The 71,633-nt window shown below is 42.9% G+C and overlaps 2 protein-coding genes across 3 annotated transcripts; one reads left to right on the top strand and one right to left on the bottom strand.

Moving 5' to 3' along the window:
• The first annotated feature begins 7,314 nt into the window (after positions 1-7,314).
• Positions 7,315-24,905, top strand: EED (embryonic ectoderm development). The gene is made up of 12 exons (XM_075708591.1): positions 7,315-7,443; positions 10,272-10,424; positions 15,851-15,943; positions 16,850-16,915; positions 17,676-17,801; positions 17,920-18,001; positions 19,580-19,671; positions 20,589-20,722; positions 21,856-21,961; positions 22,864-23,022; positions 23,472-23,545; positions 24,646-24,905. The coding sequence occupies exons 1-12, from the start codon at positions 7,315-7,317 to the stop codon at positions 24,770-24,772; spliced, it is 1,341 nt and encodes a 446-aa protein (XP_075564706.1). The 3' UTR covers positions 24,773-24,905.
• A 14,841-nt stretch (positions 24,906-39,746) lies between these two features.
• Positions 39,747-51,557, bottom strand: HIKESHI (heat shock protein nuclear import factor hikeshi). Of its 2 annotated transcripts, none has more exons than XM_075716145.1 (5): positions 51,527-51,557; positions 50,530-50,767; positions 45,277-45,428; positions 42,286-42,344; positions 39,747-39,952 (listed from the first exon to the last, which is right to left on the bottom strand). In XM_075716145.1, the coding sequence occupies exons 1-5, from the start codon at positions 51,554-51,556 to the stop codon at positions 39,898-39,900; spliced, it is 534 nt and encodes a 177-aa protein (XP_075572260.1). In that variant the 5' UTR covers position 51,557; the 3' UTR covers positions 39,747-39,897. The 2 variants fall into 2 exon arrangements, with proteins under 2 accessions (XP_075572260.1, XP_075572251.1); XM_075716136.1 differs by having other exon boundaries at positions 42,286-42,404.
• Between the last annotated feature and the right edge of the window lie 20,076 nt (positions 51,558-71,633).

Genomic DNA, 71,633 nt, shown 5'->3' on the forward strand with positions numbered 1-71,633 from the left:
CATTAGCTCCTCCTTTGGCGAGTGATGCTTACACAGAACAGACAGTGCGGCGCAAGGCCTGAGTCTGTAGCAGCTTCCCCACGGACCGGCTGTGTAACAGGGTTGTTTATCGAAGAGGATTCCCTGGTGTTAAGGCGAGAGCCAGGCCAAGAGCAGCCCGCCCACGAGGCGCCAAGAGGTAAGGGAAGCATGGCGCTTCCCTGGATGGTCCTGACCCGTTGCATCTTTCCCAAGTTGAATGCAAATCTGGTGGGGACCATCCTTGTAGTGGTTTTTGGGAAGATGTGGAGAAAATTCTAGGGAGGTAGCTGCACACGCTTCTGTTCACCATACAGATGGGGCAAGTGAAATACAGTTTATCTAAACTTTAGTTTCTTATACTGGCCTTTCAGATTCTTTGATGCTATGGTGACAGATTTAGTACTTTACCATTCAAGTTCTGGGATGGCCAAAAGGATGGACATTAGCCCTTAGCATTTTGGACATTTTTAATTGCTGCTGATACAGGCATATCTGCCACACCAGCAGCCGAATTCCTGCTGCTGATGGAGGCTGCATTGTTATTGGACTTTGTCACAGAGCCAGTGAGGGGCTGCAGATCTCTCACATTTCTACCATAAACTGGGGTCTACAGTCCCTTTGTAAATACGCGTCACACACTGTAAACGTGCCATGCTGGTTCAGTGAGAGCTCCTTCACACACAGAACAAACTATTCAGGAAGAAAGGTCACTTTAAACTAGACTAAAGGCTCCGTTCACATGAGCTGTGGGTCCATGAGGATTTATTTGGTGACGACACTGGCTTAAGTAATTCTGGCTTTTTTCCTCCCACCTCCCTCTCTTCCCACCAATTGTTCGTGTGCCACTCCCTGCACTGCACCAGCAGAACTGTTTGTGTAGCTACGTGGTGAACAAACAAAGGGACTGACCTAATACAACTAGGCAAAATGGAGAAATGTTGTTTGTTTTCTTCTGCCAGATCATTTGACCTGTGTGATTCATTACACAGCTATATAAATCACTCCCTGGCAGAGAACAGGAGGGCAGGTGGAAGCAGAAGAGGCCAGATGGATGGGGTGGGATGGGGCTGCCTGAGCAGCGCTGTTGCTGACCATGAAACCTCAGAATGAGTTTAGGCTTTACTGATGCTATTTGCACATTGCTGCGCCTCTGTCATCATTACAGCAGCATTGTTACAGTAACATAGCCAGTCCTACACCTCGGGTCAAACTCTTTCACCCTTGAAGACAGACCATGGACTGAAGTGGCACACTGGGAGATTTCAGGAGATTGCTGAGCTGGAGCTCACCACTACCATCAGGACGAAGATCTTGTTTCTCAGCCATCTTTCACTCCTGGTTGCAGCTTCCAGCCTTCCTTTGACCCAGTTCTGGTGGTCATCAGAGAGTTTGCAGAAGTCTGGTCTTGTTCATTAGCTAAAGAGAAAAGATCAAGTTACTTTGTGCTTAATCATTTTTCTTCTGGGTTAATGAGCTGAACTGGCTCATTGATAGCCTTTTGAAAAGCAGAACCCATGGAAGGTAAAGTGGTGGAAACCCAGAACTAGGAACATGAAGAAGGTTTGGAAAGGGGGGTGGGTGAGATATCCTTCCTTCAGTAGTGTTGAGTTGTTAGATCAACTCAGCTGTCTCATCTTCTGATTCAGATACACCTTCCATTTTTATGCAGGTTGTTAGCTCTAGCAGATGGATAAAATATATGACTTTTATCCATATCATCCTGAACTTCTGCAGTGAGATTTAAATGTGTGAGCTGTTCCTTGCTTTCAGAGCGTGAGTCAGCTAAAGGTTTGACCCATTAATCTTTCAAAAGCAAGAGGGGAAAATAGACTGCATCCTTTTCTGGCTGTTGCATTCCCATTATGCAAAAGGGATGCTATGGGTTTCTGTGTTAATGCTTTTTCATTGCCTTCTAAATTTGCTGTTTTCATAAGGCAAAAACTACAACGTTAGCTGTCAGACTTACAAACTCAACTGGTGTTCTGAAAATCCAGCTGTGTTTTCAGATTCTTAATAAAAATCCCAGTAAAACAGCCTCTGTAATTGGAGATTAACTGACAGGGTTCCTGACAATACACGGAGCAGAACAGAATCCTCCTCAGTTGCCATGGCTATGTTTTCCCATTGAGCTAATAAAATTAAAAAAATTACTTTTTCCAGTTAATTCAGCAATTCTGACCTATACACACATAGAAAACAGTTAATATCAATATAAGGGACACTTTTTATAGAGCAGATGCCGGTATCGGGTAATTTGGGTGCAGAGCTATCTCTGTACATAGGTAAAATAGCTGTTACCAGAGGCAGCATAATATGAGGGGCAGCACAAAGGCCAGGGCCCCACTGAAAATGCCGGAGCTCTAAAAAGTCGGACTCACAGCTGCTCCACTGAGCAACAGGAGAGGTTTGAGGGCAGCAGGTACTGCCTGGGGAGAATACCTCTCGAGCCTCTTCCATGCTCCCTGTAGTAGGGGGAACAACAAGCTTAGTTTTCCAGGGCTCTGCTCCTTGATCCATCTGCCCAGCAGCTCTCTATTTCAAGTACCCTCCTTTCCCAGCACAGCACAGCACAGCCCCTTCACCTTTAGGATGGCAAAATTCAGTGTTACCTACACAGCTGACAAACCCTGAGCCTCTTTAAACCACCACTATTTCTTACATTCTTTCTTAAGTATCCTCTACTGCCTACTCTTGGAGAAAAAAGTACTGGGCTACCTGGACCAGCTGATTGCCAAAATCGCCACCAGAAGAATGCAGGAGGGTGGAGGTGCTTCTGTTTTATATAGACTGCCTGAAGCATATCAAGGAAGAAAGATGCCAGGGGAGATGTCTTGCTGGACCTGTTACAAACAAGAAAGAACTGGTCAAAGACGTGCAGGTGCAGTCTTGGCTGCAGCAGACACAAGACTGTAGAGTTGAAAATCTGGAGAGAAAAGAGCAAGGCAAGTCATAGAATCACAACCCTGGCCTTCAAGAAAGCAGATTTCGGTTTATTCTGGAATCTTCTTGGCAGGATCCAATGGGAGACTGCCCTAGAGGACATGGGGCCCAGGGCAGCTGGTTGATCTTCAAGAACAACCTTACGCTAAGAAAAAAGAGCAGTCCATTCTGGTGTACAGAAAATCAAGCAAGTGCGGCAGGAGGCCAGCATGGATGTACAAGGGACTTCCAGCTGACCTCCAACACAAAAAGGAAGTGTACAGAAACTGGAAGCACAGATGGGCTGCCTAGGAGGAATACAGAGACATTGCCTGAGCATGCAGGGCTGGTGTTAGGAAAGCCAAAGCTCAGCTGGAGTTGAAACCAGACAAAGAGGTGAAGGTTAACAGGAAAGGCTTCTGTAGGTATGCTGGCAGCAAGAGGAAGGCTGAGGAAAATATGGGTCCACTGCTCCATGGAGCAGGGGACACAGTGACATGGAGAAGGCTGAGGTACTCATTGCTTTTTTTCCCATGGTTTTCACTGACATGGTCTGCCCTTATGCTTCCCAGTTCCCCGAGCCTAGGAGCAGAGTCTATGGGAGTGAAGCAGTATCCAGCACAGACGACAGGGAGCACTGAAGCCAACTGGACATACTCAGGCACACAAGACCAGATGGGATGCAATGAAGGCTGCTGGAGGAGCTGGCCAACATCACTGTGAGGCCACTCTCTATCATCTTTGAAAGGTTATGGTGATCTGGGGAGGTTCTTGATGACCGGAGGTGGGTAGATATCACACCTATCTTCAAGAAGGGCAAGAAGAAAGATCCAGGGAATGAAAGGCCAGTCTGCCTAGCCTTAGGCCCTGGGAAGGTGATGGAGCAAATCCTCCTGGCAGCCACGTCCAAGCACATGAAGGATGAGAAGGTGATTGCAAACAGCCAGCATGTATTTACCAGGGCAAATTGATTGCTTTCTACAGTGAGAAGACTGTCTGTGTAGACAAAAGAGGAGATGTGGATGTAAAGGTTTTGCAAAGCTTTTGACATGTTTTCCTACAGTATCCTTATAGTCAAATTGGTGAAATATAGCTGGATAAGTGGACTACAAGGTGGATGGAAAGTTGGCTTGGCCATTGGCTCAAAGAATGATCAGTGGTACAAAGTCCAACTGGCTACAGATTACTTGTGGCATCCCTCAGGGATTGATACTGGGGCCAGTACTGTTTAATGTCTTTTATTGATGACCTGGATGATATGATGGGGGCAATCACAGCAAATTTGCAGAAAATACTAAACTGGGAGTGAATGATTGATAAGCTGGAGGTCAGGGCTCCTATGCGGAGTGTCCTAGACAGGTGGAGGAATGGATTCACAGGAACGTCATGCAGTTCAACAAAGGCAAATGCAAAGTCCTGCACTGGGAGAGAAATAGCTTTATGCAACAGTAAAGGTTAGGGGTCAACAAAGGAGCCTAGTCGAAAAAGACTCGGAGGTCCTGGTGTACATGAGTGGAACAGTAGAGTGCCCTCGCGGCAAAGAAGGTTAACCACACACAAGGCTGTTATTAGCAAGAGTGTAGCCAGCAAGTTAAGGGAAGTGGTTCTTCCCCTCCGTTTGGCACTTGTGAGACCACATCTTACAAGTGCCCAGTTTTGAGCTCCCCAGTACAAGAAATATATTGATGTATGCTGGATTGAGCCCAGTGGAGGGCCACCAGGCTGGTCAGGGGACGGGAGGTCGTGATGTGTGAAGAGAACCTGAAAGAACTGGGTCTGTTCAGCCTTAAGGGAAAGCTAAGGAGGGAGCTTACGCTGTCTACAGCTGCCTAATGGGAGGATGTAGAGAAAACATGCTCAGGGGAGGGATGGGAGGTCAGGATGAGGAGCAAGGGACACAAATTGAAGCATGGGAATTTCTGGCTCATTACAAGGAAGAAAAAAGATTACCATGAGGGTAATCAAACACTGAAAACAGGACCACGGTGGCTACAAAATCTCTTACCTTGAGGGTATTCAAAACTGGACTCAATGAGGCCTTGAGGAACCAGCTTTAACTGGCCCTACTTTGAGCAGGGGTTAGAGATGATGAGCTTTGGAGGTCCCTTCCAATCTACATGATCCCATGATTCCGTGAAGAAGCATGCCTTGAAGAGAATGAATGAAAGGAGTGACACTGATTTACTTTCAACCCACATATATAAAAAGTGTTTCAATGTCTCTGAATGATCCAGAAATATTCTGGTATGTAAAAAACCCCAAAGGCCAGCTCATCTCTTAAGACCCCATGTCTTTGAGGCATTCCAGAAATTCTTTTTTTTTTTGACATTTCCAATTGCAGTCCTATGAGAACTCACATTTGGCAAAATCCTCCCATATATATCAAATCTAGCCCTGCCAAGTACCCACTGTGTGCTTTTAAAATACCACTAAATCATTGTTCCTTCAAACTGACTGCAGATTTTCAAAAAATATTTTATGGGTCTCCCATTTTCCTCTATACACTATGTCAAGGGCCCTACTACTTCTTAGATAATATATGTATGGTATTTATATAGCAGTATCATATCAATTAAACAAATCATGAACTATAATGTACATATATTTACATAATAGCCCCTTGGGATGTAAGAAATGCTTCTCCCATAATACAGTGGAGAAACTGAGGTACAGAAAGGCACGGGGACTTTCCAAAGAGAATCTCAGCAGAGCACAAAGTGAAGCAAATTCTCTGAACTTTCAAGATTGTGTTTAACCATAGAACTAATTCTTTAAATAGAAGCTTGATGAAGTGTACGATGCCTTTTGGAAACTCAGCTCCCCTGGTGTACCGGCCTTTCATGTCTTCTGGGAAAGCAAAAAACAGGCAAGTGGTTTAGACTACGAACTGTCTAAAGAGGCCAGCAGGATTGTCACCTGGTGAAGGAAGTCCTCTAGCATCCAGAAGACAGGAGAAGGCAGAGACCAGTCTGGGCCCAGCAAGCTGGTGATGGAGCCTGGTTGATTCTGGGTGTGGGTGGGGAACCTTGCTGCGTGCAGGCCAAGAAGCACAGGCTAGCTGAGGCTTTCACTTCCCTTATGTTTTGGATGAGCCAGTGGAACCTGCTGGAGCTGAAGGCCCAGCTGGCCATCTGGAGGACATCAGTTGACAGCTGCAAAATGAAGGGGAGCTGTTCTCCCTCCAGTAGCTCAAGGGCACCCATGGGGAGAAGCTAAAAACCCTCACCACTGAAAACTTTGTGCCTGCCCTTCTTTCAACAGATCTGCAGCACAGTTGCGATTTAATCTTAAGATGCCAGCCTGAAAACATCCTGTCGTATTTTAAAAACAAGCCTGTTCTTTCTTTGTGTGTTTTCCCACAAACACTTTTATCACAACCTTGATCTTAGAGCACAGACCTGGGCAGAGCTTTTATTAATTGTAAACTACAACCTTTTGCTATGTATTATGCAATGCTTCATTGGAGCCTACAGTTCTGTGGAATTAAAAACAGGCTGCCTATTGCTAAAAACACTATAGTACATGACCCGTTTTAAGCTCTCTCTTCATCTCCAAAGGTTAGGCGAGATTAAATTGTACGTACAGGGCACGGCTCACCTCTGTCACTGCCCTCAAAGCAATCATTTTTTGAGACTGGAATGTCTCCCTCAGGGAAAAAAAGACTTGTTTCTGCCCCTACAAGAAAAGCAGATAAGACATTGTGCCTGCGGGCAGATTACTTTTCCCCTTTGGCAGATGTTTTTTTACTGTTTATAATTACTATGACTCTGGGAGCTGTGGTTTTTGAAATAAATAAATAAAAACCTGGCAACTGCAGTTATTTCATTTATAGCTGTAGTAGGAACTTGCCAGGGACTACGGGAGCAGGCAGCAGAGCCAAGCCTACCTTCCTTCTCCGGCAACACCATTTTCAGACTAAAGGACTTTGGTCGAGCAAGAGGAGAGCAAGAAAACCCCTTCAGGCGCAAGAACGGCACCCGAGAACCGCGCGAAGACGGACAGAGGGACCGTTACCACCCGTGGCGACGGGGGCTGCTTGCTTCTCCCTCACCCGCCGGCCCGCCCGGCCCTGCCTGCCTGCCACGGCCGCGCTACAGGCAGCGATATCAAGTGCCACCAGGCCTCCGCGCCGCTGCGAGACGGCTCAGGGCAACGCCGGGCCCCGCCGAGGCGAGCGGGCACCGCGCCGCCCCCCCCCCCCAGCGGCCCCCTCAGGCGCCGCGCGCCGCCGGGCGCGGGAAGAGCGCTTTTTCAGCAGTGTGGCAGCTCGCCGCTGCCCGGCCGCGGAACGGGGCGCGGCGCTGCTTTACGGCAGGCGTTTCGACCTCCCCGTCCGCGCTTTGCGGCTGCGTGGCGGGGCGGGGGGCGGGGAAGATGTCTGAGCGGGGAGAAACCCCGGCAGCGGCGGCGGCGGCGGGCGCGGGGGGGGAGATGCCGGCGAAGAAGCAGAAGCTGAGCAGCGACGAGAACAGTAACCCCGGGGACCTGTCCGGCGACGAGAACGTGAGGGCGGGCGGGGGAGAGAGGCGGCTGGAGCGGGGGGGGGGGGGAGGGGCGGTGAGGCGGGAGCGCGCGCGCGGCGGCTGCGGGGCCTCGCGCCGGGGGCGGGCGGGAGCGCTGAGGCCGGCGGGGGGGGACGTGGGGGGGCCGTGTCCCGCTGTGAGGGGGCTTCCCGGGTCCGCTGTGAGGGGACATCCCGGGCCCGCCGCCTCGGGTGTCCCCCGGGTCCCCGTCCGAGCCCGCCGGGACGCAGGGGCATCCCGGGCGGGAGAGGGGATGGGGGTGAAGCGGGAGAGGAGGGTGTCAGCCCGCCCGCCCCGGCTCGGGGGCTGCCCCTCGGGCGGGGGGGCCGTCACGGGGAGGCCCCGGTGGGAGAGAGCGGCGTGGGTCTGGGGGAGGGAGGCTCGCTCTTCCTCCACGTGGGTGGGGGAGAATTTGAGGCCCAAGCTCTAGGCGGTCTCGGACTCCCAAGTCCGCTTCGATGCGTTAGACTTCCTTTTTTTTTGCTGCAAAACAGCAAAATTTTCCATCTTTTCTTGCAGTTTTGTGTCGTGTGTCTTCACCGTCACGTTGCAGAGTAACGTGCAGCATAAATTTATGTGTGCAGCCCTTTGGTGAACGAGGAGTAGGGGACAGTGCTCATAAGCTTCTGTCAGAAGAAGGAGGCAGCAGGGGATGAGGGCTGTAATCTCCAAAGTTAGGCTAAAATCTAGTGTTCAGAGCAAAGGTAATGTGACTGATACAGAATAGCTTTATGCTTGAAAGTTAAACTTCACCTAAGGTATCTAGCAGTCATTTTATGTAGTTACTGCAATGGGGGGTGTTATTTGGGTGTTAGCGTTATGCAGTATGGGGATTTTTCCGGTTAGAGCACTTACCCAGAAAGTGAGGCATCTGGACGACATCCCCCACAGCCTGTGGAAAGTGCTGCTTGTGAGGCAACAAGTGGGTTCGAGGTGCTCCGCACCACTGCTACTGAATTTTCTTTTTTACTGCTCCGCAGCATTTGTGAATCCAAGTGTAATTCGGTCACAAAGGCATTCAGGTTTGCTTTGGTGGTCCGTTGTCGGCTGTCAGTGACCACAGATGTGGGCTGTCTGGTAATTGAAAATGTGAACTGTCTCAATGGTGAAAGGACTCCCTTTTCAAGAGTTTGCTACTGGACTCCACTACTCCTGAAAGATGGGGATTCTGTTTAAAAGTTGGCATAATAGTGTTGGCTTGGAGAAAGGGTGTATTTTGTTCCACAGGTATCCTGGGTGCAAGGTTGTTGGTTATGTTGTAGTTGCAGGTACTCAGAGTAGTGGCATCATACCAGGTGCCTGGTGTTCTGGCATTGACGATATCCGACTCGTCTAAACTTCAGTCTTGTGAAATATCACGACTCTTGCTAGCAGGTGCGCTTGGGAGATGACAATTTGGCAAGCTCTGAAATTTCTTAGGGTGAAGGAGAAGAAACTGGAAAACATAAAAACTGCTAAATCTGGTTATACTTCTTTGGGGAGGGTTGGCTCCTTAGGGATGCAAGGTGAAGGGAATGACTCCAGGTTTGGGCAGTTCACTTACAGGCTTGTGTGTTGTCTTTCCTCCTTTTTTTTTCCTCCTGATGTCCTGATTTTTAGAGTTGTTGGGCAACCAAAGACCGGTACACCTCTACTGGCTTCTGATGATACAGATATGAAACTGGGACAAAGAATAAATGTTTGGTGGGAATCAGTGTTTTAATGTTTACAGTTGACCTTATTCTGTATTCCTAGTAGAGTTCCTGATGCAGCTTCATGTTACACTTAATCTCCTCCAGTGATGGGCTGTTGTCTGCCTCTGTATCCCTTAGTTCCGATCTAGAAATCGCATGGCCTTGAGATGAGTTGTTTTCCCTCACTGCTCTGATGGAAAGTGAACAGACCTTGCCAGAAAAAGAAAATAATGTTGATTTTTAACAAGCTGAACTTACTCATATGGAAGCACAGGGGTGCCAGTTATGATGCAGGTGAAGTTGAAGTGCGCTGTGATGGGTGATGCAGAGAACAGAAATGTCCTTTCGAGTAGCGTCCTGCAGTCAGGCTGTGTATGAAATTGTAGTTTCTGTTAATTGTCCAAAGCTGAGCTAAAACTGCTCAGCGACTGGGTGGGTTGTTTTGCGCACCCCTTTTTTCGGTTCTCCCTGTCCTTACCTTAGCTCTGGCTGCTGACAGTTGGAGGGCCAGTTGGATTAGTTAGCTGATCAGACAGCAAGCTGATTTTCTTTTTGATTTTGTTTTTTCTAACTTAGCTTTTAGTTGAAGCAAGTATCGGTACGAAAGAGCAGGAGGGAGAGGTGGGACTTCCTCTTCTAGTGGCAGTGCTGACTTATTGTAGAACTGTGCTGTGCGTGATGCTGCTGAGGGCGTACAGAAGTCTCCCAGAACGGTTAGATTCTTGGTATGGCTAAGCACAATGTTTTTACACAAACAACTTCTTCCTTCAGTACTTGAGAAGTACTCGTTTCATCTGTGTCAAAGATATTTCCTAGGGAAAGCGACCACTTTATCTTAAGACGTTTTCTTAAAAGCAGCTACCAGTATTCTGAAGAAACTTCACTAGATCACAGTTCATGTCTCTCCCTCTTGGATTAGTCCTCATGTGACTCACGTTCTGTTTCTAGGGAGGAATGCTATTATGTTAGTAATAGATTTAAATACGTGAATCTAAATAACACCAAGTCCTAGAAGATCTTCTGTTCTAACGGAGGAGAAGGAAAAGTGAAAAGGCCAAGCGCTGCCAAAGTAGTTGAATTTATACAGCAGTTAATGATATCTTTATTACATTCTGTACAATTTAAATGTTTGCAGGATGATGCTGTTAGTATTGAAAGCGGTACTAACACCGAACGCCCTGATACACCAACAAACACTCCTAATGCACCAGGAAGAAAAAGCTGGGGGAAAGGAAAATGGAAGTCAAAGAAGTGCAAATATTCCTTCAAATGTGTAAATAGCCTAAAGGTAGGTATGTGTAAGCTTTAATGGGGGAATACTGGGTACCACTTGCTGGCAGTAATGTTAATGTTGACCGTGAGACAGTGTCAAGATAAATACTTTTAAATATCTGTATATAATTATGTTCCGTGCTCATTTGAAGAAAGTACCTTTCTTATTTGGAATAGCTGAAGCTTTGAAGAAAAAGGATACTGAGAAATAGGAAGCAGTAGGTAGTGCTGCAATCAACCCAATTTTTGTGCAGGTTTGCAAAGTTACATGCAGTGTGTTATTATTACGTATTTCATTGAAGCTGTAGCTGTTTGAGATAAATCTAAGAAACTGGATAAACAAATTCAAATAAAATAAAACCTGTGACGACTTGATGCAAAGCATAGAACCTCTACAACTTTTTCTACCTGTTGAAAAGTATTTTTAAAAAAAAAAACGCTAAACAACCCAACAATCTTGGAGTAGCTTTTTCCTTTTCCTCTCACTTACCAGTTGAGGTATTTTCTGTCCTCTGGCAATTGTCATAAATAGGCAATTTGGTTAATTTATCGTGAGCGTTGTGATTATGTGTTTGCACTTGATCTAGGTCATATTTATCTTCCCACATAATACCTGATGGTGTTAAAACTGTGAATCCACATCCCTTTATCTCCTGTTCTTGTGTTTTAGGGTAGTATTCTTTTTTTCTGCACTGGTGACAAGACTATGGTGGACTGAATGAATTTTCTCTTCTTTTACACTGTGGGGATGTTGTTTTTTCATTCCCCAGCCTTGTGTGGGATATTTATGTGGCAAAAGCTGTAAATATGCCATCTGATTTGATTCTTATAAGATTTCTAAATAAAGAAAAGATTGCGTCTGGAACAAGATGGGAGTTTTGTTAAACTTCATATTTAGCTAACAAGGGAATGTGTGCAGCAGAGAATAGTGGATATTTTCTGCAGAATTGCTTTAAGAGGTTTTTGTCATTCCCCCACGCTTAACTCTTGAGCTGTGCTGATGTAGCTGTTTCTGAACTTTGGCTTCAGATGCCTCACTGAAATGCTGGGGTAGCTGAGTGGGAGGGAATAAGAGGTTTGGAGCACGGGAATCTCATAAAGGAGCTTTGCCACTGCAGAAATTGTGATATGAAGTTACACTGGCAAAAGTATCTGGAAAACAAGTTGATCTTAATGTGTTTTTTGAAGTATAAAAATTATCTCCAGCCCTTTCAGGGTGTAGGAGGAAGGGAAGCTCTTTTGTTTCCACCTAGGTAGGCAGCTGTTCCTGTGATATGCAAGAATCGCCTCCGCAGATAGTGCTTTTTGTGGCTTCAAGTCATGCTTCAAACACAGGCACAGGCCTTTCGGCACCCAAACATTTAACAAGTTCTGAGTTTTGCTAAGCATATTTGTTTTCTATCTGCAGACCAAATATTCCAATCTAGTTATTATTTTTCAAGTGTCTTCTGGGAAAACAGAACAATCCCTCACCCCAACTTCAATCCAGGCCCCACTATAGGGTGACCCCGTGAAGTTAAGCAATCCCTGACTTCTGCAGATTTGGATCAGGGCCTGGAAATGGGTTCCTGTGCAAGTGGAATCAAGCTGTGAGGGAGTAAATGTAGTGTTTCAGCTAAGTGGGGTATTTTTATTATCTTTTCTTCCCATTTCTCTTTGAACTGAAATTAATGATAATAATAATAAACATGCATGTTAATACAAAGACTAGGTAGCAGCCAAATTTGGTAACTCCTTTTTACTTAATGTTTGAGGAAGCCTCTCTTCTTTTTCCTGTTCTTCCATACTAATTTTGCAGATACTGTGGAGATGAACTCTAACAATTGAATGTTGTATATCGGTTCAGAAAGACATTTGTGATTCTTTGGATATCACATCATATATCCCATAGTTTGTATGTCTTTGAACTATGCTGTAAGGTGCATGTACTGACATTAATGAAGAGTTAACATGATTTAAAGACGTGGAAGTTAGTATTATTTAGGGTTGTATAAAGTATGTGTTTTTCCAGTTTCCTACTCTTGTTTTTCCTTCTTATTTTGCTTTTTACTCTTATTCCTTGGGGAAACAAAGAAATATGGCCATTACCGTCTGCTTTGAATGTTAAATGGTTATGATTCAGCCTGAAAAACTCAGTGCTTGCTAAATATGCTTTTTAAACACTACTGTGGAAGTTATTTCGGGTGAAATTTAAGCATTGGGAAAACAAAAATATAACTTGGAAAATTACAGGAAATAAAAAACTGCTTTTTTTTTTTTTTTTCTTTTTGCAGTACTAAGTTACACTAAGGTGTACTGTAAGACCTTTGCTCTCTGTGGGCTGAATGGAAATGTGGTTTATAAATGAGCATATACAGCTAACATCCTCGCATATGTCCATATAGGTTTTGCTTATAGATCTTTCAGCAAAGAACTGTGTGTATGCTGCTTTGATGTGCTCCCTTTAAAACAATGCTGTTATTTACCCTACCCGTTGCTCTTGCTTGAGTGTGGCTCAGTGGTTGTTAGCAGTCCAGCGTTGTCTCTCAGCTTCTACTTGCTGTCCCCTGAGCTGGGAATCGGTAACCAGCCACATGCAAGATTCTAGCTTGTTGAGGTGTAAAGGAGAGGTAACTAAAACCACTGCCAGTACTGGCTTGCTTCCGCTTCAGGGAACTGGAAACGCATGTGTGGTTGGTTGGTTCCTCGCTGGCAGTGTGGGTGACAGTGTATTAAAATGTGTTCATGCAGTTGCAGGTGATTATTTTTTGCGTTGGCATGGTATTTACTTCACTGCCGTCAATCTAAAGACAGGTCCAGCCTTAATGTCTGACTGACCCTGAGTTGGCGTTGAGTGAGTAAGGGCAGAACTAACCATTGATTATTTATTTATTTGCCTTTTTGTAACAGTTGTGGGTCTGTTTTCTCCTCTGCCTTCTTTCTCTGGTGCATGAAGAACCTGAGTACTTTGGGTTTTGTGCCCTTTATTCATACCAGGGTCAAGATGGCATTTCACAATTTTACTTTTGGACCAGCATCTGGGTCATTTTTCTGTCTGTACAAACCAGTGGTCAGATTTGCATGACATACTTGGCATCTCAGGATAACCATAAGGTGCAGCACCTAGAAGTGTAATGTTTTTTTTAAAAACTGCTTCATTGTTTAGCACCTGGGACAAAAATTAGAGTGGACAGGCATTATCAAAATAGCTATGTGCTGTCTCTGACCAGTGAGTATGATGGTAGTTCAAATGAGGTGAGCATAACTTCTTCAGATACCCTAGTGACTTCCTGCAAGAGCCTCTGCCTGACTCCTTTATCCATTAAACACCAGGAAAAACTGCGATACGTGCAGTCAGGCTCTTGGAGGTTGTAGCACTTGATGTGAGGAATGTAGTGCGGATGATACAAGTAGTCTAAAGACATATGTCTCGCAGAGTAATTTTTCTAGGGAAATAGGTTGTCTTTGAAAAAGCTTACTAAATACTTTAGGTATGTACTCAAACATAGAACTACGGAAACAGTATGGCCCTCTGTTGTATCTCTCTACTTACTATGTATCATGCTAGTCTGGGTCCTACCTAGAAAATCACAAAACTTATCACAACTTATGCTGGAAAAAATGTCCTATCTTGAGGGGGGGAAAAACATTTTCCTCTTCACTTTTCCCATTTCACTAAATTTATCAGAAGCAGTGTACATGACAGAGAACAAGGTTATTCCAGAAAAACAAGCGCAAAACCTGCTAATACATCTCTGTAATAAAGTAGTAAGAACTCATGCATGTTACCTGGGTTATCTTCATGCAGTATGTCAAAAGCCCTCAGTATTCACCAGCATGAGCTCTTTCACACAGAAATTCAAAGCTGACTAATTATTAGTGGAAATTTTTTTTTAAGTATTCTGTATTTGACCTCTCAGCCATTCTCATCAAGGAAGACTTAAATACACTCAAAAAAATAAGCCTAGAAAGGAAAATTCATAACTTCATTGGACACTACAGTCATGGCCTTGTGTATGCAGTTTTATGGTGTAGAGTTTTCCTCATCCTTCATCTCTAACTAAACTGTAGTGCTTTACAGATGCTGAATACCTGCTTTTTCCTTCTGTCACAGGGTCACTAATAACCTTGCTACTTTTCCCTTTGCTAATATCCCATATCCCTCATCACATAAAGCCGCTAGTCTGTTCTTTGATGTTATGATGGGTAATACTTTGTGCTAAACTTTGAACAATTCTTTTTAATCTGTATTCAGCTTTGAAAGTTGCTACCTCTCTTAAAGAATTGCAGGAGGGCCTTCATCTCTGAAAGGTTTTCCCCCTTCTTTTTCTAGCTCTTCTAACTACGTTAATAACAGACATTGCCTTTCTCGGTAAATAATGCTGTTTTAAATTCTTCCAGGCTTCCTTACTTTTCTTTTTCTGAGTAGTGTTGGACTCCCCACCCACACCCCCTCCTCAAATTTATTCTTTGGTTCTTGGATAGGCCAGAGCTGCCAGGGCTAATATTTCTCCTGTTGTCTCTGAAGCACTGCCATTTAAAGGCTGCTTAACAGCCATCCTGAGACACTTCCTTCCTGCCTGCACTGTCCCAGACAGTCCCCTGTGGGGAGGCACTTTAATGAACATTATTCTTACTGAAAACATCCTGTCAGGACAGGCCAAAATACTGTTATCAATTATTAACAAGCACCACCATATTCATCACAATTCATAAACATGTCTGATTCTTTTTTTCCTCTATTAAACTGATGTAAGCTGTATAAAAATAATACTTGGCATTTCTCTGGTAACTGTTTGTGAAGGCGATCTGAAAACACTTTGTAGACATGAACTTTGTAGCAGCATTGTGGCACACTGGAGTGTTTGTCATGTCTGTGACAGTTGCAAGACCTAACTGTGCTGTAATAGTTAAATGTGGCCCTTCTCCACCCTTATAGCAGTATAATTCCTCTCTGTCCTAATAATTCTTCTCTGTGAAGTTGTAAATCCTTGTGTGGAAGTAATTATTACAGTATAAAATGCGTATAGATGTGGCCTTAGATGTAGAGGTTGCCTTGCTGAAAATTGCAAAACAAAATTGTAGAGCTGCAAATATAACTCAGGAGTTCTGCCAGCTTCTGGCCATAACTGTGAGACAACATTTCTTCCCCTTCACTTTTTAAAAGCTTGGAGGGGGGAAGGAGGAGAAAGAAGGGAGGGGCAGAATGTTCCTTTAACCTCCCTTAAGACAGCGAAGTTAAAATGTGATGTTGTAAAACTGTTCTTTTCAACCATTCACTATCTGAAATTATTTTGGATGTGAACCCAGTAGTTTGAGGAGGAAAACATATCAATTAAACTGTATACCACCAGAGCTGAATTTCACATATATTCTACAATATGCCTGTGGGTTTTGTTGTTTGGGGTTGGTTGTTGTTTTTTTTTTTTTTTTTTTGTCTCTAATCTTACTTTACATCTACAGGAGGACCATGGTCAGCCTTTGTTTGGAGTCCAGTTTAACTGGCACAGTAAAGAAGGTGATCCTCTTGTTTTTGCCACTGTAGGCAGCAACAGAGTGAGTAATCTGTTTTTAGCCATAAGCTCTTCCGTGTAGTTATGTTTGCATTCTTTTTTTCAACCAATCCCTTTACCTGTCTTTACTATGGACACAGGATACTTCATACAGAAAGCTTTATTTCCGAGATATGTAGCATCTGTGATCTTGGGAGAGTTGCATCCTCTGGATTGTTTTATGAAGTCATGTGTTAACTATTTGGGAATTAGCCTATATAGTAAAGAAAAAAATCCTTCAGTAGTGTAAACATGGAATAAGGAAGAGAGGTGCATAAATGTATCTTCGCATTAAAATTACTCTTCATAGATGTTATTGTTTCCAAAAGGTCATACGCTCTAAAATGGGATGAGGAGTGTCTGCAGTGATGCCAGGTAGCTCAGTAGCTAAATTAATGGCCTGTGTGGAGTGAATTTATAGGCTTTTTCTGACCAAGGATCTGTGTCATTTCAGTCTTGAAAATAACTCCTGAAATGCATTCTATGCAAGTGTTGTGAGTAAACAAGAAGCCTTTTATTTCCAGGTTTGTTCTACCTGGCAGTTACCAAAAGTGCTAAACAAGGCATCAATGGCTCATTAAAAGACCAGGTCATGTGAAAGATGGCTGCAGTAACTAATTCCAAACAGCGTTCAATCTTACTAAGACAATTTGAATAGTAGATTTTAATGCCTGGGAAGGACTGCTGACAAGTCCTGGAGTGGTGCTTTTCTGAAACTGCTGTGAGCATTCTTTTATCAAACCATTTCCACCTGTTGAAAACAAACAGATGATGGATGAGATCTAAACCGTAAAGGCACACTACCTCTCCCCATCAGGAAGTTGGTACACAGGTGCATGTGATTTCCTTTTGAAATATCACAAGTAAGCAGCAATCTTTCCCACTTTTTTTTTTTTTTTTCCCTCTCCAGGTTACTTTATATGAATGTCATTCCCAAGGAGAAATCCGTCTGCTGCAGTCGTATGTGGATGCTGATGTATCCTTTTAAGTTAAAAAGCCACGTGTTTGCTTCCTCTTTATCAAAAATGAAGAGGCTTTGTAGAAGAAAGCATAGGAAGGTTTTGTCTGTGATTTAAGACTTTGCTCGTGTGGCACATTCTTATGTTAGGTCCAAGTTTTACCTCTTTCCTGCATCCTCGATTCCCTCCTATTGAAATAATATTAGAAATGTAGACTCATGGAACATGCTGTATTAAAGTATCTGAAAACTGATTCTCCATCAGTTTAATCTTCCCAACAATAATATTTGTGTAACGTTTCACATTTGCTGCTTTACAGTGGTCTCAGTTTCCCTGTGAATTGGAACTGGGTTTAAAGTCTAAGAATTATGTTTCATGCTCTGAAGTGGTAATAACTTTTGTTGATCATTTGCAGTACACAAGTCAGTAACTTGTGAACTCAGTCTTGATCCGTCCTCATTTTATTCCTGGTCTTTGGATGTTTTGGAGAAAGAGGTTGAAAAGTGATGCCAACAGAGAGAAGGTGTGCCTTGTTATGGAACAGAATTGAGGAAACCGGCATCTATAGAAAAGGCAATGTTGATTGTATTTGTAGATGTATAATCAAATATGTATCTTTTTCTTACTGGGTCCAGCAGAGGCTCCTGGGCACTTGCATAAAATAGCAACAAGTCTACTTAAAAAAAATCACCTTTTAAAAAAAAAAAAAGTGCTTCTTTTGCTTTTAAAAACAAAATCTCCTGTTTCTTCTGTGTTCCTTAACATGAGATGTTGTAGGCAGATGAAAATTTCTATACCTGTGCGTGGACATACGATAGCAATACAAGCCATCCTCTTCTGGCTGTGGCAGGGTCCAGGGGTATTATTAGGATAATTAATCCTATTACAATGCAGTGCATAAAGGTGAGTGCTCAGAACTTTGAGACACAGCTTGCATTTCAGTAAGGCATGAAACTTATGTCTTCTAAAATCGTGTAAACATGAGGGGAAATGATAACTTGGTCTCTGAATTCTATCCCAGCACTACGTGGGCCATGGAAATGCAATCAATGAACTGAAATTCCATCCAAGAGATCCAAATCTCCTTTTATCTGTAAGCAAAGGTGAGGAAAAAAGCCTCTTTTGTTTTTGTGTAAATCAGGATACTTTGGATTGGATTTTGGTCTTGAAAATGGCCAAAACCTCCATGAATTTTTTTTTACTAATGGCACTGAACCAGTTTACCTTGAAAGTTGAGAGCAAATCTTGCTCTTTTATGGCTATATACATATGTACATCTTAACTCCATGGCCTACAATAAACATAACTCCACCTGTGGTGCAAAGGGATTGTGAACGGTACTGCTTTTAGGGAAGAAGAAACATGAGCATTGGGGTTGCTCTTTACCTTCGCTAACAGTCATTTTTTCGGTTGTTGAATCACGTTGCCATCTAGTGGGGATGTCGTAAAGTCGCAGACAGCATTCACCACCACGTTCATGGGAAAACTTCCATTCTCTGTTGCTCAGGAGCAGCTCTGACTTTAACTGAACTTTGTGGAAAAAGCATATTAGTGAAGGGAGAAGCGAGTTTTTGGTATGGTGTCTTACGGGCTTGTCCCGAATGTCTAAACAGTCTCAACTTCCTAATCTTGACTGTATTGTTAAGTAAGGGAATACCTGATCTGTCGCAAGAGCAAGGCTTCAGGAATGCTAGAGTTGGAAATGTTCACGTAAGGGGACTTTAGCGTATTTGCTATTACTGATGAAGCTACACAATAACAGGAGTTGGGAACCTCTCCGATTCTTGCAACTGTCAAGTTTGTGCTGTGGGTCTGCAACGTTGAATTTCTTGCGTTCTGTATGGTTTTTTAGGTTCTCTTTTTAATAATATTTTGACATCAGCCATAGTACTACAAGTTTTAATGTGCTATCTCGGGACCAGGTACTATCTCTGAGAGGGCATGAGGCAGGAGAATATTGGAGCCTCAAAACTGCTTGGCTGAGAGATGAGTAGAAAAAAAGGGAAATATTTGGGACTGTGTGGCCTTCCAGTTGATGTTGCTGTAAGTCAGTGCAGTGAACTCGTGGAATCCAAAAGGGAAATACAGTAGAGGTTCCCATTTCCAAATTGGAAATACAGTAGAGGTTCTTCATTAGAAATTGTTAAAACTTTCTTTAAAAAGTGGATTAGTCCAATTGACTTTGGAGTACATATTGTTTATAGAAACAGTGTCTTCCCATCACTACAGTCTGTGGTTCGTAAAGAATAATATTTTAAAGATTAAAAATATGAAAAATCAAAACTTCTCTGAATGCTGATGTAAGAATGGCTGAAGGGAATTCTAGCATTTTTTGGTATATACAATTATTTTTGAGATAAGACTGAATAAAAGCATGTTTTTCAAGATCAGATGACTCTTTGCTTTTTGGATGATCTAAAGATCCAAGGATATTTTTGTTAGAAGCTGTCCCTAGGGGAGGAGGGTGGGCACGCTTTGTCAATTACAGAATTACTCTAACAATAGTTTAGTTGTAACGGCAATTTTAGTTAATGCAGTTCCATTGTTTCTTACAAGTGAAGAAGAACTAAGTGCCTTTTTGATGTTTACACGAACATCTGTTATTGAAAGTAGTTAAGCTGAAATATATTATTCATATGTACATATAAAAAGCAGCATGTAATTTTATTTGTTCTTTATAGATCATGCATTGAGACTGTGGAACATCCAGACAGACACGCTGGTTGCAATATTTGGAGGAGTAGAAGGGCACAGGGATGAGGTGTTAAGTGCAGTAAGTGGAAGACTGTGGGGCAGTGATTTAGATTTACAAAGGGTAGTAAGCCTACCGTATGCAACTTTTTATCCTCTTGTGCACTGTTTTGATATTATACCTAATTTAAAAAATCTTGAAGTGCATAAATACTGTTTTAAGGGGATAGACAAGTTTAAATCTAAGGTGGTTTGATTGACCTGGCCACCTCTCAATATACAGGACAGGTGTTCACTTTCTGCTAGTTTTCTCACAGTGCAGCCTAGAAGTAAACAAAATAGAGCTCAGTGGGGCTAGAAAGAGTAAAAAGTTTTCATGATGGTCCCACTTTTGAAGTTCTTGAGGTCTTATCAAGCTGAAGCAGCAAGAACAACTAAGCCTTGAGAGACATGGTAGTGAAGGAAAGAACTTACTTCAGGTGAGTTATGCTGCATTTCAGTGGCTGTGAACAGACACTGGTACCCAGCAAAAATCAGCTAGAATAGGTGACTTTTAATACGCTGTTCCTAAGAACTGTTTCCATTCCTGTTGTATAACCTGAAAAGTGAGGGGTGCATCTGTATGAAACCTGACACTGTATTATTCTCTTGTGGTTCTAAATAGTCATCACCCATGTGGTAGCCCTGGAATTCTGCCGAAGTTGCTCCATAAAATGAAACCTAGGGAATTTACTGAGGGGGGAGCATTAGCAGTAGATTTATTGTCTGTCAGTGCTGTTGAATATGCCTCCCTTTCTTGAGAGAGAGTAAATATAATTATTAAGATACTGTGCTACTTTGCAGTGAGCAGGTTTAAGTCATTATTTTTCTATTTGAAATACACACTTTTATTGTATTCTCTAAGCCAAAAATGCTGTTTTGATGGAAATGATGGACTAAAATCTGAGTTGATACAATGCACCTTAGGCTGGGGTCGTCAAAATTATTTCATATACATAGGATTATGACCTTCTTGGTGAAAAAATCATGTCCTGTGGGATGGATCACTCTCTAAAACTCTGGAGAATTAATTCCAAGAGAATGATAAATGCCATCAAAGAGTCTTATGAGTACAACCCAAATAAAACCAACAGGTATGTAGTCTTCGTCTTCTTGGCTGTCTTTGCAAAACATGAATATTCTCATCAATGGCCCAGATTAATTCCTATCTAAATTGGGAGTTCTTGGGGATAGCGAGTGACCTGGGGGTTGTGCTGCATACTGAATCCCTCTGCAAGATGTGTCTTATTGATGTTTGCTTCAGTAGAATTTTACTGAATTAAGATTTAAAGTCCTGATGCTTTTATTTGTAAATATATTAATTATTTCTTATCTGCTTGACTAGAAAATATCTGGAACTATTATCTTTATAATTCTTAATTAAACACAGTGAAATACAAGCTTGTCAATGGCTTTTCTTTCTCTCACCTCAAAATTCCTAGGAAGCAATCAAATCCATGTAATTAAATATAGCAAATAGTTTATGTTGGGTAGTTATTACTAATTATTGTATCTGTTATCTGACTTTGGGGTGGGGACAAAACCGTTTATGTAGTAATAACCTGAATTTTCATCATGCTCTGATGTGACCTCAGATATGAATAAATTGTCAAGTAAACATAGCAATTAGATACATGCTAGATAAATCCTCCTTTATGAAGTTCATCAACTTTTTAATCTTAACTTCCAGTTAAACCATTGAGAGAATTGAAGAGTCTAAAACACACTGAACATGTTCAGCAATGAGACTAGCTGTGAAAATACTCTCGCTTTTTTTGGTAATGTTACCAAATATTAAATGATGCTTTTTTAGCGTGCTTTTTTAAAATTATGGGTTTTTTTCTAGTGTGCTTTTCTGTTTAACAGTTTAGATGTTGCAAAAGCAGCATCAGGAAAACTGAGCTTTAATTTGTTCTTGAAGTATTTGGCATGGAAGCTGTATTCGGCATCTGAAGGAGTGGTTTTGTTTAGCACTGTCTCGGCACAGTCTTGTACGGTGGGAAACATTTCATCAGGAATGAGATGAAAACAGGGACTGTTCCCACTGTTTAAATAAAAACCCTAACAGCAGAACAACATACAAAATCGACTTTGTTATAAAAGTGTTAAAACAACAACAGAGACAGGCTTGTCCTTTTAACATTGAGATATCTTAAAACTGGTCATTAAAAATTAGACTTGTGCTTCTGTGTTTCTCCGAACCTCACTTGGCAATTTTTCTCCATAGGCCTTTTATTTCCCAGAAAATTCACTTTCCTGACTTTTCTACGAGAGACATACATAGAAACTATGTTGACTGTGTACGATGGTTGGGAGATCTAATTCTTTCCAAGGTAAAGTGGCAGCTTTTTCAGCTATATTACTCATACTTGCTTGTTTTGAGGATCTTAAACAGTAGAAGTGTTACTAGAATTTGGGTTGTAGGTTAACTTAATATGCTAGGTCAAATGATTTTATGCAGTGTATTGTGAATTTTGTCAGCTGTCAGGATGTGTGGATAAGCAGCTTGTACTTAAAAAGCAAAATTATTACTACAGCTGTACCTCTGCTAAAAGTACAGGGAAACCAACTAACCAGATTGGTAGAGAATACAGAAGGAGAATATATACATACAGATGAGGGGTCTTGCTGCTAAAGGGAGAAATGAGGGTTCCCTTAATGGACTAACTTCGATTTGTGTTTGCGTCCACCAGTACCATTTACTTGCAGATAATAAACTGGGCGGCCTTACTGCCTCTTTGCCAGAAATTGTTGCATGCATGGTCCTGTTGGTTGGAGGGGTTGGGTAAACAGTCCTCAAGTCTAGGTTCACCTAAACTGCTCATGCAAGTGTGTTCGAGCACATCTGGTTGACTTCCTCTGAAGTGGGTGAGGTGGGGCTTGTGCAGTCCTGTCACCTGGCAAAGCTGTGAGGGCAGCAGGCTCCCAGCGATGGGCAGTGACGTATTGTTGATGAGGACAGAGTTTCTAAGGACAGAGGTGAGAGTTTCAGTTTTATGGTTATTTTTAATGTAGTTGGGGAAGCTGTGAGGTGAAATGTTTTTATCCTCGTGTTTATAGCTAGACTGCTATATAAATTGTGTAATATAATTGTATAATAATTGTATAATTGTATAATAATATAGTTTATAATATAAATTATTTATAATGTAAATTATACAGTTTCTAATATAAATTGTGCAGTATAAATTGTAAATATAGGTGATTGGGGTTTTTTTCCACTGTTTCCCCCTAGTCTTGTGAAAATGCTATTGTGTGCTGGAAACCTGGCAAAATGGAAGATGATATAGATAAAATCAAGCCCAGTGAGTCAAATGTGACCATACTTGGGAGATTTGATTACAGCCAGTGTGATATATGGTACATGAGGTTTTCAATGGATTTCTGGCAAAAGGTATGTGTGAGCTTTGACTTTGCTGTATTTGAAGGTGCGTAGCTTTTCATTGATTCCATATTTATGGATGTGGGAAGTCTTGGTTCATGTGATGTGATGTTTGAGAAGCAGAATGATTTACTGCAAGGGGCTTTATATGAAACAGGAGGAGCTCCAGATTTTTCCTTCTGGGTTCTGCCTGATGGAAAAAGTTCTACCAAAGATATATTAATTTTCGACTAAAGATATGTTTACTGATATCTTCCTCCCCCATCTGCAGAGGTGGATAATAAAGTTGGAGAAAGGAGGCAAATTTTATACCTTTCCTAGACCCTCCAAGAAACTCATTAAGTCATTGATGTTCAAACATTCACACGTAATTTATTAGCTATAGAGCCTTTATAAAATTCCGACTTCCATTCTTTGAGGTAGTATTTTAAAACTTCTATATCCTCTGCTTTCCTTTAAAGATGCTTGCTCTGGGCAATCAGGTTGGCAAACTTTATGTTTGGGATTTAGAAATAGAGGATCCTCATAAAGCCAAGTGAGTACTTTTTAAATTTTATTTTTGTTAAGACAGGGAGTTGGGGTACTTTCCTTTTCCCTTTACTTGATAACTATAGAAATTCTTTAACAGGAGTAGTCACCTTCCATTTTAACTACTAGGTAAATAAATGAACATTCTGAGCCCCTGAAGGTTAACATTTACTATTTTTTACTGATTCATTATTTATATTACAGTAGTGCCAAGAGGCCCCAATCAGATTGTGCTGGGCACCATATGTCAATACAGTAAAAGACAATTTGTTCCTCAAAGAGCTTACAAAGTAATTAGGTGGAAAATTTACAAAGCAATTAAGGGAAGATAGGCTAGGTGGGTGTAGCACGTGGCAAAGGAGAAATAGGTGAAAAGACTAGAGTAATGAGAGTATAAACGGTAGCTATGAGCATGATGCGGAGAAAACAGTATGGCTTTCCAGTTCCTCACCTGCGTGGCCAGGAGATTTTACAGCATGTCTTTTTTTTTGTCTTTCTTTTTTAAATATATATAAAAAAATATATAAAAATACAAATACATATAAATAAAAATATTATATATATGAAAATAATATGCACATTATGTATATAATATATGCATTATATTTATATACACACTACATATTAAATTGTATATACTTCTTTTTACTTTTTTCATATATAATACACACACACGTATTTATATACAAAATATATATAAAGTATCTATATAAATACGTTTGTGTGTGTGTGTATATATATATATATAAAAAAAAGTACGAAGTTCCTGAAAATGCTGAAGTCTTCAATCACCCAATTATGATACTGTATTCCTAACCACTGGGAGAGAACATTGGTGATGAAGTCCTAAATAACATGATTCAATAAGCTTTCAGTCAGTGCTTCAGTGAAAATTGGGTGGATGAGAAATGGCAGTGGGTGAACAGGAAATTACTGCTTTCCCAAGTCCACGTTTGGAATACAAAATACACCATGAAGGGTGTAATCCTGTTGCCCTCCAATTTCTCCTAGGCCACATAAGTAAGAGGTTGGTGAAACAGCGCTCCATAATGTAGTATGTAAGTTCAGATTTAACATTGCAGCTGAATAATTTTCTTTTATTTATAGGTGTACGACCCTTACTCATCCTAAATGTGTGGCTGCCATTCGACAAACCAGTTTTAGCAGGGATAGTAGTATCCTTATAGCTGTGTGTGATGATGCCAGTATCTGGCGCTGGGACAGACTACGATAAATTACTTTTTCTTAATTCAAAGTAGAAAATATATTTTCAAATTATAATATAGCCTGTTAACTCGCTAGTACGGTAGATGCATTTAGTGTAGACTTTCTCGAAGGTTTGGCAGGCTGGAGCTGAACTTAGTGATGTTTACATTCTGTGTATTGTTCTGCTTGAAACTGCTGCTTTTAATAAAAAGAAGTATTTTTGTAAAGTTTTCTGAATTGTCCATTTTAATTATTTCCCACAATGAGTTTTTGCTTATGGCCTATGAAATTCCTTTGCATACAGCTATCACATAAATATACGGTAACTTGCTAGAAATTTGGTAAGTGTATGCTTGCAGCTGTCTGTGCCTTTTTGACTGAAAACCCAATGAAGCTATTGAATATTATCCAGGGACCACACAAAGGAAATACTGCATTTAGGAACATAGTATAAATAAATGTTAAATCACTGCTAAAAATATTTTGAACTCATTCCTTAAGTTAGTTGCATATTGAAATTGATTATGTTTTAATAATCTCAAAATGGGATGTGCTTTTCACCATTTTTGTTGCTCATTAGGGGGAAAAAAACTACCAGCCTTTTTTTTTTTTTTTGTGGATCACATTGCTCCACTGTTTGGATTCTGTCTGTTTAGATATGCGATTATCAAAGTTAGTTATTGGAAATATATTTTAATTGTCTCTATTGTTAGTATCCCCAAAGAGCCTCATCAATGTTCTACTTTCCCTAGGAATAATGAATTCTAAAATCAATACTATTTCATATAAGTTTAAAATATGTACAATTAATAAAAATGAAAGGCGGAAAAATGGCTAAGATGTCAAACATCATTAACAGTGATAATCTGTGTTCAAAACACCTGTGTGTATCTTGTCAGTGTATGGATGAAATGTTAGTGTTCCTATTCTGGTCCAAGGCATTGCACAACAGCTGTGTGTATCTAACAAGGAAGAAGGTTAATAACATTTACCAAAGCTGAACCATTTATATACTACTTTTTTTTCCCCCTCCTGTGCTCTTCTTATCCTTCACCATAACATGTTAGTTGAAAAGAATGTATTAGGATAGTATATAAATACAAGTACGCTGTCATTGGCAACATAATAGTGCTTTTTTGATCAGTAGATTAAGTAGTCCTGTCTGCTACTGACTCTTTAAGTGCATATCTGACTTTTATCTTTCAGGATATTACTTTTTCCTGTTTGTTACCATTTGGGAAGCTTGTAAATGCTCTGTTTAGATAAACTACCTGTTCAGTTTGAAGTAATATCACTAAGCCAGTTTTGATTTGTGCCCTTGGGAGCCTGCAGAAAAATGAAATCCAGACCTCGCAAGTAGTTTACCAGTCTTACTCTCTAATATTTGATTTTGTTCCCTCACATTTTTTTTTTTCTTTTTTAAAATCCTTGTCCTTACTACTGGGGAGGTGAAGTGGTACTATTGTAGCACTAGTCTGTCCGAAACTAGTGTTAAATTGAACTGGATTCTGGACCTTCTCTTTCTTGTGGAAGCCAGGCAGCCAGCATGCTCATTCTCTGAAGGGGTGCCCTTGGCTGACTGGTCATGGGGACGTGATCAGGAAGCCAAGTGTAAAACCACAGAGTCGGGCAGAACCACGTACGAGCCTGAGCGCTGGAGGGAGGAGACTGAAATACCTGCTGAGCTGAACACAAATTAGCTGAAGAGGGAGAGGAAGGCGGGTGGGACTGGAGCTTGGAGGCAGTTTTTAACCTCTAGTTCTATTGCATCTACAGAACCGCTGGCACCATATGAACCAACACTTATGCAACAGTGGTGGCCTGTATACCTCATAGTTCATCTTGTGGAAAGTATTTGGGGCTGCCAGAGTCTGAAAAACTGTGGGGGTGGGGATGTGGTTGGGAAAGAACTCCAGAAAGGCAGTGGGAGTGTTCAGGCTTCCTACAGCCTTCAAGGAAATGCCTTTGATCAGATGAGCTAAACTATATTGAGAACACTTGGGGCGGAGGCTGGTACCAGTTAGGCTTTGCAAGTGCTTTACGGTGCCATTGGACTGGGTCTCCTGTGGTTTTCCCTGTCCAGGGGTGCGAGTGAAATGGGATACAAAAGCAGGAGGGATTTTTCAGCCATGGTTGTTGGTTTTGGTATGTAAGTGGTATGTTCTGACAAATGAGCTGCTCTTGTTTCTGAGAGGAAGGAAAGGAAGGGTGGTACGTGACTAGAGAGGCCCACCACAATTAGAGTCAGCTTTAACTTCTGTATTAACTTAAGGATATGCTGAAGACTGTTCTCTTAAAATACAGACAAATGTTCCAGCAGGTTTGTCCTGAGAAACCTGGGTGGAGCTGAAATCAGATTCAAGGTGTTAATGAAGGGAAGAACCAGAGACTCTGAACTTGCAGAAGTACAGCTGGAGCAAGCTATGGAAAAGAAGAGATTCTCCTTTATGCAGTCAACTCTGTCTGCTTTTAGGATATAAAAACAAGTCAGTGTTGGAGTAAATATCTTGAATACAGACCACAAGGGAACAAACTCCTTTTCTACATTCAGACCCAGACTCAAGTGAACCTAAAAGTTGTGTATTTATTTGATTGGGGTGTTTTCTTCCTAGAGTTGCCTAGTTCTAGACTAAAAAAGGGGGGGGGGGGGGAATCAAATTATTTTTATTGTGTGTCTTCTGGAAGAACTATAATCATTGGGAAAAGAATTTAAAGAGTTTAATATTCTCCAAAACCTTTTATCCCTTTTAATATATACTTTTGTGTAACATACCTTGAGAGCTCCAGTGCTTCAGTTCTTCAACAAAAGAAATGTGGTTTGACCCTAGTATTGGAGAAACCACTGAAAATATCCTGAAAGACTTGAACATGTGTTCTTCCCCATTGTCTGCAAGCCACCTCTATTTCTGTTCTTTGACAAATTCTGTAACCGGCTCCTTCTGTTTCCCATCCCAGCAAAAGGCAGATGAGGGGGAGGTAAAGTCAGGCTCTGCCTGGCTCTGATTCTCTTGACTGATTGTTGTAGTACAGCCAGGAAACTGTTTGAGGCGGCTGCAAGCGTTGCAGCTGTCTGTTCTGTATGGACTCTGCATGAAGAGTACGATAAAGTTTGACAGTCACCGTTTCCTTCAACTATTGCACACTGAGTATCTCTCTGGAGAGATACATCTTTCATCCCTTCATTAAAAAAAGGAGAGAAGAGGTACTTGAAAGTCCTTGTCTTTCCCCACCAACTTTCAGAGACTTTGGAACTGGCTCAATGATTGGCTTGGACTACAATCCTAATTTTTAGGCAGAGACTTTTCCCAGAGTCAGCAAGGAAGTCTGCAGCACAGCTGGAAGTAGAAAACAGGTTCCCGACTGTTAAGTCAGTGGTTCAGTTAGAAGGGTTTCTCCTCCTCAGAGCTGAAGTCCTGTTTGCTAAGGTTTTACTCCATCTGGTGGTGACTGAATAAAAAAAAAAGTTACCACAATGTAATTTTAAATCGGGTTTTTCTTGAGGCTTCTAATTTTAAGCCAAAGAAGTTCATGCAAATATGGATTGCATTTGCCCTTCCTAGTATATGTAGGAGTGTATGTTTTCTTTGGTGTGTTTCATGCTCTCCTGGGTTTTCTTCACCACTGATTATGTTGGGGAGCTCTGGCTCCATGGCTGAAAGTCAAGAAATGTACTTCCTCAACAAGGGCTGCAGGGAAGGCTTCAGGCTCAGCCGAGAATGCTTAGCTGTCAGCACAGGGGAGGATCTCTGTGCCAGAAAAAGATTTGGTTCATTTCATTATTGTAACTCTTTTTGAAAACAAACAAAACTACAGGCCCCCCCCCCGCATATTGAGAATTTTGATTCCTTTTCATGGATTTTTGCATCTGTTTCAGCATAAACCAGTATATGCACTTGTTGCTTCTTGTATTTTTTTAATTTGCCTCTGGGTGTGGGGCTGAGGTGAGGGCAGACTCAGAAACAGATAATGCCCTCCTGAAAAGAAACTTTCCCAACTCTGGCTACCAGTTCATGGTGACTTGGGAAGAAAAATGACTGGGAAAATGTCCCAAAATGGAAGGAAAGAAGTTTATTGCTGTCATGGTTGCGAGTCTGCCATGGCAAGGCATGTTCAACCTCAAAGCCTAATGATCAGTAGACAGACTTTTTTGTTTTAAAGGCTTTTCCATTCAAGGGACCTAACCTCTCAGTAGCAAGAAACTGGCAACAGCACAAAGGAAAAATACTCTCAATGCAGAAGGACCTTTACAAAACAATTGATATTACGTATAGGTTATTATTCTTACGGGCATTACATCTCTGGAAGTACCCAGGGGAAGGATTGTTTATGGTGTGTGTGTGGGGGGGGGAAAAAAAACCCAAACAATATGTATGTAAGAGGCAGGATGATAGATTGATATGTGCATGGTATCTTTCTGTTTCTCCCCAGGCTTATTCCTGACCTACTTCTATATAATCCTGTTCCCTCATTTTAAACCACTGTGAGGGAAAAAGTAGTGTTAGGAGATGTCTGTCTATGTAGATGGGTATGTTGAACAAGCATTTGGCTCTTCAGTGATGAAGATAGAGGACAAAGTATAATCCCTTCCCTGGGAACTGCCTTTTATCCAAAACATGCAGAGAAAAGACACTAAACCACTATTCATCCTGAAACAGGAAAATGCAGCAAGAGGTTTATTCCATTCCTCAGCAAGGAAATACTTCTCTGTTCTAGCAATCTAATACATCATTATCCCTCAAAAAAAAAAAAAAAAAATCAGTCTTTTAGGGTAGTTTCTATTCTCCCATTCATTGTCATTACTCCCAAAAGCATGTACATGTGTATGTCCTAAGTTTGGCATGAACACTGCAGATCAGTGAACAGAGAACTTCTCCTTTGAAACCTGGTTTAGACGGGGCACGTGGGTCACCCACGGCCCAGTAACCCGGTTGCTGGGAGCTCTGTGGGCTCTGAAGGGCAGCGTCAGCGCTGGAAGTCGTGGCCTGTTACTGCATCGACACCTCTTCTCCTGCAGTGGGACTGGACTCCCAGTTTGGTTCAGAGCCACCCACAAGAGTTCCTGACTCTTGGGACAAAACAGACAAATATAAGAGCTAACCAAAAATTTGCAAGTCCAGATGGTATAAAAGTTGGGTTGAATAGCTCAGTTTTAGGCTTCTACTTTGAACAATAGTGATCAGGCTTTTGTTTTCCTTCTCATCACAAAGAAAGAGTAAAGACTTCTGATATCTCTCAGGACAAAACCGTGTGGAACACAAGTTGGGTGAGGTAGAAATTAAAAACACTTACTTATGCTTGAGAAGTGCAGCTTGGCAGTTCAAATAAACAACCCACAGAAATGAGTTCTTTTAGTGGTTTCGAAAGACACCTCTCTGATACAATTTGAAGGGGGATGGAGTCTTCCTTCTGCAAGTTTCTGTTCTGCAAGCTCAGTCACAGCAGGTTGTAAAGAAGAGTGATGGTCTCAAGCGTGTTCGACATTCACTAAGCTCAGAGATGGCACGGTGAATCCACGGTGGCTACAGTGCTGGGAGAAGTTCTTAATACACACTGCTGAATCATTCAGAATGCATATGACTACATATATTCATTTACAGCCTTGAAGGCTGGAGCCAGGGCAAGAGCAGTCACAGAGCTTGTGCTGGAGAGACGCAGCCATCCCACCCACACGGTCTAGCCTGGCTTCCTGAAACCCAACCAACCACCATCCCACCAGTGTCGTGAATAACCAGAATGCAGTTTTGACCAGCTCAGAACCGAAGCTGTTTGTTACCACAGCTACAGGAGAGAAGCCAGAGCAGCAGAGTGACAGCCTCTGCTGGTGTAAACTCTGCCCAGAGGGGTCCTTATGGAGTTTATATACCTTTAGGTTGTAGGGCTCATTCTTCACCAAACCGTGTGAGGTAAGCAGGACTATAGAAAATTGCAACGAAGAGCAGTAACGCATGCATTACCTCATGCAGGGATGCTCCAGACAGTCAGATAAGGAAGCTCTAGACAGTACCTGTTTTTTACAAATAATTCACTCTGTCGTTAATTAAATCATGCTGACCCAGTGAGGCTGTTAGGTCATGCTGACACGTATTTCTTAGCTAGTGAGGCCTTGCAAAGGCCTATGAAGTGTTAATTATTTTAATTCCACACCAGGCAGATGCTTCCTTAGAAGCGTGAGAACCTGAGCAATGACCACCAGCAGCCTTCAGTGCCGTTGCCGCGCCACAACTTCACGACGCTTCTACTCTGGCTTCTGTTTGGTCCCTCTGTCTTCTTCTGATACCACTTCTGACATCGTCAGCTATGCGAGGCATCTGCCACCTGCGTAACAAAACTACCATATCCTACAGCAGGATTTGACAGCTCGCACAGAATAATCCTAATAACTCATTCCGACGAGAAGTTCAGCCTGGGCCTCTGCTAACTGCCCTCGTTGCTTCTCCACAAACAGCCTATAAATGTGTCTTTAAGGAAATTAAGTCCTTGGTTGAGCAGGAAACCAAGTAGCTGAGCATCTGGGCTTGTTACATGGCTTCTGGAAAACAGCTCAGAGCTTTGTCCATAAGTTACCTGGCATGTAATTAATTTTACATTTCAGAAGCAGTTCTTACATGGCTTTCCTGGGTCTCATCTGTCTTCTCCTATTTTTCTCCTCTTGTGGCCCCCAGGTTGAGCTCGTGCCCTCTTTCTCGTGACTCTCCCTGGTGGGGTCCTTGGCTTTTACGCAAGGAGCGAAAGAGTCCATTTTAGGCTGAGGTGTGAACACAGGAGATGTCACTGAGCAGTCTCAAAGGCATCAAAGGAATGTGTTCCTAAGGCTGACTTTACTTGATAAAGGAATCCTTAAAGGCTTTGTTCCTCAGACACTGAAGCTGATAAAAACTTTTGTTTTCATGCCAGTGTTCTTGGGAGCAAGTCCTAATTCTTAGTTACAGAAGGTAATTTACAAAAATATGATATATTCTTCAAAATGGTATTTCTGATCAAGCTAATCTAGGTCTAGTGAGCAGGAGGGCCAGCTGGAGCTATCCCCCTACAAGATGTCTGGACACGACTGGCTGAGGCCGTCTCACTAGCAGAAGTTGCACTTCTAATCAAGAGCCATCCCGTTGGGCCAAGGAGGACCAAGTCAGAAGAAGAGAACATCAGTGCACGTGAGCACAGCAAGCCGCTCTCCCTGTCCTCTGACTTGGATTGGGAACTTTTCCCTCCTGACCATGAGCTGCCAAGCCTGAGAGACAAAAGTCACCTCCTAGGCACTGCTAAAGCAAAACTTGCACGATGACTTTGATAGCTTCAAAACTCAGCTTCCCCTCGGGGGAGGAAAAAAGGCTATTTCTCAGAATGTTTTCAAATGCTTGTAGTACCTGGCTCCCATGTGTACTCTTTGCCCTCTGAGCCTCATATTCTGCCCAATCTGCTCTTGCTTCCTTCTTCCATCAGGCAGCAGCTGTCAGGACTGTTCGTAAATGCCACTCCACAGCGAGCTTCTCCATCTCCTGGAAGAGCACAGAAATACAGCAGCCTGGAGGATTAGTCTCTTCTTTGGAAGGGCACAAAGGGTTTTATTTCTCACCCACCTTGCTGAGCTTTGTCTTCAGCCTTTCTGTCAGCACTGTTTAGCTCCACCGGTAAAAGGGAAAAGCCCTCCTACTACAGTCAATGATCCAAATTATCTAAAAACCACGTGCATTTCTATCCTGTAACAGCTTAACAGTTATCCAGGTACAGCAGTCTTAAGTATTTCATGAGCACGTAGGCTTGAAGAACACAATGTAAAAAGAGAGTAACTTGTACCCATTACAGAAAGATCCAATAGAAGCATTTGAATGCAACAGTGAACATACCTATAAGGCTTCTTTTAATGATCAACATCCATCTTCCTAAATTTTTTTTTTTTTTTTTTTTTTTTTACAATTAAAGGTGGCACTATAAATACAATAATTCATAGAGTGTACCTCTGTTACTTAGATATCACAGTCAAGAAGAGGGCGTTCAGTTTTAGGTTTCACTTCAGGTGTCTTTACTGTCCAGTTCCTGCCAGGAGCTTCTCCAAACTTCAGGCAGACTCCTAAAAATACTTATCAGCAGGAGTCTGAGCGAGGCCAGGACAAGTTAGTTCTACAGCTGATGGCTTACGGCAGGGGACCTGCTTCTGCTGCACAAGGCAGACCTCCAGGACAACTCCATGCCTTCCACTCCTTTGCTCCAACAAAAGGAGAGAGCAGAAACCCCGAGCTGTACAATGCAGCTCTGGTTCCAAACTCTCAAGTCAAGGTCAGGAGGCCCAGAGCGAGGACCCTTCAGTACCAAAGTTACAAATCAAGATGAAGCCAGCTGTGGTTCTGGGGAGCACAGAATGGTTGAATTGTGCTTTGCCCTGTCAAGCAGCATCCTTTCACCTCAAAGCAAGAGTTCCTTCGTGGTCACTCACCTCTGAGCTCCACTGGCCTCTGGGAAGAGTTTAAAGTGTTGAAAAAAGCTCAGACACACAGACACCATCGAGAAGTGGTTCAGAGAGCATTTTGACCTCTCCCCCCTCTCACAAAATATTGCTAGACCCTGAACGTTGCTCTCAAGACAAGAAGAGCAGGTTCATTCAGATCAAGAAACTAAGGAAGTAATTCTCTACTTCTGGAACAATTCTATCCATTCAGTTACTAAACGGATCTGTGCACTGGAAGACAACTCTGGAGTAAAATGAAGCAGACTTAAAGAATTCTGCTACACACATATCCTCCTGTAATTCCTTGTGACACATACTTGTAACTGGTCACACACACACACAAAAAGTTCTTTCCAAAAGAAACATCTCACACAAGTACAAAGCCACAGTGTTACCCTCCACCATTTCCTCAAGAGGCTCACCTGAGGACTCTCTTCTCTTGATTTTCTCCCTTGGTCCTTCCTTCAAATCAGCTGCCCTTACTTTCACAGGACCACTGCAAGGAAGAGCTGGAAGAACCCCTGTGAGCATGAAACACTACCTCTTAAAACAGCATCTTGGTGAGGATTCACACGAGAGTGACATGGAGACATACTCGATCGGGTCATAAAAGCAACTAAGACTATTAATTCCCCATCTGTCCTATTCTTAGACACTTTTGAACGCTGGAACTCATCCAACTTGTTCCCGTGAATCAGTATTACTCCTGGTGACACTATTTTTGTCCCCTGCTTTATCTAGTCCCTATTGTGAAGAGTTGGTTGGGAGATGCCAGAGACGTAGCAGTCTCTTTTGGAGGAGCAATTTTTTTTCTCGGAGTCTAGGATCTCTGTGCTGACCCTGCCTGCACAAATTCAAGTTTCTGTTATATTCAACCCACAGACATTCTTCTGGGGAAGTTCATGACCAATTAAGGAGAAAAAGGTCTGGAATTCCCAGATTGAAAAGTGAAGTTCCTTTTTGGCACAGGTGATGAGCCTTTTCTACAACCATCTCCAGATGATGTTTTTCCTCAGAAGAAAACAAATAGGCTCCATGAGAGAGAGAAACACCACCACTACTGGCAGAATTTGGTATTCAGCATCCTGAAGGATCTCCCTAAATGTTTACTCTGGTGCACAAACTGATTTAGAAAAGGAAAGAACAGTTTGCACCTGTGATTCGCCAGAAAGGGAGATCAGATGCACAACAGATGGATCTGTACCATGTGCCACACAGCAGCCTTTTAACAGTTGCCATAGGTACCTAGCAAGACGGACAAAAAGAACACACACAATGTTCTCAGGAGTCTGCCCTCACATTACCTTTCCTGTTAATCTTCTTAAAATAATCTCTCTGCTGCTTCTCCTTGGGGGATTTAGTGGGTCTTTCACGGAGGGATTTAAGAAAAAAATTCTCCATATTCAGTGTTACACTGCAGGCTGCAGAAAAGACACCACCACCAGTCTGTGTGCAGGATGCCACACTCCTCTACACCTTTCCTAAGTGACCTCATCCTGCCACAGAGATACCTTACAAGTGATCTGCAGCCCATTGCCTTCAACAGCCTTAAAGGCTTTAGGAGGAAACCAAGTTACCTGGGAAGGGACTCCAGTGCCTGGAGGAGCTCTGTCCACTTCTCACTAATCCTTACTGTTAGGAAGTTGAGTCTAATGCAAATCCTCCTTGCTCCAGTTGGAGACCATCTGTCATCCCTTACTCCAGGTGCACCTGGAGACCTTTTGCTCTCTGACATGCCAAGAGCATTTTGAATTTTAATCTTACCGTCCCCTTCACTTGGGTATGTACCCTCCCTGCCTAACATCACAGCATCTGTAAAGAGGGAACTCCACCACCTGGGTCAGGAACAGCGCTCCTTTGCAGCGTCAGACTCAGGACACATTCCCCTACAAACAGCCTTCCTGTTTGCCAAGGAATCACTTCTACCACACTCCTGAAGAGGGCATTTAAGATAGTTTCTTCACTTAATTCTCACAAAAGGCATGGGAATTTCACAAACATGTGACATGTATGGATCCCATCTTCTATCATGGATAGTTCCGTAGAATATAGAATTCCATGTGAATTCTGCACAGGAACATGTCTTAATATTTTTCCTGTAGTTCTGTCATTTTGTAGCCTCACTTAAACAGGAAAAAGCAGGTAAAACTTGAAGATGTTGCCCATGTTCTTCTCTATGCTCCACAAATTCTGTCTAATGAATGATGATTTTGCATGATTGATGGCAGGCTGGCAACATAAAAAGCAATCACTTCTCTATATTACTTCAAGTGAAGATGCACATCTTCCAACCCAAGCAAGAGTAAGTGTGGAGTGTCCTGTGAATGACTTTTCTGCCTCTCTTGAGGTTTGAGGGAAAAATCATAGTAATGCAGTGCTACCCTACATGAGCTGAGAGCCTCTCACATCATCAAAGGTGACAGAAGCAGCCTCACTCACCTGGGAAACAGGATGTCAGGTTTAGGAAGGATGTCAGGAGCTCCAGTTTCTCCCTGGGGAATGACCCAATTCATCATCCCTTTCTTCCTCTGCCACAGGGACACAGACAGGCGAGATGATTCCAAGCCAACGACCATGTTGCTAATAAAGGCAGCAAACCTTTCAACTGCTAAAAGAAGCAGCTGCCTCACCAAAACTCTCCAACAAAGCTCTCTTGTTAACTATATGCCTCCTTACCACAAGCAGAGACATCACTGCTAAAAACTGATCCTAGGCAGTAATACTGCTAGGCTTTCTGCAAAGGTGACACTCAACAGCTTCAACCAGGAGACAAACTCTTGACCAACAGAGAAGCCAGTGGAGGCAAGCACAGCCTTCTTCCCTGGCTTTGAGCAAACTGAGCTTTCAGCCAGGCACTGACTGCTTTCCCACTTAGGCATAATGGCAAGTGCCACCATGACCCTGCCTGGTTCTCCTACCCTTTCTTAAGCCTTCAGGGACAGAACATTGGGCTGCATCGATCCTTGGTTTGACCCAACACAGCTCTTCTTTGGATCTTGCATGTCATCAAGATAACCGATGACAAGAGAATAAATCTATGGAGCACCTGTATTCTGTACATAGGCCAAGTGGTCAGGCAAATCACGGCATGCCAGGGGACAGCAGTTCAACGGGCCTTCGAGATTCAGTCTGAAATCCTGTAAGGTAGCATTGCCAAAACAGTAAGACTTAAATTGCTAAGAACTTCTTTAAAGTTTCGCGTTGCATCCAGGCTGAGAAGAAATTTTTCATAAACCCTTATTTTGGCTTTCTTTTGCCTGATAAAAAGGACACCCATGCCCAGGAAAACAAAATCAATATTCAGTCTGTTTGAGACGCAGTGAGAGGGATACATCACAGTCTCATTTACGCAGTTCTCCACAGTGTCATGGGGATTTGATGTCTCCAAGGCTATAGTTGCATAGTCCAAAGGGACAGCTGGTGTAGAATCTATTAAGCAACACAAGAGGAGCAAAGAGACTTACACAGCAAAGACGCTAATTGCAGTCAAGTTCCAGCAGCCTCCAGGCCCTCGGGCAATGCCTTCCTACAGAGTGGTCCTCTTGAGTGCCTGATAAGGCCACTGTAACTCCGCCCACACTTGGTGCGTGGGCAGTGAGGGCTTGAGAGACTTTGTATGCCCTGTCAAACATTTCCAATTAAGAAGCAAAAGAGAACAACTCCACCTGAGAATTTCTCAGAGCACTCCAAAATCCCATAAATTTATGAGCAAATGTGAGATCTTTTGGGGCCAGTGACCATTCCTAGACAGCATTATCAGACACCCCACATCAGGTTCAAAGGGAAACAAGATTTTACTCTGTGTTCTTACTGGGAATAATTCTTCTAGCACAGCCAAGGTTAAGAATCTTTCTGACAACATTGGACAGTTGAAATATGGGTCTCTGAACAGGCAACTGATCGTTCTTTCCCACATGTAGCTCTTCCATAAGAACACCAAACATTCCCAGTCCAACTATTCTGACACTAAAAGTGGAAAAGGAAAAAGCAACACAGACAAGGATTTGACATAAAAGTAGCGCAAACACCCTTCAGCTAGAGGAGATGCAAGGGCTTTCCAACAATTGTAATATGTTGAGTGGTCTTTCCACTGGCAGTGGGGAACAGAGGAACTCTGACAGCATTGATTTTTTTGAATATAACTAGAGCTGGACTTTTTTTTCTGTACACTTACAGAAAAATCTGATTTGTGGCACTTGTAGACTACATTTTAAAGCAGAAAACCAACATCCCAGAAGTAAAAGAAAGACAAGACTGATTAAATACGATGACTTTGGCAAGGGACAGGCTGCCAAAACCACCCGAGTATGAGGGGAGGAACAGGGCTTACAGATCACCTTGCCTGGTGCCAACTGCTGCTGAATGTAATGAGACACCTGTCCCCAAGTCTCCATGATCTCTGCAGAGCAAAGAAAAGACATGTCATGCCTAAGTTGGCAAGCTCACAACCACATTCTTAAACCAGCAAAATGACAGAAGCCACTGGCTCAGCCCCACAGGAGCTGTGAAGACTTGTGGATTCCCAAGTTTCTCATGTGCCATGGCCACTTTCTCCCACATTTGATCCCTGGACAGACAGCCCCTCGACTGCCACCCCAGCAGCTCCAGGTCTTTTAAGCAAGCAGGAGCCCAGCTGGCTGATCCCCACTTTGGGGACAGCTGGAACCCCCGGTGCCCAGCATCATCCAAGTCCACTAGAAGTCAGGGCCAGAGCTTGGAGCAGAACCCAGACGTCATGGCTGCCCTATTGCCCCCCTTGGAACAAGCGGTCAGATCTGCCACCGGTCCTGCACACCCACCCACCCCAGCCCCCGAGGCTGAGGCAGCAGTTGCCGTAGTTAGCGGTAGTTATGAGAGCATGCACAAAATGGATCCTGATGCTCCTACCTTTGGTCATGTGAGACATGAATGTTCAAAACAAGACTCGCTCAGATGCCTTCAAGTCACCTTCCTGGGGCCAGAAAAAGTCAGTCACGGTTTGTCACACCCACACCCTAGGTTAGCACCTGGACCTGAAATGGCAAAGATATTTCTCACTTGTGCTATTACAAACCTGCTCCTCAACCTCCTCTACACCTGACAGAAAGCCGGCCAGTGCTACCTCCCTGCCTCCCTTCTCCCTCACACTGCAAAGCAGCTCAAGAGAAAAGCAACTGCGAGAGCAGCCGGCAGCACCAGGACCTCCCAGCAACACGCGGGCAGGCATGGAGAACAGGGCTGGGCAGCAGAAGCCTTTAGGTCACAACCATCACCTGCGGATCACAGGTGGGGCCACGGCCTCTGCTACCAGAGCAGCATGTTTTGTCTCTCCCTTGAGTGAATAACCAAGGGGGTTGTTTCTACAGCATCAAGGAAGGAGCAGTTAAGTGCTATTTGATATTCCATTCCTCAGAGCCTGAAATATGCAGAAAGGTTTCCTCCCACCCACATTTACTTCCTTTCACCATCGTTAACTGTTACACAAATCCATCATGAACATGTCCATAGGGTCTGATCGTGAGGGAGAAACATAAAACAGCATATCGGAAAATTAACTTCCACACCCTCTGTACTAAAATATTTCCACACAAGAAACCATTTGCAGAAATTTTGTACAAGTAGGACACAAAACTTGGCTGCAAGCCTGTAACTGGGTTGCAAGTAGTGAGCCCCCGCCCAGCAGCACTGCGTGTTTCCCCTCGGAAAGCTTTAGAGCAGCCTCTCCTCGAGGAAACAGGAGAGGCCAGCAACAGAGAATGGGATGATGCACACAAAGACCATGCCTGCAACCCCCTCTGAGGGATGATAACTATCCTCGTTTACCCATCAGTCACACCTGAGCATTTCTAAAGCACCAGGTCCTCTATCCTCTTTTGCAGTAAACACCAGTGTCCCCCTCTCACACATCAACAACTGGGTGTGGGGGGGAAGAACTAAGGTCTCCTCCTGCTTTCTCTCTCACTGCTTCCTTCATAGGTGGCTGCCCCAACATTACACATAGCAACACAGACCGCAGGCATGGCAGGCCTACTTCAAACATCAAGCAAAGCACCTACAACAGATGAGGGTGCTTGGAAACAAAGCTGTTTCTTCATTGCAGCAGTTCTAGGGACATTGTGCTGTCTGGAGCACTAAATAGTGAAAGCTACTGAAGAAAAGATACCTTCTCATACCAAACTGAAGGGACATCAGCTTCTTCCAACCTCTCCAGAAGAATTTAAACCAACATTCCTTGAGCATGTGGGGACAGGAATATTGTTTGTCCACAAAGTGAAAGGACTTAAAGTGCAAGTACCAGCAGGAAAACCATCAGCATATTCTCAGTTGCCTGATCACCCTTCAGAATGAGGTAAAGAAGGAAAAACTACATTTATTTTGTTTACAATTAAACACCCCAAAACATCACACAAGTATGAAACAGTGCTGCAATTTCTCGTCTTGTAATTTCTTCCACTTTAAATGCAACTTCAAAATAATTTTTCTACACATGCACCACTGATTTCTTGTTGCAGCCAAGTACTTCAATTAAAAAAAAAAAAAACAACCCACAACGCATAGGCAAGTATTTTTCATGGATTTTAATTTTAAATAATTTTCAAGAGTAATACAAAAGTTACAAGTTTGTCTATTCAGGCTAATTGTCTTCCCCCACCCCCAGATTCTTCAGGGGAGTTACTTGCTGCATCTTTCAGGTAACACCGTTTAGAAAGCACTTCAAATGATACAATTTAAGCTTATGTTTTCCAGAAGAGAGGGTTCTGTGTCAGACGTCTCTGGAAGTTCTCATACCTAGGGGAAAAAGAAAAAAAAACAAACAAACCACACAACCAAAACCCAAAAGCTGCTGCAAATAAAATGGTTTAAAAAATGGTACAAATTATTTAGCCTATGTGGAGAACATGATAAATTACATTGACTCCACACAAGGAAATGAGTAAATCCAAAATCCTCCTTTCTGTTTCCGTATCAAGAATATTCACAGATGCTCATTCAAGCTTAGTAAAATTGTAAGTGAATTAAAAGTACCTATTTTGGGCGTAACATTTTTTGGACTAGGAAATCAAAGTTCAGGCAGGTACAAGTGTGAGTCTGAGGCTGCCCATCATCCTAGTAATTGCCCCAGGTATCTCACAGAAGAAACCCCAGCAAAACCAACCCAAGAAAACCTCGTGCCATTTAGGGATACACTGTAATACTGGGAAAAACAAGGTAACACCAGTGCTTCTGAACCCAGTTCAGCTGTCCCTGTACTACCCAGTCAGTGCTGCTCCATCTAGGATGCCCAGAGCCAGCTTAGCACTTCTCAGTTCACGGAACAGCGGACACGAGCTAGCAGGCTTGACAGACTGGAGCAGGCTTGCACAGAGACCACAGCCTCCAACTCGTGATCGCTTCCTAGCGGGCTACGTGCAACCTCCTCACAGGTAAGGAAGAGGGGACTGCAGACATTTCTGCACTTAGGACTATGCATCCATTCGCCTTGTAGTTCTAATAGAAACCTTGAGACAAAGTAGTCCCCATTATTTTTCCACCCTCACCAAATAATTCTAACTTCCACATTTATTATATACAGTAATGTTTTAATAAAAATCTAATGAGTAAAAGTAATTCTCTAACACATAATGGAATCAAGTATGCACATATGCTGTCCTAATTTCACTTTCCATACTTGCAGAAACAAGCAAACCACAAACAAACCGAACATCAGAATTCATTATTGACCTACAGTGAAGAAATAGGGAAAGTATATGATTTCTGTGACTTTCCAAAAAACCAAAAAAACCAACCCAGGCTCTGAGCTACAAAGGCCTAAAAACCCCTTTTGATCCTCATAAGCCCAAGCTGTAAGGTATCAAAAGGTACTGCCAATGAAACAAAACAAAAAAAGGTCCTCCTACATCTCATTGCTCCTAACCCAACTCAAATGAGAAAAGACTCTAACGGGGTTTTAAACCCACTCAAATTAGAGAAAGGCTTATTTATGAATGAATTTCTAAGCCAAACTATTGAATTTCCATTGCAGCTAGCCCGTTACAGAGACCTAAGATACTCTACATATTACAAGCTATAATTAAACACATTACAGTGACTCACAAACATATGAACAGAGCCAAAAAATGTTTTTCCCATGGCTGTAATCACATTAACAGGTTTCTATACACAAATGAGTTATGCCTCACTTCACTACACTATTTTGAACAGCCAAAAGCAAATTCAGCATCATGCAGGCAATGACCAGCCATTGCCCTGCTTCTCTAGCCTGTCTTCCTTTGATTTCTCTCATCAGAGACCTTACCCACACATATTCATGGAGTGCGTAGAGTTACCTTCTAAACAGAAGAGATCTGCATCAAGTTATACACCCAAAGTATATTGCTTATGTTAACTGCCTGCATATTCATGAGATCAGCACTAACAAGAAAACTGTATTCAGAGAGCCCAAAATACTGTCTTAAAAAGGGTTTAGGTTAATACTGTAGAGGCTAAAGAAGGCTAAACTGATAAACTGTAGGACAGAATTTTCCAGACATCCTGAAGGACTGCCTGCAGTTCACAATTTATCTCCAGACTACATGGGCTATCCCTATAGACAGTTATTTCTTAAACCAGTCCCTGGAAAACAACTCAGAGAAACTTCTGCATTTGTACTCAAGGGTCTTGGCGATAGAACCAGGTCAACTAGGAATACGATTTCCCCACCTCTCCCATATTCTGAAGCAATGCAACTATGCTGGAACCATGTCAAGGAAGAGACCAAGCGTAACAAATAAGCACAAGATGACAAGTATCAGTGTGTTCTGTCTTCCCATGACTCCAGAGCATTTGCATAATCAGCAACATAGTGCAAATCCACATACGTCAAGGGCAACATTTCTAGAAGCAAAAAGATTTCATAGACTGTATAGCATTTTGCTAACAAAAAACTGGTAAGAAGATGCTGACAAATAAATGTAAAAAACAGCGGGTAAAACCTCTCTATACTTGAGATAAATAACAACAAACACTTTTAAATGTTTTTGCATCGTCTCACTGAATAGCATGACAGTAGTTCAATACTTGGAAACCAGCTGATTTAATGCCTAGAAAAAAGAACACTTGTTACTAGAGATCATTGCCATTACCATTTCAGAACGACATTTGCAGGAATGAAAGCTTCAGAAGGATTTGGGATCATCTGTGCCTGAGTAACAGCAAACGAGGAAGCAAAGTTATAGAAGTTATCCAACATTTTCTGAGTGAACTGAAATAAAAAGAGACATTTTAAGTAAGTTCTTCTTTCAATTTGAATTTTTGTGCAAAAGTTTAACAGATATACAACTCCTATAGGAAGTAAAATTAGCATTGTCATCTAAAACACAATGGGAAAGTGGACATAGTAGGTCCAGGGATGTCCATTTTAAATTGATCAAAACATACTAACTCTCAGTCTTGCCCTCAGATCCAGACACCATCCAGAAATAATTTTCAGAATCTTCACTTGCCCTCTCCCTGCCCAATTTCATCCAGCTGAATAAGCAGCTTTGGGAAGAACATTTTCTTCTTGTGACAAAGAAGTGATGCAGTGACAAGAGGTATCCCTCTCCTCCAAATTAAACCAACAGAAGAACTGTAGACCAGGTCAAAGCTGCCATTCCAGCTCATAGCAAAACACTAGTTGTTAAACCAGCTGAAAAGTCTGCAATCTGCCTCGTTATGTTACAACTCATTGTCAGACTCCAGTGACTGGGAAATTTCCTTTAGCTTTCACCACACAAGGACTGCTATCCCGGCATCCTCTGCCACAAGATCTTGCTGGGGAAAACATGAAAAAGATGTATAGGAAACTCCTAAACTGTAGGAATAAGGGAGTAAAATATGGAAGTAAAATAGCGAAAGACAGGCCAAGAAACAGTAAGCCCCATGTGCAGAGGATGAGGCTGTCAGACACTCCCAGCCAGTCTACAAATACATAAGCCTATGGTACCTCCTTCTTTCCCCTATTCTTTTTATTGTAAAAAAGTATGCATTGTTTTGGTGGGAGAACAAACTATTTTCATAGGCAGCGAAATGATGGAGAAAAACAGAGCCTGGGGCAATACGTGCACACTCCTGTGCTTCCCTCCACCTGCTCTGACAGAAGCAGTGGAAGAACTGATGTCCTAGAACCCAGGAGCCTACCCTCAGTCTCACCCCACTCACATGCAGAACTCTGTGGTTTTGTCCCACTTTTTTCCATACAACTCTTTTGTAATATAACTACATATATAAAAAATATATACAATCATAAAGCTTCATAAAACTTACTAAAAATGTAGTGGGAGAGCAACCCCTTAACTTAGAGTAGCAATGAATGATTCTGCCTTTAAAAAAATATACTTTTATTGCTATAATGTAGCAGTTCCAAAGAGATGACGTTGAGTATTAAGTAAAAGCCACTAGTTATTCACAAACATGCTCCCAGTCATATCCCCTTCCTCTGCTACCTACTCCCTCAAAGGTTTTCTTCAACTATGACTTTACACATTTTCACTCCAGGAGTAACTATTACTTCAACCTTTGGCTCAGCTGCATTCCTTGAAAGCAATACACAATTTCGGTTAAGATGCTACTCTTTTTTTAATAGAAAAGTCCGCCTAACTGGAAATAACATTTAAAAAAAATAGAAGTTATGCAATCATGAGGTGTGGTGGGTTTTTTTCTTTAAATACTCTTGCCAGAACAATTCACCAGCCACCTTCCAAATGACCTCAAGTGGCACATTACTGCCTCATGACTTAACTACTGCTATTACAAAAATTGGTGGAATCAGAAATATTATTTAGTTGTCACTTGCCCCTAACAACTCCAGAAAAAGCTCAATTAGCCATACTATACAAAAACAGCTGTTGATTAACTCCTAGTCATGATACCTTTCTCCAAGAGACCTTACCTATTTGGAGCTATTATGTGCATAAACTGCCAAAGGACATCAGCTTCATTATCAGGATTACTGTTCAATTACCAATCTACCTCAGCAAGTGTCTGTAAGGAAAGTGAGCAAGAAAAAAAAGCCTCAAGAAAAGCCTCACCAACTTCTGAAATGGTAGAAGATAATGCCAGAGCCATCAGTGTTAGGGAAATCAAGACCTGCCATGCAGATCTATCTTGCCTTGAATTGCTGTCAGATGGCCAACTAACTGCCACTGCTGGCTGGGGATTGCTAGAGGTTCAAACTAACAGACATGCTGGGTAAAAAATGGCAAGTGTTGCAGCCCAAGGCCTGGTCCACAGGGAAAGAACTGGGGAAAAAAAAAACCAAAACACCCACATCTTTCTGTGGGAGAGGGCATGATTCTGTAGTTCTGCAGAACTACATCAGAAGGATTTCTCAAAGGTCAGGGGTACACTTGGACATCTATCTGCATCCATGCCCATGTCTGCCTTGACATTTGAGTAATTTTTGACCATCCCTGCAAGTCTATGCACTAGAGTTCCAGCACCTACAGATCACCAAAGATCCACTGTCTCTTACATGCATTTAGTCATAGCTGCTCCTACAAGGAAGTATCATAAATATTTTGACAGTAGAGTGACATCAACACAAGTGAGTCTATTGGCCTGATTCCACTGAGCATGCAAAATCTAATCCTTTACAGGAGACAGTTTTCCAGTGTAAAAAAAAAAAAGTCATTTCAAAGTATCAAAGCATCCAGCCAAGTGACTTGACAACAATTAGGTTGGTTACAATCCTACAGCTTTTTTTTTTTTTTTTTTTTTAATTAGTTGTTCTTATGGGGACAATCTTTTTAGCAAGGCCTGTTGTGACAGGACAAGGAGTAATGGTTTTAAACTAAAGGAGGGCAGATTTAGACTGGATATAAGGAAGAATTTTTTTTTTTAATGAGGGTGGTGAAACACTGGCACAGGTTGCCCAGAGAGGCAGTGGAGGCCCAATTCCTGGGAACATTCAAGGTCAGGTTGGACGGGGCTCTGAGCACCCTGATCTGGTTAAAGCTGTCCCTGCTCACTGCAGGGGGTTGGGCTAGATGACCTCTAAAGGTCCCTTCCAACCCAAAGCATTCTATGATTCAGAGGCTCAATTCTTAAAACTTCCATAGTACAGAGAATTTCTGAAAGCAAAACGTCCAAGCTACCTCTGTGAATGAATCTACTGATGACACAGCAGCATTTGCAACCGGAGTCTGCTGGGCCAGGTTCTCCAGCAGTTCCACTGAGATTCCAATCTGGGCCACCGTTGGCGTCTGGGGGAGGTTCATGGCACCAAAGGGATGTTGACTCCCCTTCCCTGAAAGCACCACAAACAGCACACATTAGATTTGGCGCACGTGTAAAGACTGTGTTACTTAAATCACCATGTTTCTTCTACAGAAGGTATTCCTCAACTCCCACCAGAGAGATCTCCCTACCTCAGAAATACAGAAAAGTCATGCAGTCCAAGCACAGGCACAAGTGCACACAAGCACAACAGATGAAACAGTGTGATAAGTACATTTAAAATAACCACAGCAGATCTTAAGGAAATTTCTAAAAAAAGGAAAATGTAATTTTAAAGCTCCCTATGAGGTAAATGGATTCAACAGGAAATATGATCTGTGAGTAAAAGCCAGCAGAACCTTTCTCTACAGGAACCAACCCTCTAATTCATATTGTAACAATTGCAGCTAGACAGGAAACATGCAGCACTGCTGCACAGTTGTTTGATTCACTCATTCAAACCAGGTGCTTGTGAACCTGTTTGTGCACCGAAAAATAGAGAACATTACCTCAAGAAGCTATCCCTGTGGAGGGCTGGGCAGCCCCAGGTCTCATCTGAACTGCTCAAAACCACCAACAGCACCAAAGGTCAAAGGAATAGCCACAGAACAGAAAGACCTCTGACTTTGCAAGAGCCACAAAGGAAACAATGAATCAGGCAGAAAAACACCCCTAAATTGCATACGGCTCACACAGGCATCATCCCAGCCCCTGCCATCACTTCTGACCTTTCTCAGCTGAGTATTAACCAGTACTTTTAGTCCCAGCTTCAGCTAGGGTCTCTGCAAACAATGACAGGCATCTAGAGTCACTTAAATCATGCACTCCTCTTTGTCAGCATCTGTAAAGGAATATACAGGAAAAAGGTCCGGGGGACCACAATGCTATTAGTAAACAAATACTAATGCTCCACCTAAGTTTGAGTGAGCACAATAGACAAGTACCCCCTTAACGCAGAACTGATGTTTCAGTAGCACACTCTGGCCTCCTACTAGGAGGAGAAAGCAAAGTGAATTAAGAGCTGTCTTACAGACCAATCGACACTATTTTGAGCTGCAAGAAAGGCTAACTGAAACCTAAAGTACCATTTGACTTAGCTCCACGGTCAAAAACTCAGCCAGCAAAAACACCGCAAGTTTGAGAAATCGAGCTGAGGCTCAGACTGAAGATCTCAGAAACTTGCCCAAACTTCTGCAGAGACACAAGGCATTACCACAAAGAAACCAACATCCAACCCATAGTGAAGGCACCCCAGTACCCTTTTCAACTGAAGTCAAGGGTCGCTCCGCACTCTAGATCCTACAACTGCAATATAGTGCTACATTTACAAGTTAAGCACTCACTGTTAAAATGCTACTTTAAACACAAGGCCAATAAGGCAAGAGAAACCTTGCCCGTGTGTAGGCCTCAAATGCAGACATTATATTAGAAGGTATATTTGTAAGTGGAAAACAGCATCACTGCTGGCTGCACAGCAGAAAAAGTCTGTAATGGAAGAGGCTATCCTGTCACTTTTATCCCACTTGTCAACATACTTCCAGTAAGGGTGCAAAATCCCAGCCCAAGGTTTGTTTTCTATCTCTGCTACACTTCAAGGCACAACTGAAAAATAAAAAACCTTACAACTCCAAGGCAAGGAGTATTTATAAGCCCCTTCTTTAGGCACAATCACACTAAATTAATCTACTCTCAATCAGTAAAACAACATGCAGTCACAGAAGAATATATAATTGCACGCACTGAAGTGTTACCAGCCATTATTCTTCTCCAGATCTGAAAGTACAGACAAGCCAGTAACAGTGGCAACTGGCAGCAATGGCATTCTTGTAAAGCTTGATCCTCTAGGCCCAAACTGCTTCCCTGCAGCGTAACTTCCTGCTTGGAAAAGGAAGGCCAGCAAATCATTCTATCCGCAACATTTTCCAAAGCAACCTAAACACACCACCTGTGGCAAAACCCAGCAGAACCTATGTCTTGCCTTCCAAGAGCAGTCATGCTCTGCAAGGGCATCAGGAGCCCAAGCAAAAAACTTGAACTCTTCGGTCACACCCTGAGAACTGACCACAGTTCCCTGTGGCGAGTGACAAAGCTCACAGTGATGCCATTAGGAATGCCAGTGACCTTAATGAATGAATACAGTTAGCACTGCTAGCGCAGCTCCAGCAGGCACTGAGGGATCTTACTACAACATTTGATTACAGCTGCAGCTTATTACACAAGTGCAGGAATTGCACAATTTTAAGAGATCGACTCAGCCTCTTTTCACGAAGGTATATTGCTGCTTTATTCCTCCTGGCACTAAAGAAGTCACTCAGCTTTGTTAAAGCCAGAAACATTCTATTCTGCCTTGACTACAGGCTGTTAAATGACAAATCCAGAAGCAGGAAGAGACTGAAAGAATACACAGTGACTGTCATCCCACTGGCAGGGTGAGGAAATGACCAGAAAAACCCCAAACTTCACAAACACACATTATTCAGCTTTTAGCATGAAATATAACCCCCAATTCTGGTTGGGGGGGGGGGGGTGAGTGGGTAGGAAGCAGTGATTTAATAGTCTTATTTCCAGCAAACACGAAGATTGCATCTGAAGAGGAAAAAAATTCAGATTTAATGCTTATTGCAAAGCCAGTCACTATCTTACATAATAGTTAATCCTCAAGAAGAAACATGTAATAATGCTGGACACTTCGGGCCTTTGACTCCTGAACTTACAATCAATATCAGCAGATGCAAGACTTCACTTGCTAAATCAAAGGGTCAAAACAACAACAAAAAACCCAAACACAAAAAACCCACAACCCACACAAGCACTTACATTTCTAGCCTCACAGCATACCTTTTAAGAATGGTCAAAGGTTAGCAAGAAGAACAACAGAAAAGCCTGCTTTTAGATATATTAAGTTTGTACTGAGACTACTAAGAAATACAATTCAACAAACTTCTCCTGATTTGTAGAGGAGCTCTAAGAGAATCTTTTAGGGGGTACTATGACATTCCTATGAGACACCTTCAAGAACCAATCTAGAAATCTCTTATTCAAGGAAGGCTATCCGAATTTAAATAGCAACTGTAGTCAAGGAACAAGTGTCCAGGTTCATAATTTAGTCTCTACTCCACGAGTCACTTTCACATTGAAGACTGTATTCCACAAAAGCAATTTCCCCTTTAGTTCATGTATTGAGAAAACATTCTGGTATCCCACTTGGAAACACTGCAACGTTCACCTGCATTGGCTTTCCTAAGCGAGCATGGGACAGGAAGAAGGAGAGAAACAAACAAAAAAACCTGGGGCAATGCCATTTTACTTGACCCTCATAGTCCAGGAGTCTAATCCCTCACCCCCAGACACTGTATTTAACAGCCCAACCGGTCCTTACAACAATGTGCAATGTGGGCAAGTTACACACATCACAAAAACTGTACAGTTCCAGGGCATTTCAGGCACTAAACAAACTTAACATAAGAGTTACAAATGGTATGTTTAACCTTTCCCAAAGTCTGTGTAATAAAACACTATGGCACTTCAGCTGGCCACTCACGTCCATATAAGAAATGTGCTGGTCCTCTTCATCACATAGCAAGAAACTCTGCTGCAACCACCGCTTCACAGGGAGCCGACAAACAGGGACACAAATTTTTTTCCTCTCAACAAGAGATTAAACCCAAAACACAGATTTTAACAGTCAGTAATGTCTCTCGATGATTCCAGCTCTCTGTAATCCCCCTCTGATCTCCCCTTTCTACAGTCTCATAGTCTTCTCCGTCATACAGTTGTTTATGGCAGTGGAAACTAAGGCTGTGTAGCTTATACTGAATCTACAGTCCGAGATAAGCTGTAGACAACAGTGGGAAGAGCAGAGCTCTCTGCTGTTCAGATCAAGCACAGCACTGCCTCACGACATTGCAAGTGCATTCAACCATGTCACAGAGTTCTTCCTTGAGAGCAGCCCTTGGAAATCATGGCTAGTCATGCAAAAGGCATCTGAAAATGTGTTTTCCTCCAAAGCTGTCTGAAAGCATATAAAATACAGCAAGTCTTTCAAGCATGAGAAACATATGGCAAAAGAACCAGCAATACACTTTACTGTTTCACTAACAACACAGCTTTGGGATACACAAAAACACGCCCCTGCCAAAACCCTTCCTGTGGCTGTTCTCTCTCTGAAGTAAGCCCAGATTTTTGAGAAACGTATATGATCAGAACTCATTTTGCTCTGCACCTTGAGAGCCCTTATCTCATGTCACACTGCCATCTAGGACTGATTCAAAAGAAAGTACGCCACCTTATGAATGAATACATTTTATCACAGCAACCTCAATGCTTACCTAAACAGATTCAAGTTAAGGCTGTAGACTACAATGAAGCCTATAAAAGATGTGTATTACTTTATCACCATAACACTTTAAGCTGATTGACTGACGTATCTGTCCCTTTAATAAGACAAAGCTGTGCCATTGGGGCACTTTATCATTTTTATAATATGCATTGCAAAACCCCCATATATTTAGGGAAACACACCCACACCTACTTCAGCTAGTACCAACATCCTCTAGCTCCCATACAAGTCAGACTTCTCTGACTCAGGTCTATATAAAAAAAATACTAAAACATTTGGAAAGCTGCTTTCCAATGACGACACCCTCTACTGGACAATTGTATAGCGCAACCGCGCCTGAACTGGAAGCGGCTAGCTGTCCGAAATCACTGCATCAGACTTTACTAATTACGAAACCTGTCTCTGTGCTACAAAGAATACAACGACTTAACAGTGGAAGCTGAAAGAAAATTCTGCAGGCGTGTCTAGACAAATGCCTAAAAAACATGCTATGGAAGTTACAGGGTCATTCTTCCACTGGAACACAGACCAAGCCTGCTCAAAGGAATTTCTAGATCAACACCACATACAAGAGCGAATGAGAGAAATTCCGCTAGGAACATTAATGTACAGACAGACTTCCATAAACCTGGCAGACTGCTTTTAGTACCACATCTGCTAGGGACTACCTGAAAACACACAGAGGTCTGCCTTTTCAAGCAGTTTTTTGTTCAAAACCACCTTCAAACATTCATCCCCTTATGCATGCAGAAGCACATCTGTTTCCTTGACTGTTACACTTTACTATTCTTACCAGATTTCAGACCAGAAATTTTGAAGATGGCACTTGGCTTCTCATTAGTGACAAACCCCAGCAGCTGCCACACTGCCATACCACTCTGGTCCGGATAACAAAAATAGACAGATCCTCCCATTCCTTCTGGAAATGGTATTGTTCCCAGCATGAAGACCACTACATGGTTGATGTTTTCATAGTCCGGTAAATCAAATACAAATTTGTCTTCAGCCACTTGTTGGGGAGCTGCTTGTACCTAAAAAGAATGAAACCTTTATTAGTATTACTATGTTTTTCATCTTGAACAGTAACTGTGAATTTCCTATTACAGAAATGCACCTAAAGCAGAACACAACAAAAAGTTATGTTTACTAACCTAAATAGCAAATAGCCAGATAAAAGTAAAACACAGAAGAAGAACAACTGCAAAAAGTATCACTAAAAAGCACAACACTCTTGTTCTACCTGCACTGAACATATATCCCACCCGGGACTACAGGATCAGAGCACCTTCGCTCCCCATGTGCGCAGGAGGAAAACAGAGCGCAGAAGAGCTTGCCACGTCTATAAGCAGTGGCTCTTGACCACCTGGCTGGCACAACCCCAGGCGCACGGAAACCTGTTCATATAGGAAATACCACAGACCTCGAGGCAGGCGGTAGAAGGGTGGCTGAACGCCAGAGCAAACGGTACCCTGCTCTTTACCCGAGATGCCACAACCTTGCTGCCGACGCACAATCTAGCCTTACAAAGCTGCTTCTAAGCTCCCAGCTGGCTTCTGAGGAGCCCGAGCCTCGCCATTAACAGAGGGGACGGTGCCTCCGGGGACGTGGGGCAGGAGCCAGCCGAGGGGCCGGGCGGGCGTGAGGAGGACGGCAAGGTCCCCTCTGCCTGGGGCCGGCCCCGGGCAGCACCCCGCGAGGGGACAGGGGAGCCCCGGGGGGCGGCCCCGCGGCAGCTCCAGCCCGGCCCCGAGCGGGTGGAGGGCCCCGCCCGCCGCCCGGGCAGCGCTCACCAGCCTGCCCGCCACCAGGCAGCCGAACATGGCGGCGGCCACCGCACCCCCCTCAGACGCTTCGCTGCTCCGCAGCCTCCATGAGCGGCGCCTGCCGGAACCCAGCGCGCCCCGCGCAGCCGGCGCGTCACTTCCGGAGCGCGGCCGGCGCGGCGCAAGCGGGGTGCGGCGCACGGGGTGCAACGCGGGCGGGGCGGGGCCGGGCCGGGAGGGGAGGTGCGGGCCGGGAGGTGCAGCCCGCGGGGCCGGGCCGGGCCGGGCCGCGCCGCCCCTCTGCACCCAGCCCGGCGGCTCACCAGCGCTGCCGTGCCTTGCTCTGTGTTCCGAATTAAAACATGAGTGATTCCGCACCTGGAATACTGTGTCCAGTTTTGGGCCCCTCACTACTAGAAAGACATTGAGGTGCTGGAGCGTGTCCAGAGAAGGGCGACAAGGCTGGTGAAGGGTCTGGAGCACAGGCCTTATGAGGAGCGGTGAGGGAACTGGGGTTGTTTAGCCTGGAGAAGAGGAGGCTGAGGGGAGACCTTATCGCTCTCTACAACTCCCTGAAAGGAGGGTGTAGTGAGGTGGGTGTTGGTCTCTTCTCCCATGTAGTTAGCGATAGGACAAGAGGAAATGGGCTCAAGCTGCTCCAGGGGAGGTTTAGGCTGGAAATTAGGAGAAATTTCTTCATGGAAAAGGTAGTCAAGCATTGGAAGAGGCTGCCCAGAGAGGTGGTGGAGTCCCCATCCCTGGAAGTGTTCAAAAAACGGGTAGACGTGGCACTTTGGGACATGGTTTAGTGGGCATGGTGGTGTTGGGTTAATGGTTGGCCTGGATGATCTTAAAGGTCTTTTCCAACCTTAATGATTCCTAGTGTTCACTTTGATTAAAAAAGATTCCAGCCACCAAGCCAGGAAACATGAAATTGCTACTCTCCCCTTAATTGGTTTAGTGGTGGACTTGGTAGTGTTAGGTTAATGGTTGGACTGGGTGATCTTAAAGGTCTTTTCCAACCTAAATGATTCGATGATTCTATGATTCTATGATTTGCTCTGAGTACTGAAGAGCAGAGGAAATATCATATCAGTCTTGATATGGAAGTAAAAGGTGAGATCCAAAGTGTTTAAATCCAGACAGAACTGGCCAAAGCGATCAGGAACGAATAAAACGTGCGTTCTAAAATAATGGTTTGAACCCGTTACTCCCTTTCCCCAAGGCAGCACCCTACCACAAAGCAATTCTGTGTGATTCTTGACATCCCTCCTGTGGTAGCTGGGTCATAACGTACAACAGAGAACAAGATTAATGAACCAGGAGAGAATTAACAGGGAGACATTGATAAGCACTTCCTCCAAGGGAAAATACGGTCTGTAGTTCCAGTGTATGCAATGTCTTTTCAGAATAGGATTCATTAAGCAGATGCAGAAGCCCAGAGCTCCCACACAAACATGGTCGGCAATGACCCAGTCACTCAGGAAGATCAGAACAGAAATAAAACGGAAAGTAACTATCCATTTATACAGTGTAATTCTTTAAAACTTTGTCCACTAATCAACAAGTTATCAAACATGCACAGACTACCTCAAAGGCACTGTTCACAGGTACTAATTTCCATTAAAAGGAGGTGCCGTACTGCCTTCTCCTTCATTTAAAAAGAAGACTGATTCTTTGAAGTTTAAAAGCTGCTGGCTCAGAGCTCACTTTTTTGGGAGGGGAGTGAGGGCTTCTGATCGCTACTCCAAACCTGGGAGAAAAAAGAGATTTTCATCAGGGTCAGACAGATGATTGATGTCTCACTAGAGGCCGTGGGAGAAGGGCACTCACAGGCACCACCACCACTACTACTAACTACTAACTACTACCGCCATGGGACATTTTGCTCAAGAAAGATTAAAGTTGTTTTAATTGGCCAACTCCAGGTTAGCAGCCGAGGCTCAACCAGATAGAGACACCCCTCACGATTTTGGGCCCTTTTAGTATCTCTTCTAATCTGATGCTAAGCAGGGCCTCCACTTGATTTTGGACCACACTGAGATCCTTCTCCTGCCTGTTTATCACTGCTGTCTTGTACATGGAGCAGTTCACCAGAGAAATGATCTCATTATACCCCTGGCAAAATCAGTTATCGCATTAAAATTAAAAACTTAACACAGTAATAATATTACCAGCTTTAGGAAGGAGGGGGAATGGCCAGACTTTTCCTGACGACTCCCTCTAAGGGACCTCCTGTCCTCAACAAAGGCAGGCAACTTCTTGTTTTAAACCCATGAAACCTGGCCCTGATGAAGAGATGACTGACAGAGAAGAGGTGCCCGACCTACCTGTGGAAATTTGGTGCCTGGAAGTGGCGGGGTTTAACCTCTCCCCAGATGTCAGAGAGCTTTGTGCATTTGCCTTTTCTCCTTCTTGCTAGGTGCTTAACACCAAGTTTAAAGGCCCCTGTGTGGCATAGGACTTTACAGCCGTAGTGGATCTTTCTACCAAGGGAGATGTTCTAGGGCCTAGTGTCTACTGCAAACTGTTCTTTCCTTTTCTAAGTTGGTTTGTGCACAAGGGAGTAAACATCTATGGAGATCCTTCAGGCTGCTGAATACCGATTTCTTCCTCGAATTGCTCATAGTGGTGGTGTTTCTCTCTCTCATGGAGCCCATTTGTTTTCTTCTGAGGAGAAACATCATCTGGAGATGACTGTAGAAAAGGCTCCTTACCTGTACCAAAATGGAACTTCACTTTTCAAGTTGGGAATCCCAGCCTTCATTCTTAATTGGTTGTGAACTTCCCCAGAAGAATATCTATGGTTTGAATATGTCAGAAACATGACTTTGTGCAGATAGGGCTAATACAGAGATCTTAGAGTCTGTGAAATAAAATCGCTTCTTTAAAAGAGACTCCGCTAGGTCTCTGGCATCTCCCAACCAACTTTTCACAACAGGGACAAGATAAAGCAGGGGACAAAAATTATTCCCAGGAGTAATAATGACTGAAATGAAGTGTTGGACAAGTTCCAGTATAAAAAAGGCCTAAAAGTAGGACAGATGGGGAATTAATGGTTTTAGTTGTTTTTATGACCTGACTGAGCATGTCTGCATGCCATCCTCCTGTGAATCCTCACCAAGATGCTGTTTTAAGAGAGGTGTTGCTAAATTTTCACAGGGTTTCTTCCAGCTCTTGCAGTTGATTTGAAGGAAGGACCAAGGGAAAAAATCAATAGAAGAGAGTCCTCAGTTAGGTGAGCCTCCTCACCTAAGTGGTGGAGGGTACCACTGTGCCTTTGTACCTGTGTGAGTGAGATGTTTCCTTTGGGCAGGCAGACATCCTGTGGCAGAAATCTCCAGGTGGGCTGTCCAGAAAATGGATATACTGTACTTAAATGACTTTCACGCTGTTCAGTGGTATTTTCTGTGCTTACGCCTCCACCTAAAATGCATTTTTTTTCCCCTTGCAAAATAGATGGAAATGCTGGCAGAAAAAGAGATAAGGAAGGGAGTATGGTTGTATGATGAGAAGCTTGCCTAGCTGAAGAGAAAGAACAATACGTATTGAACTGAGATGCTTCAGTAAGAACTGTTTTTGAAAAAACAAAATTTCCTGGTAATTTCTTTGTCACAACTCTAGAGTTATTTCTCAGAATCCACATAACAAGCAAAGAAACCTTGGAAAGTGGCTCTTCTGCTCAAGTAAAGCCTATTTGTCCAAAGGACAAATTTCTAGGCTATTTCTGGAGAAGCAACAATTGGCTGGTTAGCAGTGAGACCAAGGTAAAGTCCATGGCCAGAAAGAGTTGTTAGGTTCATTTTGTGTGACCTCCCAAAGCCCACTGGAGGATTACTTTTCTAATTTTTGCTATGCAAATGGAAATTGCCTCATGTAGTTTATGATGTCCTGAGTGATATCAGAAGGGTATAGGGGTGGCCAAGTGGAAACTGGAGTGAAAGCAAAATCAAACAGTGACATTGCTGTACAGACTGTACAGAGATGATTAGTGTTATGGAAGTGTCTATGCCTGGTGGAATAGTTAGTTTAGGCTTTATGAAGCCAAACTAGACCATGTGGATTGGATGGCTGGCTAGCTCTTTTCATCAGTAATTTCTTGACTGCTGTGTTTTCAAAGTGTTTGAGAGAGGTTGGAGCCAGGGTAGTATCTTCATCTAATTACTCCATAGATTGAACTGCTGTACAGAAAATTGCAAGTGATTAAGCTAAGTCAGCACTCCTATTTCACAAGTATGTGACTGAGAAAAAGAAGTCGGTGAAATGCCTGGGAAAGTGAGAAGTGCCATAAAACAAGAAAAAGAATGCTTCCTGTTATTCTATATGAATGAATGAGAAAGGAACAAGGTTGGTGGAGAGGATACTGGATGAGTAAGTGTGCATGCACTAGGCCCACTTGGCACTGGAAAAATAAGGTGACAGAAACCCGTCAGAAGTGCCAGGAGTGAAAAGTGCTGAGCTTTGGAGAATGATACAGCTTCCTCTGGTTGCTTGAGACACAGGAATCACCTGAATTAGACTTTAACTCTAGGGACCTCTGCCCAAGTACATGCCTGAAACTCATCCTGAGCTTATGATTGTGGGATAAATTAGAAGGTGCTTATGTTCCCCCACCCCAGGGGTTGTGGGCAGGCAGAAGCAGGAGTGTTCTCAGCCAAGGTATGAGAGAGTCTTTTTCCTTTCTGTTTTAGCTAGGCTTTGTTATGATACATCCATGTTAATGCAATCTAGATGTGCAATGAAATCAAGCAGACAACAAAGGAAGAGAATGAACAGGGAGATGAAGAGAAGCAGTTCAGCTGGTAAATCTCCATAAATTGTGATAAAGATTCCCCCTTTCCTCCAAACCCCACCCTTCCTTCCAAGCAACTCCTTGGTGAAAGAACTTTTGTAACATCCTTCATGGGACATCTGCAGGTTTTGGAGCCTGTGGCCTTCTATCAGACATCCCTCCTGTTCCTGTGGTCCTTGGGCATTGAAAAATACAGGACAAGCCAGTTAGAGGCAGCTGATGGCTACAGGCTTCTCTGTCAGTATCGAGTGTTGCATTCTGCCTTTTCAAATGGGATAGGTTGTCTTTCCTCTCTCAGAGCATTTGAAAAGGCAAAGGTGTCAGCTCCTGTCTTGTTTAGCTCCAAGGTGATTTAGCTGGAAATGTTACCTTAACTGTTGGCTTGGACACAAAAGGCCACTGTATCATGTTACAGAGACTACTGAAAATTCATCCGAAGCAGAACCAAGACTGTATGGCTTGAAATCAGCATGTGGTATTTCTCTGCCTTTCTCCTAATACCTAAAATTTAACATCTTTCTTTTTAATTCCTTAGCACTCTGGAGAAGGTCCACCTACAGGACAAGCACAAAAAGGTATAGGTATAGGTATTGCAGGTTATGTAAATGAGATATGAACAAAACTGAAGTGAAGAATATCATATGAGATGCTAGATAGACCGCTAGATCCTGCACATCGCCTCTTATATGTTCCCTTGCAAGGAGTTAGTTCATTCTTTGAATTTGTAATGCTGTAATAATATGATCAGTAATATGCCTTATTGCTAGTTATCCCCGTTGGCTGACAAGATTTTTGTATAGGCATATATTTTGTAGTATTTGCATGGTAATTATATTTAAATAAAACAAATTTCAAGTTTTGGATTCATACCCACTTTTTCTTGACAGGAAATAAAATACTGAATGAGCAGAGTGTGAGCTTTGGAGGGGTGAGAAAGATCAGCTCCAGATATAGGGATTGCATTTCAGTCTCTATGGGGCACTTCTCTCCCAAGTTAGTGCAATAATTGTTAAACTGCAACCATGTTCTTTTGGTCCAGGGAAGCTCCTATGCTTCATTGCTCATCCCTTCCTGGGTATCAGAGAACAGGCTGCTTGGTCTAGATGGAAACAAATCATTCCTCAATTTGACTGGGAACAGTGTTCTGCACTTTCTATAGAAGCCATTCTTTTAAATCTTGTTCTGCTGTTTCTTCTGGTGTTTACACAGGTATTTTCATTCATGCTTCAAACTGAATCATGCCTGGTTTAGTATTTCTGTTACAAATCTCTATAAACCTTCCCTGTTTTTACTGTGCCAGTGCTGCTCTGGGCTCTGAAATCTGTGATTAGATCCATCCCCCTAGGAAATGTTGGGGTCTTTCCTGCAGCCCGGCTCAGCTCTGATGGACATCTGCTGTTGGGTAGGGTCCTCAGCCATCCCACCACAGCCTTGCCAGGCCCTGGGCACTACACCTGTGGCTCATGGTAGAGGCCTATCTCTGGGGAAGCTCCCAGGGTTGCTTTTGTTGCCCACTTTGCAGTACTAGAGCTGTTAGCAAAGGGTGATGCTGCCTTTCCAAATGCTAAAAACTTAAAAAAGACAAAATAAGGACCCTGGTGCCTGCTACCAGATGGAATAACCAACCTGTGCCTTGCAATGTGTTTGTGTGGGAATTATGAGAGCAAGATCTATTAAAAATCCTGGTGCTAGCCCACTGTTATTGGTATGAGCATAATGGAATAAGTATTTCTGTCTGATTCACCTCTTGGATTTAGCAAGAAGCCCAGGTGTGAGAAGTGTTGAGGCATTAGTGCAGAACTGCCTGCGTCCCAGGCCTCATTTTGGATGTGAACCTTTGCAAGTGAGTTCTCCACTTGGCAGGTGCTTTTCCAGCTGGCCCTGATGAACTGGAATGAAAGAAAGTGTTTTAAAGCTTGAGATGTTGCAAATTAGTGGAGGGTGGCCAAGCTCTGCAGTGCAGTCACTGAGGCACAATGAGAAATCTGCTAATTAGGCAAGAGCTCATCTCACATTGCCAATTTGCTATGGACCTCTGAGATTACACCATGTCTAAAAGGCGCAGGGCAATCCCATCTTGTAGGCCTGAGTTCAGCAGGGCTCTCATGCCCTCTTGCTGAGGCATGAGTTGTTTTTTTGTTTTTAAATTTAAACCTAGTTCTTTAGTATTTGCCTAAAACTTGAGCTTTCCATGCAAGGACAGCAGTGGAGCTATTGCTGCTCCCCTTGCCAAAAGCTGATCAGAGAATCATAGAATCGTTTAGGTTGGAAAAGACCCTTAAGATCATCCAATCCAACCATTAAACTAACATTACCAAGTCCACCACTAAACCAATTAAGGGGAGAGTAGCAATTTCATGTTTCTTGGCTTGGTGGCTGGATTCTTTTTTTAATGAAAGTAAAAACTAGGAATCATTAAGATTGGAAAGGACCTCTGAGATCATCATTCCAATCATCAACTCAACACCACCATGCCCACTAAACCATGTCCCCAAGTGCCACGTCTACCCAGTTTTGGAACACTTCCAGGGATGGTGACTCCACGCCCGGCTATGACGTTGCCCTAGAACGTACTTGTGACGCTTTGATCTGCACTTGAACCCCTACTAAGATCCATGGCTTAGTGCCATTGGTAAAAGAAGGTCATAGGGAGGAGGCATGTTCCCTGTGTGCAATAAGTGAAAGTATTTCCCATTCAGTATTAACAGATAGCGGCACAACACAGGAAGCAGTTATGTGTAGAGAACCTCTGAGAAGGTAGCTGTTCCTGGGTGAGGCAAAGGCATGAATAAGAGGCAGAAACCCCAGGCAAGTTGAGTCCAGACAGGTACAAAACTTCACCCATACAATGGTGGGTGGTGTGCCTGAATACGTACTGGGATCCCACCTGATCACACAGGCTAGCGGCATCTACGGGTATCTGAATGTGGGTGCAGTGAGGTGTGGATGCTGGATGAGCAAAAACTGTGAACAGTAACCTTTTTTTCTGAATAAAGAGTAATTTTCTTGTACTATGAGCTTGGTCTATTCAAATTAGTCACAGTTGCAAAAGCAACAATTGCTTGTAAAAGGCTGTAAAAGCTGTAGGGTTTTTTGTTGTTCTCCTTTCCTCTTTCTCTAAATGCCTTTTTCTCGTGGTTTGCCAGTGTGTTTTATTCCCGTCTGTCTAATCTCCAGGCTGTTAATGAGTTCATGAGCCTATGTCACGTCCCTCTTCGCTTGCATCTTTTCCAGCCTGAGGAATCCTAGCCTATGTAGTCATTTAATGTGCAGAAGTTATTCCATATTTTTGATTGTTCTCGTCATTCCTTGGTCACAAGGAAGTTGGGGCTTTGCAACTGCTTTTCCAGGGACAGAGATTTTTTCCCCTCTGCTGCTGTAAAAGTGAGGAAGGAACTGGAGAGAATTTCTTCTTGGTGTTCACAGTGTTTCAGGCAGCTGCAACTGCCCAACTATGTATCTGCCAGATCTAGGCTGAGCAAGCTGCCCGTGATCCATTTCCCCCAGATTCACTGCAGGGGAACAATCATCTCTGTAGTCAGTTCTAGCTGTCAGCAGTCAGACAGGCACTAGCCAGATCTGCCCACAGGTGGGTGTCTCTCCCATTTTGGGAAAGTGGTAAAGGTCTCTTTGTCGGCCAGGTAGGATCAGATGATATTGAAGAATAGACTCTTGACCTGTTCCCCTGACTTAATAGGCCTGGGATGTTTCAAGAATTGATTCCTCTGTGTAGCTGAGGTATTGCAGAGCTCTGCTTCTTAAGAGCTTGAATGAGGCTGCGTAGAAACACTCGGGTGCCAGAAGGTAATAGGGCTGAGGGCATTTGGGGTAATGGAAATATGTGGTAGGAAGGATAGAGTTATGTAACGGTGAAGAAGGAGCTGCCTCATGGGATAGAGAAGGAACAAGGCTAGATGGAGCATGCAGGAAGGCGATGTTGAGTGGTTCAGGGTCGGTGACTCTAAGGTCATTGCAGAAAGAGATTTTAATCATCTTTCTGCTGGGCAGTGGCCTGTATTTGTTGTGTTGCTGCTTTCCTCCATGCTGTCGACCAAGTGGTATTAATCATCACCCCTTAGGAGCCAGTGAACATTTTGTTTACAGAAATAGTGATCAGGAAAAATTACCAGATAAATCTGCAGAGGTTGAATATTTACTTGGAGATTGGAAAAAAAGAGCCAAAGTGCTCAACTTAACTGCAGACTAGCTATGTTCTTTTGGGTCTGTTCAAATAACTGTGTAAAGCAATGAAAATCCAGAGACAGTGAACACAGGTGCAATTGGTGGCACTGTTTTATATTAAAAGATTTTAATTTGCTTTAAAATTTTCCATTATCATAACCTTTCCTTGGCTGCTTCTCAACTTTTCCAAACTTTAACTGTTACGACTAAAGTTCTTTTCACTACATGCTTGCCTTAAGGTTTGGGGTGGTTTTTTTTTTTTTTTTTGATATGTGAAAGTTTCAGCCAGAATATTTCGGTTGTTTCAAAGACATGGGTCAAAAAAATGCGTTGTTTTGCTCAAGCTAAAAAAAAAATAATTTGGATGACCTGTTCTTTCAGAAGCCCTAATTCCCTCATGTTGTAAAGGAGGGACTTGCGATTTGCTGGCAGGTAGCATTGAGTCAGAAATGATGCCATGAAAATAAGCTCACCTGTATCTAGATATGAAATATTTGAAGAATCCCAGTTTGTACGTGCTCAGGAGAAATTTAGATAGCACCACCGATTCCATCCATGCCGAACAGGTCTCACTGGGGGCTGCAGCAGTTGCTCTGTAGCTGCCTCTAAGTTGAGCACCAAGCCAAGAAGAGAGTACTGAGGCCTTCTCACCTAACTTAACCACCTGAAGGAAGTACCTAAATTATAAATGTGTTTTCCTTCTGTTCTTTCTAGATAGTGGCTCCTCTAAGACAGAAGTTGTCCTCTGGAAGAGCGTCTTTGCTGCTGGTAACTACAGAAGACATCTTGGCAGTACAGCCTTCTAACTGAGGAGTTACATTGGAATTTAAGTGAATCCAGTCATTTCTCCAGCTCTCAGTGCTGGTGTTTAGGTGTGATAGGAGGTACAAGAGGGGAAAGAAGAAATAGTGAGACTGGGGGAAACCATAAGGGCATTAGGTTGCAGCAAGGGGCAGGAAAGAGGGAGAATATAGTTTACTTTTTAGTAGTGCTGCTTTTCTGAGGTTTGAGAAACCTTTTTAAGACCCTCTGAGCAACTGAAAGAGATGATGACTGCTCTGGTGGTGGAAAAGTGCCTGACTTACTGACCTTGCATGATCTTTTGTTTTCCAGTGGTAGAGAGGAAATTGGTGTCTGTGCTGTGGATTTTACTTCACTTACCAACAACCGTGAAGCCTTTGTCATGACAGTGGTATCTGACAGCACCTGACTATGGTTCAGTGAAAGATTTAGCAATGACAGAACAGGTTAATTGTAGGAGAATATAGGAGATCGTGTAATTTCTCTGTTCCTCAGATGACTTCTTGGGACCCAAGTTCCATGGAGATTTTACTAGTCCTTGCTGCCTTTAAGATCTTTGAATCTTTATGGAGAGGGTTATTTTGTCCATGAAGTCAAAAGTTTTAGGGCTGAGGCTGAATTTACATTTTTTAAGTGAATGACACTTTATCTCCAGCAGATGGTGATAAAATACCAGGGTTTGGCCTATTCAAAACCAACTATTTATGTCAGAAGTTGAGACTGGCTCTTACTGTTTCTCAGAGGAAAAACTGCTCAATTCAGTTTAAGCCATAATCGGGATGAAACAGTTTATAAATATATTAATGACATGTAATTAACTGGCAACTAGTGAACTATACATTCAGGGTTAAAACTGGTGATACAACAGATAAATCGTAGTGCTAGAACCTTCACAGAATATTACTAAAGCTCCAGACACCTTTCTGCAACTTATCCCAAGAAGTTTGAGTCCCCCTCTTGCCAGACACACAGAGATACATGTACCCCCCACACCCTCAGGTTTGGGTTACAAGCAAACCAACCTTTTCTAGATATGCTATCCCAGTGCTTAACTTTCCACCTGCAATTAGAATTTAAAATCAACTTCACAGCAAAATTCTTTTTTGTAGATCACTGTGTAAGGATTTCTTTTTTTAAAAAAACATCTTTATTTGGTTATATAAAGTCCTCTAAGTTACACAACCCCATTTTAGACCTGCACTGTCTGAGTGTCTCTCCAAGCACAGCTTTTCTTACACACTTCAAATGGCCAAGTCTAGCTTCCCCAAAGTTGTGAATGTCAGTTTAATTCTATGTCATCTAAAGTTGCTCTGTCTCCTCCCTGTATACATGAATAAAAACTAGCATACAACTGCTTAAGGAAAAAGCTTGGATTGATTTATAGTGTGAGACACTCATTCTCAGGACTTTTTTGATGGGTGACAACCAAAGGTATTGTCCAAACATACTTTTCTAGGTCCAGCTGTGCTGGCTCCACAGGTTTGCATCTTCTGCTCAACCGTAGATGTTCATCACTCCTCCTGTTAAAGCTTTTTCATAGAATCATAGGGTCATGGAATTGTTTAGGTTGGAAAACACCTTTAAGATCACCAAGTCCAACCGTTAACCTAACACTACCAAGTCCACCACTAAACCATGTCCCTAAGCACCACATCTACACATCTTTTAAATACCTCCAGGGATGGTGACTCAACCACTTCCCTGGGCAGCCTGGTCCAATGCTTGACAACACTTTTGGTGAAGAAATTTTTCCTAATATCCAATATGAACCTCCCCTGGTGCAACTTGAGCTCATTTCCTCTCGTCCTATCGCTTGTTACTTGGGAGAAGAGACCAACACCCACTTCACTACGACCTCTTTTCAGGTAGTTGTAGAGAGCGATAAGGTCTCCCCTCAGCCTCCTCTTCTCCAGGCTAAACAACCCCAGTTCCCTCAGCCGCTCCTCATAAGGCCTGTGCTCCAGACCCTTCACCAGCTTCGTTGCCCCTCTCTGGACATGCTCCAGCACCTCAGTGTCCTTCTTGTAGTGAGGGGCCCAAAACTGGACACAGTATTCCAGGTGCGGCCTCACCAGTGCCGAGTACAGGGGCACAATCACCTCCCTGCTCCTGCTGGCCACACTATTCCTGATACAAGCCAGGATGCTGTTGGCCTTCTTGGCCACCTGGGCACACTGCTGGCTCATGTTCAGCCGGCTATCAACCAACACCCCCAGGTCCTTTTCTGCCAGGCAGCTTTCCAGCCACTCTTCCCCAAGCCTGTAGTGTTGCGTGGGGTTGTTGTGACCGAAGTGCAGGACCCGGCACTTGGTCTTGTTGAACCTCATACAGTTGGGCTCAGCCCATCGATCCAGCCTGTCCAGATCCTTCTGCAGAGCCTTCCTACCTTGAAGCAGATCGACACTCCCACCCAACTTGGTGTCATCTGTAAACTTACTGAGGGCACACTCGATCCCCTCATCCAGATCATTGACAAAAATATTAAAGATTAATATTAATTAATTATTAGCTCCAATACTGAGCCCTGGGGAACCCCAGTTGTGACCACTGCCAACTGGATTTAAGTCCATTCACCACAACTGTTTGGGCCAGGCCATCCAGCCAGTTTTTTACCCAGCAAAGAGGTTTTCAGATTGCCTGCTAAGTGTTCCCCAAGATGTTTTGTCAAAATAAGCTGGATTAGTTTAAACAGATTAAATACTAGATCTCTGCTAACTGGGCACATTGTGGATGAAACATGTTGGTGGGTATAATGAACACTAGACAAGGTGACACTGCAGCTTCAGGTGTTGTTCTTCTGACATTTGTTGATCCACAGTTCATACCAGGGCTCCTCACCCTTAGTTCTTGTTTGCTGTCCTTTGACTGTCCTTTGAATCCTCAGCTTTGCTGACATCCCTCATGCTTACTGTTTTTTCTGTCTTCACTCATGACTGCAAATAGCTACTTTCTTGTACTGTCATCTACAGCTCATTAAATGCAGTTCCTCAACTTCTCATCGAGGCAAGGCCATGATGCTCCCCTAACAGGAGTATTTACAGGAGGAGGCAGATCTTAGATGCTTGAGATCCTCAGATACATCAAAGATGGGCAATGCATGGCTCTTTCTCAGTGAAGAAAACTGCTTCTTTAGGAGCAGGGTTCTTCTACTTTGTGTGCTGTTGGTGTTGCTATTCAGTGGGCAGAATTGCCCTGTTTTTCTTGCTGTTCTGAAAAGAATTAATAAATTCTACACCAGGATGACTGTGTTCATTGTTGGAGCTGGGAGAAGGTGAGAGGAATGTGCAACTACCTGAAGTTGAGGCGTGAACTGATCTTCAGGGTTTGTTCACAGGATTGTAGGTGATTGACTTTGTCTGTCTTGGTCCATTACAGCTTGACATTGAGACAACACAGCTGCCCATTTCTGAACTCATTCTGTCCCAGATGAGAAAGTAACCTCCCTGTGTTTCACTTTACAGCATACAGCCAGGTAGACTATGACAGCTACAGGTCTCAACTGACACGTGCCACATGTGGAATGGATTAAGCCTTGTCAGTGTGCAGTTAGTAGTTAACTGCATGGGTTGTTAATTCCTGCTCTTAGAAACTGTAGTAACTCTTCATCATACCTGACTATTTTTTGCTTCCCCAGACAGAATAGAGAATCTATCTGCATGGCCATTTGACTGTCCTTTGAATCCTCAGCTTTGCTGACATCCCTCATGCTTACTGTTTTTTCTGTCTTCACTCATGACTGCAAATAGCTACTCTCTTGATGGAGCTAATCTGGATGTCCAGAAGCTCCCACTGCATTTCAAAACTGGCCAAGTGCTTTTTGTTAAGTTTCGTCTCACTAGATACAATAGGAGTGAGATCAGTGTCAGCTTGAGCCAAGGTACACCTGAATTCAGGATCTGAGTTTGCTGTTCATGTGTGCTGGACTACCTCCGTGAAGGGTAGGTGTAAGTAAAAGAAGCACTTAATCTCATTATCATGCTAATAAGCTGATGTTACACAATATGTGTACTGCTATCTTTGCAAGCAGAAATGTTGGATGAGGGGCTGAATCCAAGGCCTTCATGTATGAGCAGTTGGTGAGAAGCAGCAGTACTTTTAAAAAATTTGAATGGGATTCCTCCATGTAGAAGAATCAACATCTGAGCTGCATACGCTAGGCCATCTCAAGCTGTGTTGCTTGTTGGGTGGTTTGGGCTGTTTAATAAGATAAATGTAAAGGAATGCAAAGTGATTTGTGTTGTAGGGGTTCATTGTAGAACCTCTCAAACTTTAAAAAATACATTTTATTCAACCTGAAAGAACCTTTCTTAACAAGAGACCTTGCTTTTTTGGGGGTAGTTACTTAGGGCTTTTCAGTGAGAATGCGGAATACAACCTTGTAGCCCTTCTTTATGTAAGCAGTCTAATGAAGTTCCATCAGGGTTACAGGATTTGCATGTTTAAAGACTTGATCCATAATTACTAGTCTCTGCCTATCTGCTAACTAAAAATGTGCATTAAGGATGCAGTATGCCTTGGCTTCCAGGATTTGGAAAAACATTTTGAGATACATAGCCAATCCTGAGATGTGTTGAACTTCTTCAATCCCTGTTGAGTTCAAAGGCTGTGATGGTACCCAGAAACCCTTGGATGGAAGTCAGGAAAATCAGTGGGGGAAAAAAAAAATCTTTTATCCTTTGGGAAACCTCATCTGCATTCCAGTTAGGCCAAGCTGTGAGCGGCCACTGGCAAACACCATCCTACCAGCTGAATGGTGTATTAGCAACTTGGACAAACTCATGCTTCCTACCCTGTGCTGGAGAAAGGGCATAGGGCTGACGGATGGGTAGGAATGTCTCTAGATGTTGACTTCAGTGAAATGTGGCAGTTTCCATCAGAGGAACTTATTGCTCATCTTTTCCCAAGCTTCCTTCAGAAAAGCAGTGCTTGCGCTTCCGGGGAGCTTTGTAATTAACAGTCTGCACTACCACAGTGCTCACAGAATCATAGAATCATAGAATCGTTTAGGTTGGAAAAGACCTTTAAGATCATCCAGGCCAACCATTAACCTACACTACCAAGTCCACACTAAACCAATCAAGGGTAGACTTGACTAAACCATGTCCCCAAGTGCCACATCTACCCGTTTTTTGAACACTTCCAGGGATGGTGACTCCACCACCTCTCTGGGCAGCCTATTCCAATGCTTGACTACCCTTTCTGTGAAGAAATTTCTCCTAATATCCAATCTAAACCTCCCCTGGTGCAGCTTGAGCCCATTTCTTCTCATCCTATCGCTAACTACATGGGAGAAGAGCTCAACACCCACCTCACTACAACCTCCTTTCAGGGAGTTGTAGAGAGCGATAAGGTCTCCCCTCAGCCTCCTCTTTTCCAGGCTAAACAACCCCAGTTCCCTCAGCCGCTCCTCATAAGGCCTGTGCTCCAGACCCTTCACCAGCCTTGTTGCCCTTCTTTGAACACGCTCCAGCACCTCAATGTCTTTCTTGTACTGAGGGGCCCAAAACTGGACACAGTATTCCAGGTGCGGCCTCACCAGTGCCGAGTACAGGGGCACAATCACCTCCCTGCTCCTGCTGGCCACGCTATTCTTGATACAAGCCAGGATGCTGTTGGCCTTCTTGGCCACCTGGGCACACTGCTGGCTCATGTTCAACCGGCTGTGTACCAACACCCCCAAACCCCCATAAACCAGTTTGGTTGGTGTTTGTATACTGGGCACAGAAAGAAGCAGCCTGAGTTCAGAATTGCTTTCAGTTTTGCAGCCAAATTGTGGATCTCTCCCATGAAGACATTTTCTAGTTCTTCTTTGTTATACTCCACCCAATCCTGCTGAGCAATCCCTCAGAGAGCTCACTATAACTTAGCTGTGTTTTAAACTCCTTTTAAACTGTGGGTCTGTATTTCAAATACAACTAATATTATTTAAGCATTCACATGCATCAGTCCACTGGAAGAGATGGACAGTCCCAACCAGCCAGCATTTATAAGCTCCCTTAGGAAGAAGTAATGCTTTTTCCCCCTCATCTGACAAATGCCTGTCGTGTCAAAGATGTTGTAATTGATCTTTGTCATTAAATTCAATAATGTCCAAATTTACAGATCTACCTTGTTTCAGGCTAATGTAGATGAATGAGGTTCACAGTAAAATATTGACTTTTACTTGGCACCTATGCACCTCAGCACTTTATGCGTTTGATTAACATACAAGCAAGGCTGTAAAATCAAATAAATGAATGCAAGGAGTAATGTTTTATTCTCCTTAAATGATATATGAGACTCAGCTATTTATAGCAAGGGGTTGGGAGAGAAATGTAAAGCTAAGCCAATTCTAGGAATGCTGATGCAGGAGATTCAGTGAAAAATTTATATTCATATGAGGAAACTTCTGTAGGGAAAGTCAGAACATCATGTAGCAGTGCAAAGCTCATTTGTTTGTGCCTTGATCATGGTCTCTACCCAATGCAGCCACACATTACATAAGAGGCATTTTGGAGAAATAAGGAACATGTTTTTAATGGTTAGCTACTGGGATACCTTGCTAGGGGCTGTGTTAGATCTTTTGTATGGAAGTCTTTAAAGCAAGATTTTATACTTCTCTGCAGGCAATGCTGCAGCTCAGCCATGAATACTGGACTTACTAAAGAAACTTCTTCAGCAGATGATCATTAAGTAGGAGCCAAGACTTGGTGATCGCGCTGACCCTTGCATGGACATGACACACTCAAATCAGAGAAGGCTTGTTATGCAAATGCTGTGAAGTGGCTGAGCTATTAAGAATGGACAGAAATAATTTAAAGAAGGATCCCCTCAGAGAGACAATTCCCTTGAAGTAGTGTTTATCCATTGCAAGAGGAACTGCTCAGGTCTCACTGAGCCCACAGCCAGGAGAGTTTTCAAACTATCTCACGTGAACACAGGAAAAATACTGACTCATTTCAGACTTATTCTCTCACTATTTTGACCCATGCGAAATACAAATAGGCAGATTCTTAAGTGATGCAAATCACTAAAGCTCCATTGGCATCAAGGGAAAATCTTTAACAGATGAGAAGGATGCTGCATTTCTGAGAAGGCTGCATATGAACCATTTTTCTCCACAAATAATGAGGACAGGTACAAAAAATATAAAAAGTGTGACCGATGTAATCACAGTCCATTTATATGTTTTCCTTGCTGGTAGAATCACTGCGGGAAGAGCAAGGTCTAGACAGCAATCAGAGAATCCCAGGCTCAGCTTTCATTTGAAAGGGGGGAAGTTTTGCAGCACAGACACGGTGTAAAATGGCTGATGGGGAACCTGAGCAGAACAGTTCTCCCATTGGAGTAATCCTGGAGTAGGTCACTATGGGGATACTCCGATTTCAGAGTGAAAATTATTTCATTGCAGATACTTAGTTTGGTCCCAGAACAGAATCAATTTTCAGGAATAGAAACTTTTATTTTGGAATAAGGACTGCAGGTTGCATAGCCAGTGGACTTCTGAATCACTTGGATTCCAACCCACTGTGGCTGCAAAAGGTATTTCACATCTAGGGACTCTTCTGCAGGGCATTTGAAGAGTGCAAATAAGGGTATAAGGGTGATGTAAGCTGATGAGGAGCTAGTATAGAAATGATGCTGTCAGAGATCATGTAGATGTTGGGATTCAAGGGAGTTGCCTTCCTGGTCTGCTAGAGACAGGCTGGGTCCTCAGGTCCAGCTGGCAATGAGTCTGAGCACCCAGCTGGTGCATACACACACACAAACACACACTCACAATACAGGCATGCAGTCTATCTGGTAGCTCTCCCTCGGACCCTGAGCTCCTCCAGTTGCTGGCACCGAGACCTAATGGCACCTCAAGCTTGTGGCTGGCAGATATCAGCTAGGACCAGTGAAGTTTGCTAGTGGATCATGGACACACACACACACAGAGGGAACAGGGAGCACACTTACACAGTCCTCAGATTTTTTCTGCTCCATCCCTGTGCCTCCCCTAATAAGTCCTACCTTGCTTTAGGCAATGACACCTTTCAGTTTGCTCAGCTTTCCAAGGAGAGAGTTTTCTTTGGTTGACTCATCTTGCAGGGTTTCACACCAGGTGTAATCCTTGTTCTCTGGAAGGCTCAGGAGTAGGTCATTCAGTGCTCCAGCTTCAGAGCTGGGGCTCCTCCACCTCTAGTTGTTCCTCTGGTCCTCCTTGGGTCTTTCTTTAATGTGGTTAACTGTTAGTCAAATAACCTTACAGATGCTTCAGCTATATTACTGGAAATCGTCTTTGGAAATTTCTGAGCCCACATTGACTTCAGCTTATAAATTTTCTTTTATTTCTCACTCTGAAGTTCAGTCAACCATTTGTAAGAACATTAGAGAGTGGCCTAACCAACAATGTGCAGAGATATTTGGAGGCAGATCCATCCTGATGCAAAGTGGCATGGGTCAGTTGGAGTCAAGAGAGTTATGCAGTTTCAGTCATGCGACACTGTTCTCTGATGCCTGATGCATCTAATGTTTGCTTTTTTATAGATGTGGGCAACAACTGCAATTTGTCTGGTGACTAGCAAACTGCCATGCAATCCTGTTTTTTTAAAAATTGTCTATTTTCCAATGAAAATTACTGGGAAAAATGTCATTTCTTGTATTTATACTGCATGAGGTTTCAGAGGCTTGTGGGGATTACATACAAGTCTATAAGGAGTGCTGATCCCACGAAGGAGCCAACTGAGAATGTTTCTACTGAGCATAGCAGAATTGCTTCTCAGGTTAAGTTCCTTGTAGGTCTTGAGAAGCTGGTCTAAATCTGAGCTTATAAACTGTGATAGTAGGTAAGGTGTCCTGGTTAAACCATGACATAAAGGAAATACAGTGCTGTGTGTGGAAGTTCAGCAATACAAGGTGAAGAGTACAGTAGTTTACACAAGTTGACTGTGTAGGTAAATACACTTCACACAAAAGACAACCATTTATCTTAACAAATTTGACATCCAAATTCTGATGAATTGGAAGAATGTCCTAAAATCATGTGAGGTAGTATTTCTGTGCTCATTTCTTTAAAGTGCTAAACAGTAATTTCCTATTAGTTTGGTATCTCTTCTTTCTCATGTTAGATGCTCAAATCTAGACCTACATGATTTTGGGGGTTTTGCTGTACATTTACAGTTGGATTTAACTCTAGAAAGATCTCAAATATTCAACTATGAGGTGTGAGGATAAATGCCTGGTAGGTTTCTCAGTTATTGTGAAAATAGGGTCTTATGGAAATATCATTGCTAGACAGTGAGTCAGCTTTGGTAGAAGGCATTGTCCGTAATGGAAGAGCCTGGAAAGGGTGTTTGCATTACTGGGTGAAGGGGCATCTGCCCATGCTCCAAACTGTTGATCCGCTATTTCTCAGTGAAGCTTGAAAGCAAAATGTTTTGTACTGACTTTTTTTTATGTATTGTGTATGTCTGTTCTTCAAGGCATGTGGAGCTTTCTTTGGTTTCCATAGGTATACTAGAGAAGTGTGTATGTTGTCATGAGGAAGAGAATGGGAACAGTGGGAAAGAGGGTTCCTCCTTGTCCGCTTTTGCAGCTTTTCAACAGACAGCAAACTCAATGGATATCACAATCCATGTTTCCTAAACAGAAAGGCTGTTTTTACATGTTGCCTAGACACATAATAAATCAGTGCCCTAAGGTCTGGCTTGTCTCCACTCTATATGTCATTTTTATATGCAGTCCCATTGACCCCAAGACTGTTATTCCTGCTGCACAAATGTAAGCCATGACAGACTGGGTCTTTAGGACATAGCAATCTGCACAAAGTGATTCATTTGTGTGTTACACTGGGATTTGTTCATATTCTGTCAATATTCATGATCTTCTGAAAATGTTGCTATCTGGAAGGGAATTAATTTTGGCTACAAAAGAGGTGTTTCCTCACCTTCAAGCTGGAGCACACCAGAAAAAAAACCAAGATGGTAGTATTCAATTAAGTGTCTTCCCAGCTTGTGGGTGAAATACTGTGTTTGGAGAAAAGTGTGAAAGTGAGTAACTGCTATTCTATTATGTCTACTATTATCTGAGCCCCAAATCTGTGAAAGTTTTAGCATATTCTAGTTTTCCTTAATAGGCAGAATGTTGAATTTGTATTACAACAGGTAAAGATATATTGCTATGCAAGGACAAATAAAAGCTGCCCCCTTCTCCTGGAAAAAATAATGATGGGTCAGTTGCATGAGGGTCTGATTCAAAATAGTGGCATAAACCAGGAACAAGTTGTCATGCAAACCTGATAATAGTTTAAATGAAAGCTAGTCAAAAGCATTTTTCTCAAAAACGTCTGCAAACATTCTGGTCCAGCCAAATTATCCCAAATGCAGGTGTACTCTTTCT

This window comes from Pelecanus crispus, chromosome 1 (assembly GCF_030463565.1).
Source record: "Pelecanus crispus isolate bPelCri1 chromosome 1, bPelCri1.pri, whole genome shotgun sequence".
Classification (NCBI taxonomy): Eukaryota; Metazoa; Chordata; class Aves; order Pelecaniformes; family Pelecanidae; genus Pelecanus; species Pelecanus crispus.

Bases quoted from the DNA above. Each gene is read 5' to 3' on its own strand.
- EED (XM_075708591.1), top strand. From the start codon at position 7,315: ATGTCTGAGCGGGGAGAAACCCCGGCAGCGGCGGCGGCGGCGGGCGCG. The intron at 10,425-15,850 runs GTAGGTATGTGT...TTACATCTACAG, and splicing joins AATGTGTAAATAGCCTAAAG to GAGGACCATGGTCAGCCTTT. The intron at 17,802-17,919 runs GTGAGTGCTCAG...ATTCTATCCCAG, and splicing joins TTACAATGCAGTGCATAAAG to CACTACGTGGGCCATGGAAA.
- HIKESHI (XM_075716136.1), bottom strand. From the start codon at position 51,556: ATGTTCGGCTGCCTGGTGGCGGGCAGGCTG. The intron at 45,429-50,529 runs GTAAGAATAGTA...TGGTGCTTTCAG, and splicing joins AATTTCTGGTCTGAAATCTG to GGAAGGGGAGTCAACATCCC. The intron at 39,953-42,285 runs GTAATGGCAATG...TTTTTCCCCTAG, and splicing joins GCAAATGTCGTTCTGAAATG to GTATGAGAACTTCCAGAGAC.